The sequence below is a fragment of the Alexandromys fortis genome, unplaced genomic scaffold (assembly GCF_014885135.2).
Source record: "Alexandromys fortis isolate MF-2015 unplaced genomic scaffold, M_Fortis_MF-2015_v1.1 scaffold_151, whole genome shotgun sequence".
In the NCBI taxonomy this organism is placed as follows: domain Eukaryota; kingdom Metazoa; phylum Chordata; class Mammalia; order Rodentia; family Cricetidae; genus Alexandromys; species Alexandromys fortis.
This window is the reverse complement of record NW_026068043.1, coordinates 283,288-333,934: the sequence shown is the minus strand read 5'-3', so window position 1 is coordinate 333,934 and position 50,647 is coordinate 283,288. Positions and strand designations below refer to the sequence as shown.

Below are 50,647 nucleotides of genomic sequence, written 5' to 3'. Positions count from 1 at the left end.
ATTACCACACAGCAGACCCGGTCACCAAGGAGGTGTCTAACCCATATCATACAGAGGAAGATGGACTCCCTGGAGCCCTTCTAAAAAGATGCCACTTTTAGACAAGTCAGTCCTGGCTCCGGTCTTATCACTCATTTCCAGGTGCAGCAAGGAGGTGCACCTCCATACAGGGGAAGCTACCGTGGTTGCCCCCACAGCTCCTCTGTTTTCGGTTGGCTCTACCTCAGTTGCCTGGCTTATCACCCACCCATAGCAGGGACCATACAGCTAACACATCTTTGGTGCTGTGAGCCTGTCCCCGTTGGGGTGCTAATTGTGTTGTGTGCTTTCTTCTTGATAGAACTGCACAGATATCCCTTTACTCCTGAGACAGGGCATTGATGACAGATCAGAGAAACGGTTCCACCCAAGCCTGGCTTGAGCTAGAGAATCCATAGGGGTCACTTTTAGGAATGTAGCTGACTCAGGCAGCTGATTAGCCAACCCTGATGTGGGTGACCACTCGTGACAGCTATGTGACTGGAATTCCTAGACGACTTGCAGGTGCCCCACCACAGTCTCCTCTCCTAGCAAAGCAGCCACTATCTTCATGAGATCAGCTCTGTCTGCCTGCTGGCATCCATCCCTGCGGAGCCTGTGGACCCTCACCTGATGGTCTAGCAACTCTTCCCAGAATGTGTATACGATTTTCTGCCCTCATTTCCCAAGACATTGGGGTCTCTAGAAGTGGGAGGGTGCACAGACTAGGGGAAGTGGATTGACAGGGGCTCCACCTATGTGTGGTGATGTGGAAACCATCATTTGTTTTTTTGGGGGAAGACTTCCCAGTATGGCAGCTTTGGGATTAGCCCCACTCCTGTCGACGCTCCGTAAGTAAGTCCCATAAACCCATTGGTTCCCCAGGGTGAATTTGGGTGAAATTGCACTTTGGATTGTCATTGGGATTTTGGGAGGAGGGAGTAGACATTTAAATCTCCTGGGGGAGGGAAGGAATTCTCCCAACACTCCCTTCTCCTTCTAGGAGGGAATGTTTCAAATTAGAGGAAATAACTGTAGGCTAGGTCATGTCTGCGATTTCTGATGGGGATGTTAGAGCTGGCCTTGAAACCAGGAATGGTCACACATGATTATAATCTCTGGAGTTGAGACAATAGGATTGTGAGCTTGAGGCCAGCTTGGGTTATAGAGGTAGACCTCGTCCCGAATAAGCAAATACAAAACTGACCTGGGTATACAAGTCCTGGGCTTATGCTAAACTTAACAACTTGGCAGTTAATCATTAAGATACACGGTATTCCTTTCCTTTCCTATTTCTTTTTTCTTTTTCTTTTTCTTTTCCTTTAAGACAGGGGTTCCCTGAGTAACTAACAGCTCTGGCTGACCTGAAACTTGCTTTGTAGATCAGGTTGGTCTTAAACTCACAGAGATCCACCTGCCTCTCCTCCCGAGTGCTGGGATTACAGGTACGAGTGACCGCAGCCCAGCTGGTATTAATTTTTTTATCACACTTATTTATTTATGTAGCATCTATTTAGTAACACACTAATTTGAGGGTCAGAGACACACGCGTGAGAGTCAGTTCCCGCCTTTCACTGTGGGGGTTCGGGGATTTGAACTCGTGTTGTCAGGCTTGACAGCAAGTTCATTAAGCTGGTGAGACAGTTGGCTGGCCCCTCTGTGGTATTTAAAAGTCATGAGCTGGTCTGGGGTTGTAGCTCAGTGGTGGGGCATTGCCTAGTATGTATGATGTCCAAGGTTTAACCCCCAGGACCCATAAAACAAACTAGCAAACAACTTATGAGGAACCAAGGCAGGGAATCCTAGGTCTCGAGGTCACGGCTTGCCAATCTAGGGGCAAAGGATGTCAAACCAGCAAGTGATTTTTTTTTTCCCCTTTGGATTGAAGTACTGAAAAGATGCATGGATGGATGGATCTCCTTTTCCACTTTCTTGGAGAAGCTGGGTCGTCTTCACTGCAGCTCTCCTGAAAGGTATCCACGAACTTCAGTGGCTCTACCACTGAGCCACACCCCAGTCTCTCACTGGGGGATTCTAGCCAGGGTCTCTACCACTGAGCCACACCCCAGCCCCTCACTGGGGGATTCTAGGCAGGGGATCTACCACTGAGCCACACCCCAGCCCCTCACTGGGGGATTCTAGGCAGGGGCTCTACCACTGAGCCACACCCCAGCCCCTCACTGGGGGATTCTAGGCAGGGGCTCTACCACTGAGCCACACCCCAGCCCCTCACTGGGGGATTCTAGGCAGGAGCTCAACTGCTTACTTATATCCCCAGGTGACAACAGCTGAATTGGGTCAACAACCTCCTCACTATATCCTGGGCAGTAGATATTCCTCACATTAGAACCAATTTACCACTGGGCCAGAAGTTGAAAGCAGATGATAAAACACAAAGGTGGCTGAGGAGATGGCTCACTTGATAGAATGCTTGCCATGCAAGCATGATGATCTGAGTTCGATCCCCGGAACTGGGCTCTTGGGAAGCGGCGGGGCGGGGTGGGGGAGAGCAAACACAAGCTAGCCTGCTTGGTGAGTGGACAGCCTCTGGAGGGTAACACTCAGGGTTGTCCTCTGGCTTCTACGTACACCTGTGTGTACTTGCACACGCACCAACACATACACATAAAGCAAAGAAACCCAAGACAATTTCCTTTAAAAGGTTTTCATTTATTAGTCTTTTCTAAAGCAGTTAATTCTCTTTTCTTATTTTGTTTTTGTTGTTTTTAAAAAAAATGTGTGTTTCATCCAGAGTTATACCAAAGCGATTAAAATGAATTTTCTCCTGAGGATACAGCTCCTCAGATTAGAAAAGTTTTTTCTTTTCCCCCAATTAACCATAAAAATAAAACCCAAAAGCACACCAACAATCAAACATCATCCCCAAATATCCAGGACAAAAAATAAAATATTTATTGATCTATCACAGCGAAACACAAAGAGGTGGGGGCGGTGGGACATGCTCGGTGATGGAGTGGCTCCGGGAAGGGACTGGGGGATACAGTACTGCATGTGGGGAGGATAGTCCTGCCCCAGCCCACACAACCCCTCGCACCCCAGGCCAGCATTTGGGGTGTGTGGCGGGCGTGGGAACAGGGTACAGGCTGCCATGACAGGTGAACCAGGTTGATAGTAGGTGTGCCCAGCCAGCTAGTGGCCCTAGGCAGTCGGGATGGACGGATGGATGGATTGATGAATGGGTGGGGTAGGTGGATTCCACTAGAACAAGGGAGCTATTCCCAGTGTGGGGAGCCTTCCGACTCCAAGATGTCCCCGATGTGGGAAATAGCTACTGGTAGAGGGGGACAGGGCCAAGGGACCCAGAGAGAGAGGGATTGTGTCATCAGATCCAGCGTCAAGGCTTTCGGCACTTGGGTACCAGTGGGATGAATCCAGGGATGGCTCCTGATGGGCAGGGGAGGTGGGACTGCCCAACAAACATGTGCACCATCTTAACAGAGGGGTTTCAAGGAAGGGAGGGTCCCCCTGGGTCCCCCTTCCCTCCTCCCTCCCCCCACGAAAAAGAAGCACCAACATGTAGCACCAATTTCTCTTGGAGATGGAGACTGTGTGGAGGGCTCCTGGGTTGGAAGAGATGGGGCACCCGCCCTGGCCTCTGATGGAGGGGGGGGATATTTCTGGTTAGGGGTACGTGGCCGCTGCTGTCTGGTTTCCTTGTCCTGTGGGTTTCTAAGGCCACTGGCCTGTTGTCCCCTCCCAGGTGGGGGTCAGAGGGATGGAGTAGGGGGCGGTCATGGAAGGTTTACATTCTCCACCAAGCAGTAGCACCAACGTTGATGAGGTCGCGAGTCAGGGGTCTCCAGAAGATCACTTCCTCTTCCGGCCACAAGATTTCCCAAAGCAGCCCCCACCTGGGTTGGAAGGAGGCGTAAACAGTTATGGTCAGTTTGGTCCCTTTGGGCGTCCCTGTCTCCTCTGCTTCCAGGGGCTCATAGCTCAAGCTGGCCATGAATTCAGTATGGAGCTGAGGATGGCCTTGAACTCACGATCCTCACGTCTCTACCTCCTGAGTCCTGAAATTACAGGCACCCACCACCTTGCTTGGTTTTATGCTGTGCTGAGGAGGAAACCTAGCTCATGCTAGGCAAGCGTTCTATCAACAGAGCTGTATCCTCAGCCAACTCTCTCTCTCTCTCTCTCTCTCTCTCTCTCTCTCTCTGTATGGCGATGGAGCTGTTGAGATTGTCTCCTTACGGAGTTCATGCTGGCCTCTAACTCAAAATCCTGCTGCCTCAGCCTCCTGAGTGCCCTGTTCAACAAACCTGGCCATAGATGACCTGGGGTAGGGAGGTACCACAGGTTGGTGCACAGCCATCATGCAGTTTCTGCTAGATGTGGCCTCTTAGCGCCACCTGGTGGCACCAAGCAGATGGCCCATCCTGGAAGTCCTCACTGTCGCTTTAAGTCCTATACTACTCTGTGCAGGTGTAGGCAGAGCAAAGGGATATGGATAAAAATGTCCAGGTCACACCGGAGGTGAGCACAGAGGATCCTAGACTTGATCCGAGCTCTGACGATCTGCATGGAGGCACCTCTACTCTAGCCCAGGCTGGTGGGATGCGAATTGATCTCTGATTTCGCCTCTTTCTTCCCTATGGACAAATTCCCTACTTACCTTGGTATCCCAGGGCTCCAAGGGCTCCTCCATAGGGCTTCGGGGGTTTTCCTGTGGGGGTTGGTAGCAGAGGATGAGATAGGATAGATCTTGGGCTCCCCTACCTCTCCCAGCATCCTCGCTGTGTGCTAGCTCTGGCCTGTTTTTGTAGGCTCCCAAGACCTCCCTGCCAATCAGCGCACCCACCCTGGTGGGTTCTTACTCCCCAGAACCAAACTACATAGTACTAGGGACGGAATCTGGGCCTAGTGCATTCTAGGCAAATGCTCTACAGATGAGCCCACCTCAGCCCCTCACTGGGGGATTCTAGGCAGGGGCTCTACTACTTTGCCACACCCCAGCCCCTCACTGGGAGATTCTAGGCAGGTGCTCTACCATGGAGCCATGCCCTTTCTCCTCATTGGGAGATTCTAGGCTGGTGTTCTATCACTAAGTAATGGTCCCAGCCTCTTATGAGGCGATTTTAAGCACCTACTCTATTATTGATTTACATCACCAGCCCTTTAAAAAGTCTTTATGAGTTCGAGGTCATCCTGGTCTACAAGAGCTAGTTCCAGGACAGGCTACAGAGAAACCCTGTCTTGAAAAACAAAACAAAAAAAAATTGTTTATAAAAAACTTTGAGACAGAGTTTTGCTAAGTTGATCAAGTTGTCTGCAACTCTCTCTGTATCCCAAGCTAGTCTTGAACTTTGATCCTTCTGTTTTGCTCCCATCTGCACCTCCCCCTTTCCCGCCAGAGCCAAGATTCCTTCCACCAACATGGCTAGTTTATATCTTTTTACTGCAGACTCACCACCAACTCCCAGGCCCCCAGCACCACCACCTATGAAGTAAGAAGAGCTGTCAGTGTGGGCACACTTCTGGGAGCCCCCCATGCCCTCCCTGATTGGAGCACGTAACACAAGAAGGGTCAAGTCCTGGGCTTGGGTAGCAGGAGTCTTTAGCTCTATCTTTGCTCACTGTGTGACCTTGGAACAGTGTTTAGCGGTCTTTGAGCCTCAGTTTACCTCAGGAGAAGTATGATAGGGAAACTACTCGACTCCCAGGGACCTCAAGAGAGGCGAAAGATGCTTTAGAAAAGCTGGTGTAGTGTCCCCTGTCCTGAGAAGTGTCCTTAGGTTAGATCGGGGTCTGGCCTCCTCTTGGGGTCTCCTGCAGACATTAGCTCAACTCTCCTAAGCGAATGGAGCAGAGGAGAGCAAAGGGCCTGGCAGAGCCAGGACAGGGCCCCAGGGCAGGACGCTTGGGCATACCTGGGTAAATAGGAGAAAGTCCAAAGCCAGGTCTTGCTGCCACTCCTGCAGGAGAGATTTGGGGTTGGGGATGAATAGTGAATAGTGTCAGGCCACGTTCTGGCCTTGCCACCTGGCCTTGATGCCTGGAACCAGCTCCTTCCCATTGCCATGCCCTACAGGAGCCACATTCTTTGTGGTGCATGCATGCGTGCGTGTGAGTATGTGTGTGCATGTGCGTGTGTGTTTGCTCTCTACCTTTCACTCTGAGGCAGGGTCTCTCACTAACCCTTCTTTCTGTTCACCAGTTTGGCAAAACTAGCTGGACCAGCAAGTCCCAGGGATCCTCCAGTCACTCACTGCCTTCCCAGCTCACAAATTTTATGTCCGTGATGGGGGATTGAACTCAGGTCTTCATGCCTACTCAGTGAGAGGGTGAGTGCTTTACTGAGCCTGGAAGTCACTTTCTTGATTAAACTTGTCCTTGTCTCATCTGCCTGTGTGGTGTCTTGTGCCTTTGTTATGAGCTTGGTTGTACTATCCTCAGCTCGTGGGGATTGCACTTTCTCTGCCCCATTGGTTTCCTGACCTAGAGTGATTTGTCCATCTCTGACCCTGGGCCCTCATGTGAATTCGATGTCTGGGACCCTGTTGTTTGTTTCCTAGAGCCAGGCAGAGCTAAGAACAACAGTAGAGCTGGTCATACCTCCACCTGGGAATGGCCTGGCTCCTAGGACGCCTCCGAGGCCAGCAGCACCTGAGGAGAGGACAGAGGGGTGTCAGGGTGGTGGGGATGACATCTTGGATAAGACCTTTTGGGAGTACCATGAACTGGGCAGGTGTGGGTGATGGTGATGGGGGTAAAAACCTGTGTTGGGGAGGGGGCGGGCATGGAGGAAACTCACCGTATTTGGCTGCTTTAGCAGCTGCAGCTGGGGATACACCTAGGGGAAACAGACACAGGAGGGCTCAGGAAAGCCACCTCTCCCTGCCACTCAGGCCGTCTTAGCTAATCTAGTCATCAGCATCTGCCCATGACATGGCCTCCCTTATCCCACCATTCCATCATCTCTCCTCCTTCACACACCCATCATTCTAATAGCCTCATGTATGTGTGTGTGTGTGCGTGCGCACGCTAGAGATGGAATCCAGGGTCTCACACACGCTATGCAAGTGTTCTACTATTGAACAATGCTTCTGGCCACTTACTAGTAGGGGAGTCTAGGCAAGCACTTTACCACCGAGCCACACCCCAGCCCCTCACTGGGGGATTCTAGGCAGGGGCTCTACCACTGAGCCACACCCCAGCCCCTCACTGGGGGATTCTAGGCAGGTGCTCTACCACTGAACTACCTCCCCAGACCTCCAGTAGTTTATATTAAGCATAAGGCTTATGTAGGTAGGAGACACAGGGGGGGGGGGGAGAGAGAGAGAGAGAGAGAGAGAGAGAGAGAGAGAGAGAGAGAGAGAGAGATCCACCATGGTGGTAGAGATTTTGGGGATGTCATTCCTCTCCAGTCTTTGACTTTTCTTGTCTGAGAAATGGGTCTGACCATCGTTATGCTAATGAGCCCTCACCTGTGGTAGTTCGTGGATTGAACAATAGAAAAGATGGGTTTTGGTACCTCTATGTCAATGGGCAGACCTGGCTCTTCCCTGCTTAAGCTTTTTACCCCTTTGTTTCAAGTAGGGTCTAATATAGCCTAGGCTGACCTGTGTAGCCCAGGTTAGCCTCCAACTAATGATCCTCCCACCCTAGCCTCCCCAGTGCTGGAATGACAGGTGTTTGTCCTCACTTGTCTTCAGTATGTATATCTTTCTCCCGCTCAGATACCTCATTCACTCCTTACCTCCAAGGCCTGCAGCACCAGGGATTGCTCCACCAGCCCCCAGTCCACCGGCTCCCAGTCCACCGGCCCCCAGTCCACCGGCCCCCAGTCCACCGGCTCCCAGTCCACCAGCTCCTAGTCCACCAGCTCCACCAAGACCTGGGGAGAGACCCATGCATTACACACACTGGTCAGAAGCTTATAATTAGGCCCTGTTGCCAAGGGAATCCCTGAGCTCCCAGGTCACTTCTGGGGTACCTAATGACCAGGAAATGGCCGGGCCCTAAGGGTTCAAATATAGGCCAGGGAGGCTGAATTCTTACTCACCATACTGGGCAGCCTTGGCTGCAGCCTTGGCGGCAGCAGCAGCAACAGGTGCAGCTCCTGGGGACACAGAGGGACTCAAGGAGGGACTGCTTCAGGGGTCTCAGTCTCCATCCCCAGCCAGTTCATTGTTGGGAGAGCAAAAACATACCTGCTACACCACCTGGAACACCAGCCCCACCGAGACCCCCAGGCCCTCCGAGGCCACCAGCACCTCCAAGACCTCCAGCACCTCCAAGGCCACCAGCTCCCGCTGCTCCTGTGGAGAGGACTGAGGGTCAGTGCCCATATCTTTGTTGATTTGAGACCAGGTTACTTAGAGCTCAGGTTGGCTTTGGGCTTCTCTGTGGCTGAAGACTGACTTTGAACTGATTTCCCTGCCTCCACCTTCCAAGTGCTGGGATTTCTAGGCATGAGCTCTGATGTCTGGAACTTTTTCCTTTTGACCTTGGCTTTATTTATTTGTTTTTGTTTTTCCAGACAGGTGTGTGTGTGTGTGTGTGTGTGTGTGTGTGTGTGTGTGTACATACAAACATACATAGCACTGACTGTCCTGTAACTCATTCTGTAGACCAGACTGGCCACAAACTCACAGAGATCTACCTATGTCCACCTTTTGAGTTCTGGGATTAAAGGTGTGTGCAACTGCTGCCTGGATCCTTTTTATCTTTTTTTCTTTTTTCCTAGTGAGACAGGATCTCACCAAGTGGCAGAGACTGGCCTTGAACTCATGCTCTACCTGTCCTATCTCAACCTCGTGACTGCAGGGGTGACAGGTCTGTGCCAACATGTCTGCCTTCAGTCCCCTATGTCAGAAAGATGTGTTCATGCCTTAGGGCCATAAGGCATAACAGAGGCCTGTGGGATTCTAGGCAAGCCCTCTCTACTCTTGAGTCACACCTCCAGGCTCTCACTAGAGGAGTCTAGGCAAGCACTCTCCCACTAAGACAGGTCTTCTGCCCTTTGTGGGGGACTCTAGGCAGGGGCTCTACCACTGAGCCACACCCCAGCCCCTCACTGGGGGTTCTAGTCAGGTGCTCTACCTCTGAGCCATGCACTTATCTCTCTATTGATTTTCTGAGACAGGCTCTCCCCATTTAGCCCATGCTGTCTTTGAACTTGAGATGCTCCTGCCTCAGCCTTCAAAATGCTGGCCTCACAGGTATGATCCACCATGCCCGGCAGTCATACCAGTTTTGCAGATGAGAAGGTTGAGGCCAAGGAGAGGTTTTGAACATACACAAGAACGCTGTGTTCAAGGTCCTAAGGCAGATGACTCGATGGCTGCTCTTCCAGGGAGTCCTTGGTGTATTTTCCTGGCAATGTCTGTTGACTAGGGCCAAGAGCAGCCAGCAAGGAACTTGAGAGAAAGCTGTGAGTAACCAGGGGCTGTGTGTGTGTGGTGTGTGTGAGTGGTGTGTGTGCGAGTGCATGTGTAGCTGAGGAATGGGATTTTCCGAGGTGGAAACTGGCCTCAAGTGGACAAACTGTAGCCAGTTGGCGCATCCCTGGTAGAGGCCCCCCTGCCTGGCTCTTGAGGAGGCCAGGAATGTGGGGGTCACAGACAGTGTGGGTCTGGCCAGAGTGCCAAGTGGCAAGGCAGGCAGGTCTGCCACGTCTTCCAGGCTGGCGGGTGTTAGGCAAAGTCACGCTGGCAAGAAAGGAGGGAGGAGGTCTGGGGATGCCTGCTCAAGGAAGGAGTATTCACAACTCCACAGGCCAAAGGGTGGAGCGGAGGCTGACACTGCCGAGCCTTGTGGGACCAACAGCTATAAGCCTCCCCCTGCACCAAGAAAACTGTCAGTGTTTTAGTGAGGTTTGGAGGCATGATAGCTGTTGTGAATGACACAGGGTTTCCTATAGCTTAGGTTGGCCTTGAACTCTCCGTGTAGCCAAGGGTGACCTCCTGCCTCCCCTTTCCAAGAGCAGGGATTATAGGTGTTTACTGGCATGCCAGCCACTGACAGGTGACTGACACAGGGGTCAGTAGGTAGGCGTCAGGTCTGCGACCGTCATTCAGATGTCTCCTAGCTAGCCTTTCTCTGTGCTGAGCACCTCAGTCCTATTCTGTCAAGGGCTGGTGGGGCGACAAGGGGACCAGGTGGCATGCCACACTCACCGTATTTAGCAGCTTTGGATGCAGCCAGGGATCCAGGGACTGCGGGAAAAGGGAAAGAGAGGTCAGCTGCTGAGCTCTGTAACCTGGGGGTGCTGCTGCCTCTTCCAGAAAGCCTGCTCTGACTTCCTCTACTTAGATCATGTTTCTTCTAAAGCCCTGAAACTCCATGGCACTCCAGTCAGGAGGCCCTACTTGCAAGTGCAGGGCTCTAGTATTTAGCCTTGACGTTGTTCACCCAGGACTCCTGGAGGGGTAGCTCGTGCCTTTTCCCTTCTTGTCCCCTGCTTCATGCCCACCACTGCATGCCTGAGGCTGGGCACAGAGTGAGGCTCAGATGAGATTCCTGGTGGTCCCCTTTACCTAGAGCAGGGGTTCCCAACCATCCTTGAATACAGTTCCTCATGTTGCGGTCACCCCGCAATCATAAGACTATTTCATTGCTACTTCATAACTGTAATGTTGCTACTGTTAGGAATCGCAATGTAAATAGTTTTGAAGATAGAGATTTGCCAAAGGGGTTGTGGCCCACAGGTTGAGAAGCACTGTCCTGGGTCTTCTGGAAAGCTATCTGGCCCAGAGGAAGAGACTTTTTACCTTCTTGTCTGTGGGTGTTAGGGGGCTTTTGGTCAGGCTGCAGCCTTCTTATGCCTCCCTCTAGAATCTCATACCCTGGCATTGCTTGGCTAGTCTGTCCCTCATCTATTATCCGACTTGCTCCACCTCCTCTTGTTACTAGAAATGAAACCCAGGACCTCACCTGTGTTAGGCAGGTGTTCTACTCCTGAGCCACCTGGCCAACCTCTTATTGAGAAATTCTAGGAAGATGCTCTACCACTGAGCTGCAGTTTTAGCCCTTGTTTATATCAATCAAACAATCAATCAATCAATCAATCAATCAAAGATAGCGCCTCACAAAGTTATGCAGGCTTTCTTTAGAGTAGGTTGTCCTTGGACTTGTAAACCTCAGTCTCCATCTCCTGAGTGTCTTAGATCACAGGCCTGCCTTATCTACCTAGGACCCATTTGCTTTTGCCTGCTTAGGAAAATCTAATGGATGCTGTGTGGAGACACAGGGACAAAGTCCTGGGAGGAGGCAGGCCCTCTTTCTCTGAGCTTAAGGACACTTTCTATCCAATTTCTAGAATTTTCCTTACCTGCTCCAGCCCCAAATCCGGGGACACCAGCACCTGCCCCAAATCCGGGGACACCAGCACCTGCCCCAAATCCAGGGACACCAGCACCTGCCCCAAATCCAGGGACACCAGCCCCAAGTCCGGCAGCAGCCCCTGCAGAAAAGAGGTAGGAAGTGTTTGTAGATAGTAGGCCTGTGCCCCTGTAGTGCTGCTCAGGCTCAGGAGCTGAGTCAGGCCCCAAAGAAAGGGGGCCCCGAGGCAGTGGCAGCCTCCTACCCAACCTGGTCCTCCTCTACTAACTCACCCCAGAGTCCACGTGTTTTTATTATTATTATTATTTATTTTTGAGACAGGTTCTCACTATGTAGCTTCTGCACCCTGTTCTAGGAACCATGGGGAGCTAAAGATGGTAAGGATGTATCTGCAAGGTTGTTTCCTGTGGCAGTGCTTGGGCAGTGTGTCCTGGCCAGGTAGGTGGGGACAGGAGAGGGCAGTCACAATGTACTTACTGTACTGGGCTTTGGCGGCTGCCTTAGCAGCAGACTTGGCGGCAGCTGGCGTCCCTGCTCCTGAAGAGAGAGAAAGGACATTCAAGGTGGTACTCGTGGAGGTTCCAGGGAACTCTTGGACCCACTCACCCACCACAGCTCACCTCCAATACCACCAGGTACAAGGCCAATGCCGGGACCAGCTCCAATGCCAGTAACACCACCAGGGCCAACTCCGCCGGGAACCCCACCAACACCAACTCCGCCAGGAACCCCACCAACACCAACTCCGCCAGGAACTCCACCAACACCAACTCCGCCAGGAACCCCACCAACGCCAGGGCCCAAACCTACAAGAGAGGGAGTAGTTTCTATAATCGTGTAGTTTAGCTATAATCAAAGCCCAAACAAAGAAGGCAGGAGCCGAAGAAAGAGCACACAGCTAGGAGTTAGGAGCTGTGGGTTCTCTTCTCAGCCCTGGCAAAGACTTGCTGTGTGATCTTGGGGCAGATACTATCCCTTGCAGGGCCTCTTTTTGCTCCTATGTAATAAAAGTCAGATGTAAATTTAGTAGTTTGTAACCTTTTGAAGGACAGGGGCACCTTGGAGGCTTGAGGATGACAGAGGACAAACAGGGTTGTTTTTTTTTTTTTTTTGGTTGTTTGTTAGTTTTCCTTTTTCCTTTTTTAGTATTGGAGAATGGATGGGAGGCCTTGAACATGCTATCCAAGTGTTTTACCACTGAGCCACACCCCAGCCCCTCACTGGGGGATTCTAGGCAGGGGCTCTATGACTAAGGGTAAAAAGGTCCCAGATTTTTCATCACTATTTTATTATTTACTTTGAGACAGGGTCTCACTAGATTTCTCAGGCTGGCCTTGAACTTTCAATGTCCTTGCTCAGCTCTCTGAGTAGCTGATATTACAAACCAGTACCACTAGGCCTGGCTACCAAATTCATTAAGGCCAAATTTTACCAAGCCCCTGCCCCAGCATATGACTGGACCCCTGCTTAACTCCTACAAGTAGAGCATCCACCGTTAATCATATTCAGGAAATGTATACATTCTTGGGACTCTAAGGATCAACTTGATCTCTATCAAGAGAAAGCAGGAGCAATGCAGCCCCTCAAGCAGATAAGGCTGGACTCTAGCTTGAGACTGAGAAGAGGACCAGCCATAGTTAGACTTGGGGTATAAGGAGCTTTCAGCATAGGGCAAGGCCATGGAGGTGTTGGCAGACCTATATTACTATAGGGGAGCAGGCAAGCTAAAAGCTTGGGGTGTGGCTCAGTTGATAGAGTGCAGGAAGCCCTGGGTTCTAGCCCCCAGCACTGCATACACAAAGCATGGAAAGGCACATGCCTGGAATCCCAGCATATGAGATGGAGAGGCAGGAGGAATAGGAGTTCAAGATCACCCTTAGCTCCTCAGCAGGAGATGTGAGAAGGCTATGGTCTGGGGTCAAAGATCAGATACAGATGGGGACAACTTACCATACTGGCCTGCTTTGGCGGCTGCCTTGGCAGCAGCGGCAGCGGCTGCAGCTGCAGGGGTACCTGCTCCTATTTGGATAAATGGAGTATAAGATGATACCCAATACCCCTCCTCATTGTTACCCATCCCTTCCAGAGTCCACCCATGGGTATCCCTCTCTGGGTACCACGCCTGACCCTGGAGACAGGGAAGGATGCCGAGGTGGGTGACCCGGGCTTCAGGCATAGTGCTGCTGATGCCCTCTGCAGGGCACCTGGCCATGCCCCTGTTTTGCTTGGGCTTCAGTAAAGAGCTGAGAGGCAGCTCTGAGCCTATGGGATCCCAGCCCTGTTTGGGATGCTCTTAAGTAAAAAATTCCTAGCAGAACCTGTATCTCAAGCTATTGTAGGAAATGACCCCTTCCTCATGTTTTATTTATTTTTAAACACATGCGCACACACGTATTTACAATTTTTTTGGGTGGGATTTAGCTAAGGGAGTATTGAATATACAGATTTGTTTTAGAAAATTTGATTTCTAACCGTTTTTTTTTCTATAAATAGTACAGGAATCACACCATTCACAGAGGTCCTCCCTCCCTCCCTCCCTCTCTCCTTTTCTCCCTTCCTTCCTTTCTTGCTGGTTTTCACAACAGGGTTTCTCTGTGTAACGGCCAAGCTACCCTGGAACTTGCTTTGTAGACCAGGCTAGCCTCAGACTCCGAGATCTGCCTACTTCTGCCTCCTGAGTGATGGGACTAAAAGTGTGTGTCACCCTGCCTGGCTATCCTTGTCTTCTTTCTTATCCCACATTGTACTTTGAGGCAGCATCTTCCGCTGAACCCAGAGCTCACTGTTTCAGCTGTTCTAGCTAGCCAACTTGCTCTGGGGAGTCCCCATCTCTCCCTCCCATATGCTAAGATTACAGGCAGGCTACCATGTCCACTGGCTTTTATGTAATTTCTGGGGGATTCAACCTCTGGTCCCTACACTAACTGCAACGCAGATGCTTCTATCCCGGTACCATCTCCCAAGCATCCTTTCTTGTGCCTTTTAAAATTCATGTTCATTTACTTATTTAGGTGTGCATGTTCGCGTGCACCCAGCACACATTTGGGGGTTAGAAGGCAATTATGGGAGTCATTTCTCTCATTTTAGCATGTGGGGTTTTAGGATTTGAACTCAGGTTGTCAGGCTTGGCTGCAAGTGCCTCTATCTACTGAGTATCCCTTCTTTCTTTGCAATACTGGGAATGAACCCAGGTTCTTCTGCACGTTCAGCAAGCGCTCTATTACTCAGGCACCTCCCAGCCCTAGCTCCTTTCTGTAAAAAATACAGAAGGGCAGTTTTCTCCTGGGTGTGGCGGGAAGGATACGGAAGCAAAATCTTCCAATGGGAAAACAACAACTAAAAAGGCTGTCCTGAATGCCAAGTTTTTAAAATCATCTTTCTCTTATCTCTGATTGGTGGATGGGAAAGGACCTAATGTCACCTGAATGAAGGGTCCTCTGTTGATAAGAAACTAGAAACTCCTCAGAGTAAAAGGCAGGTCACTCAACTCTGGGTTACATGGGGATCTTCAGAGCTGGCTGAGTCTCCCCAGGCAGGAAGAGGCTTTCCAGAGAGCAACCGGGTCCCTACAGAATGTTCCTCTCCACTCAACTACTTTTGGGGAAACTGTCCCCTCTTCCCACTCATCTTTGGGGTCAGTTTTCCTATCTGTAAAATGTCAAGTCCCAAACGTCTTCCATAAGACAATACAAACCCATCTCAGGATGGGGGAACACAGCTCACCTGGCACTCCACCAGTGCCTGGTACACCTGGTATTGCTCCTGGTACTCCACCTGCTCCTACACCTGGCACCAGGCCTCCCAGGCCTCCGGCTCCTCCAGCACCTGGTGGAGAGAAGCATAAACACCTGTGTTCCATCCATCCATCCATCCATCCATCCATCCATCCATCCATCCATCCATCCTTCCATCCATTTATCCACCACCATCCACCCAATCACATGTGCATATATATACACATATACATATGTATGTTTGTGTGCATGGATAAATGAAGAGGGAGGTAGGAGGCAGGATTGTCCAGCATCTCCAACTCACTCTTTTGGAGTGAGCTAGTAAACAAGGTACCAACAGTCTTTTTTTTTTTTTTTTTAATGTGTAGCCTTGAACTCGTGATCCTCCTGCTTCTGCCTCCTTTAGCAAATCCTACTGGCATGCGTCACCACAACCGGCGGTGCCAATAATCTTAATGGCAAATGGAAAAGGTGGAAGAGTTGGGCATGGCTTAGAAGGCAGATGGGGGCTGTGGGTTTTCATCTTTGCCCTGAAGGCCCAAGGGTGAGGCTGCTCTGCCCTTGCTCAGAGCCTGAGTTCCACAGAGAGAATGTCATCAGACATGGCAAATTTACTCACCGTATTTAGCAGCTTTGGCAGCAGCAGCAGCTGCTTGGCCTGCACCTGCTAGGAAAAGAGAAAAACAGGTGGGTACATGGATAGAAGGGTTAGAAGAATGGGACAGTGGGAAGACAGGTGGTCAGGGAGGCAGGGGAGTAGGTACGTAGTTAGAAAGATGGATGGATGGGTGTGTGAATGGATTGATGGACAGATAGGTAAATGGATAGACGAATGGATGTATAGATTGGTGGATGGATATACAGATGGGTATATGGGTAGATAAATGGATGGATACACAGATGGCTGGACAGATGTATGTGCATACACTTGGATAGATATATGGATAAATAGGAGGTGAATGATGCATAGATGTGTGGATAAATGAGATGACTAGGTAGATGGATTAATGGATGAAAATACAATAGGTTAATGGGTAGATGGATGGATAAATAGATGAGTGGATGGATAATGGATTGATAGATAGTTGGACAAGACAGAGATGAATGGATGAACTGATAGATGGACAGAGAAATGGATGGATGGGTGGTCTTTTGCCTGGATTGCTGCTGAGCAAGGACCACAGCTTTCCCATCTACTAAAGGCTATCATGCTTATCTCTCTCTTCCCTAGCACACCAAAACCCACATCTACTCCCCAACTCCCTGCAAGACTCAGAGATAAGCTCATGGGGAAGGATACCTCCGAGTCCGGCTCCGGCTCCAACACCATAGCCAGGAAAGCCCCCAGCACCAACTCCATATGTTGGAATGCCAACTCCACCTCTGGCTCCTGTAGAAGAGAAAGAATCCAATTAAAAGAGACCCCTGTGAGGCTGGGCGAACTCTGGAAGAATGCTCATTGGCTGGGAAAAAGGATGTGATGCGTGCTTCCTTTAAGTTGGTCCTTAAGGACAAGAAACTGGGATTCGTGGGGTCCCTGATCAGTCTCCTTCATGGAGTCTTGCCTGGTTCTCTTCCCTGGATATGTGGGAAAGCATTGCTTTGTTATGGAGAAGTGAGTGGATTTACTTCTGCCCTTTGAGAGGACTTTGGCCAGAGCATGGAAGGGTAGGGACTCTATATGGACTGGGAATGTCATTCTGGGATGGGTCCATCACTCAGCAGTATGGCTTCATGGTGGGAGACAATTGGAGAGATACAATTGATCCTGGGGTCCAATGGTTCCAGGTAGCTCTGTCTGGGGCTTTCCCCGAGCAAGTTGCTTTCTTTGGAGCAAGAGGATGAAAGGCTTTTACTCTGGCAAGCAGGAGCCAGAGCAGGGATGGTCAGGGCACTCACCGTATTTGGCAGCTTTGGCAGCAGCTTTAGCAGCAGCAGCTGGTGACACAGCCCCTGGAGAGATCAAGGGGGACAGAATTCTCAGGAGAGAATGGAGGAGAGATGGTCACTGTATATCCCTCTGCCTACCTGTCTGTTACTCCATCTTTTTTGTTATCTGTAGAGGTATTTGTCCATTCACCCATTCATCTTCTATCCTGTCTCTGTCTCTCCATTTGCTGTATGTCCTTAGATTGCCGTCCATCCACCCACCCGCCAGCTCTTTGTCCTTTTGTAGATTGGTGGATAAGACAGATAAATGGATGGGAGAATGTATGCATGGATATATGGCTAGATGGGAGGATGGAGGAATGAATGGATGATAACTCATAACCTATCACTCAGTTATCCATTATGCACCCATCTACCTATCAGCTTACCCACCCTGTCTGTCCATCCCACTGTCCATCTATCAATATCTTACATGCCCACCTGCCCATCTACCCATCAACTTGTCTAGCGGTCTGCCTGTCTATTCATCCATTTTAGCCATGCACCTACCCATGCACCCATGCAACCATCCATGCATGCACCCATGTATCCACACACCCATTCTTCTAAGCACTTATGTAGCTTCCTACCTGCATACTCATCTGTTTTTTTCATCTACTAATTCATCTTCCCAACTACTCTTAGTCCCTGTATTCACCAATTCTCGCATCTATTCATACTGTGCTCACATTGGTTAGTTTAGCTGCTCATCTACTTGATCACTTCTATGGCCACACACTTGACCATTTACCAATCTATCCACTTACTCATCTATATACCATTTTCTGAGTACCTACTTAGCTAAGGGTGGGGCCATATTCACAAAAGGCATGGTTCCTGCCTCCGCAGCTTTCTGTCAATTAAAAGGGAAGCTGGAGATGCTGCTGTTGCTGGAAGCTAGTTAGAAAGTTGTTATAGTCCAAAGAGGATGGGATTGGATTTGGTCAAGAATATGTATAGATGAATGAAGAAGAAGACTAAGGGGTCAGCCAAAGTCTTGGCAATATTCTACATTGCTTACACACACACACACACACACACACACACACACACACACACACACACACAGCCCAACTTACCGGGTCCACCCACAATGCCTGGGCCCCCAACACCTGGGATGCCACCAACACCTGGGATGCCACCAACACCTGGGATGCCACCAACACCTGGGATGCCACCAACACCTGGGATGCCACCAACACCTGGAATACCACCAACACCTGGGATCCCAACACCTGGGATTCCAACACCTGGGACCCTAACTCCTGGTCCACCAGGTACTAAGCCTCCAGCAGCTCCTGTAGATGGAAAGAGGACTGTCTCAGACTAAGCCTTGTGAGAACCTCTGTAGGCCTCCCAGGGCAGATGTATAGGTCAGCTTTGGGACCACACAGTCTATCCTGAGTACAGGATCACATGCAGATGGGTTGGTGATTCCTCTACAAGGATCCAACTCATCAGAGAGGTAGGGGTGGACTAAGATGGAGCCCAGAGAGACCTCTAGTTTGGATATGTAGCTGGGAGAACATGATCAGTTCCAAGGCAAAATCAAAATATCTGTTGTAGGCACCTAGGCTGTGAGTTTTTGTTTGTTTGTTTTGTTTTTGTTCTTTTGTTATCATGTTTTATTTTGCAGTATTGGGAATTGAAACCAGGACTTTGCATATACTACCACTCTCCTACTGAGTAATGTCTCCAGCCCCTCACTGGGGGATTCTAGGCAGGGGCTCTACCACTGAGCCACACCCCAGCCCCTCACTGGGGGTTCTAGGCAGGTTATGTATGGTAGTATCTCTTCCCCTGCCAAGTCCATGCAGAACAGGAGCTGCCTTCCAGGTAAAGCAACCAGGGTGGGCAAAAGCCTCCCTCTGGGGTGGTCAGAGTGCCCCAAGGTGATCAGAGGCAAAGTCTACCCCTCCTCATGGAGTTCCAGTGTCCATGCAGAGCCCCAACCTGCTGCTTCTGGGGGGACACTCACCATACTTAGCAGCCTTAGCAGCAGCCTTTGCAGCAGCAGCTGCTGCGGGAGTCCCAGCGCCTGAAAAGATGGGCACAGAGGGTAAGGTTGTGCCCTGGTGGCTCCTCAAGGACTCCTCCACCCTCCAGCTGGGAGAAGCATTACCTGCAATGCCTCCAATCCCAGGAATTGCACCAGCACCACCAGGAATGCCAGCCCCTCCAACACCAGGAAGGACTCCAGCTCCTCCAGCACCTGTTGGGACAGGGATGGCACCATGTGGCTCCCCAGACTTCTGAGGCCAGAAAGGAAGGCTCCAGGGGTGCCAGCATATTGTGTGTGTGTGTGTGTGTGTGTGCGCGCGCATGAGTGTACTTGTATATGTACACGCGTGTCAAGGCCAGAGGTTAATTTTGAGGACACTGTCTCAGGAACTTTTTTCTTTTTCCCTTTCTCACATGCATGCCCATGTATGTGGATATGCATGTTTTTCCATGCATGTGGGAGCACATACACGTGGGTGTTCACGCATCTGTCCGTGCATGCATGTGGAGGCCCAAGGCTGATTTCCGGGACTCATCCTCGGTGTTCCATCACTTTATTTAATAAATAAAGAGGTGGGCTCTCCCAATCAATATGGCTCGCCTTACTAGCCTGCTTGACTCTGAGGAATTCCCCACCTCTGCCTTCCAAGGCTGGAATTATAGATGGGTCACCTATGTGGGTTTCTGGGGGACCCAGACTCCAGTCCTCATGCTTACAAAGCACACACTTTAACCATGGTGACTCCAGTGCTACGATCACGGATATGTGCCACCTCGTCTGCCTTTCTAATGTGGATTATGGGGCACGGGACTCGGGTCCTCGTGCTTGTGTGGCAAGCATGTACCAACTGGGTTATCTCCTTAGGCCCCCTTCTGCCTGCTCTTTTATGAGACAGGATCTCAACTAGGTAGCCCAGGCTGGCCTTGAACTCTCAGTCCTGTTGCCACGGCTTCCAGGCGGGGTGCTGGCTTTTTACCCACCATTCGCTCACCCAGGAACAAGCCTCAGCATGTCCACATGGGCTTGCTTGGGAAGGTTCCTACCCCAGGGTTCTTGGGTTTTCCCCCAAAGTGTCCATTTCCACACGCCTATTAAGGGAGTCCGATGTTCACAGACAAACCCCTCTCTAATCACTCCTACATACTGAGAAACCACAAGCTCCGTTCCTTGGGCCAGAGGGGCCCCCAAAGGAATGCTGAAGGCTTCCTTTCCCTGTGTTCCGAAGACTCAGCCAAATTCATAATCCAAGTGTCTGGCTGCCCGGCTCTGGCAGCCCCTCTCTCCAGGCTCTCCAGCTCCCATATCCCAGCTATTCCCACCAAGCCTGATCCACCAAAGGGCTGCTGTGCCTGGAGAAAAGCCCGGGGGCCTCTGCAAGGCAGGGTCAGTTCTTCCTCTAACTCTGTCCTACCCTCCTGCCCCTGACCTGGAAACAGGAAGGCCTCCTGGGCTGGGGACAGGGGAGAAAGGCTTTCTAGTGAGCTGGCCTCTATCTGAAGAGGGAGAAGATGCCCGTTCTGTCTATTGCAAGGACATGGCACCACCACACCACACTCCCACCATGTCATATTCACAGCTAGGCTGTCCCAGGGATTGTGTGGATGGCGGGGAGTTACATTTTTGTATGTGAAATGGATGTATAACATTAAAACATTCTTCTACAGATACTGCCACTATTTCTCTCTCCAATCACCAAGACACTCGTCTTTTATGCTCTGCTGCCTTCTTCATCTCTTGTTTTTGTTTTGAGAAGGGCCTCGTGTAGCTCAGGATAGCCTCAAACTTGCTATGTAGCAAAGGGAGGCCTCAAACTTTCAACGTCCCTGTCGCGCCCTTCTAAATGCTGAGTCCTCACCCTCGGTTCTTTCTGTCTGACCCACACGGCAAACTCTCCCTGTGTGCTAAGGCCTTGAATGACAGGTCACTTTCTCCAATAACCTTTTCTCAGCTTCCCTGCAGAGAAATAATGGCTCGTGGAGCTTTGTCCGCAGCCCCTGAGATAGGCGGGTGGAGAAAGGGGTGATGGATGAAGGAAAGGAAGGATGTGGGGATGGAGAGAGGAAGGCTCGGGGAGGGATAAAAGGAGGCATAGAGTGGGTAGAGGATGGGTAGGTGAATGGATAAGAGAGATGGCTGGATGGAGAGATGGGTGCGAATATATATATATATATATATATATATATATATGTGTGTGTGTGTGTGTGTGTGTGTGTGTGTGTGTGTGTGTGTCGTTAGGGAAGGGATAGGTGTGGGAGGAAGATGGGTAGGATAGATAAATAAATAGGAGATCGATGGGTGGATGGAGGGAAAAGAAAGCAAAGGTTAGATGGGTGGATGGATGGATAGAGTGAGGAAGAATAGGGGATGGAGGAAGGTTAAAGGAGGGAGGGAGAGGAGGAACGATACAGGGATGGATAAGGAGAGATGCTAGAAGAAAGGTGAAGGGATACATGGATGGATGGATGGATGGATGGATGGATGGATGGTGGGATAAAGAAAAGAGGGAGGTGTAGCTAGAGAGAAGGATGGACGGATGAATGGGTGGAGAAAAGTGATTGAAGAACAGAGGGGTTGATGGGTGAGTAGGGTATGAATGGATGAGGGAAGGGAGGGAGATATGGAGGGACAGGTAGAGAGATGGATAGAGGGGAGAAGGAGGGCGAGCCATATGTATGGGTCTTGTTGAAAGGGGATAAGAAGGGGACACGGAAACCATCTGGCTTGTGATTCTTCTGACCATCGCAGGATGGGGGAGGTGGGGGCCTGGAAGCTGGCAAGGACTCCAGTGTACTCACCGTACTTCGCTGCTTTAGCTGCTGCCGCTGCCGCCTGTGATCCAACCCCTGGAAGAGGGGAGATGAGGGAACACTAAACATGGTGCTGATGTCTAGGTATCTCCAGAGTCCCATGCTCCCAGCCCCACAGACACCCAGATGTAGCTGGGGACTTCATAGCTAGTAAAGGCCAAAGAGCTGCCCCGACCCAGATTAGAGTCTCGGCTTGGCCCAAGGTCTTCATGCAAGATGGGTAAGCTTGTGTTTGGGATAGTCCCTGGAGCCTGGGGGGAGGCACTGGTGTTCCTTTGGCTGTAAGCAGGTGAGATTTTTTTTACCCCCTTACCTGTCCCTGTTGGGTAGCCAGCCTTGCCCCCTGCACCAGCCACTCCTGTGAAGAAGATCCGTGGTTGTCACTCACACAAACGTCACACTCTGCCCTCCCCTGTTCCATTCATCTGGGGTTTCCCCCCAACACAACCAAAGTGTATACAGATACAAGCATGCGTAGGGGCTGCCATCCCATTTTACAAAGACACCGAAGCTTAGAGAAGGAAAATAATGGCTTGCTTAGGGTGTTGTGATTAGCAATAAGGCCAGGACTGAATGCTAGCCCACGTCCCCAGAGCCAGCCTTTGTTCTTTGAGAACTTTTATTGTAGCACCTTGCTCCTACTCCAGTCTAGCTGGGTGTATTTTTTGGCCCACGGCTGGGGCCTCAGTACCCTTGCCAGGCCCACAGAGCAGGAAAGAGTCAGAACACCACAAATCCATGAGGGCCTACTTACCATAGGGTGACTTCCCATTGGTATAAGGCAGTCCGTAGCCACCTATGAGCAGAGCAAGGGATGGATGGAATAAAAGATCAGTGCATGGATGGATAGTTAGGGTAGGCACAGGGGTGGGAGGAAGGGGTAGGTAGGGTATGTGGGTGGATGGAGGGATGGATGTGTGATGCAGGAGAGGAGGGATGGATGGAGAGATGAATTGGGATAAGGAAGAAGTGATGGATAGATGAATGGAACGGGATAGATAGGCGGAAGGCGGGATAATGGGAGATAAAAGGGTAGAAGAAGTAATGGATGTAGAGGAATGGGTGAAGAGAAGGAGTGATGATATGGATGGGTGTGTTTATGTGTGTGTACAAATTTGTATATATATGTGTGTGTGTGTACAAATTTATATATATGTACACACACATATATACATACACACACACTTGTGCAGCAAGTGCTTGCCCCCTGGACCATCTCCCTCCATCCTGGTCCAAGCATCTTGAAACCCAACTCTGGCTTACCTGGCAGCTTTGGTGCTTTGATGGGGTAACCCAGTGGGACACCAGGCTGCTGTCCCCCAAAGGGCCCAACCCCTGCAAGAATAGAGAAAGTAAATTAGAGTCCCAGGCCTTGGGGTAACAGCTCCTTTTTCAACCCCTTGTCAGTCAGTCTATGATATTCAGATGGAGGGAAATTATTCCCCATGGCACTCAGGAACCATCCTGCACAGAGGGCCTCACTGTTCCTTTGTCACGGGTCAGATAAGCACTACCCAGTGGCAAACCACGGACTTGCAGGAGCCCAGAGTCACACTCCTCCACTCCTCTGTGCTGCCTTAGGGCACTGCTGGGTATCTCGGTTCATTTTGGATCCACATCGATGGAGTTTGGCTTAGAGCAGTGGTTCTCAGCCTTCCTAACGCTGGGACTCTTTAATTCAGTTTCTCACATTGTGGTGACCCCCAGCCATAGAAATATTTTCATTACTGCTTCATAAATGTCATGTTGCTGCTGTTGTGAACCATAACACAAATATCTGATATGCAGGATATTTGATAAATGACCCCTGTGGAAGGGTCGCTCAACCCCCAAAGGAATTGTGGCCCACAGGTTGAGAACCACCGGGTTATGGGATCATGGTGGCCTGGGACTGATGACACTTTGGGTTGAATCCTGGCTATCTATCTATCTATCTATCTATCTATCCCTTATATATTTATATATCATATATATATATTAATTTTTAGAATGTGGGTTCTGGGGATGGAGTTTAGGTCCACACACTTGTGTGCTAAACTCTTCATCAAGCCTTGCAGCAAGAGACATGAGGGAGATGGGGCAGGCATGGCTAGGTTTCTGGGTGTCTAGCTTACCTAGGGAGAACAGCTTCAACTCACCTGGGATTCCAGCAAAAGCACCACCTCCACCTGCAAAGAGAAAGAGCTATCACTGCAACCCAGTGCTGAGGGTGCAGGGCACAGAGCCCTGGCTCCATTCCTTTGTTTATGCTGGATTAAAGGTGTACACTATCACTACCTGACTCAACAGGGCTTTCTAAGCAAGTGCTCTACTACTGAGCCTTACCCATCAGCCCTCTTTTTACTTTGCATTTGAAACAGTGGCCCAGTCTGGCCTTGAACTTTCAAACCTCTTGCCTCAGCCTCCTTGGGATTAACTCAGGGTTACTCTTCGGGCTTTCTGAACAGCATTCTGCTCTTCCTAGCCAGTAGAAGCAGGGCTGGGACATAAGAAGTGCCTCCCTGTCCCCACATAAGTCCCCAAATAAGCCTAGAATCCCAAGGTATCCCTTACACCCCAGGTCAGCACAGCTTGTCGGCTGACAGAGGATCCTACCCTGACCCCCAGCACAGTTGGCTGTCCATACCTGGAGCTTTGGCCTTGACTCCTGTGCCAGTGGGAACTCCAGGGAGTACCCCCACACCTGGGAACCGAGCTCCTGATGGGCAAACACATGGGTGACAGTGAGAGAAGGGAAACTCTGCTTGGCAACCCCTGCCCACCTTAGGTCTATTAACTAATCTGTTTCTGTACTGATGGCCAATTACAGGCATGACTGGCTCACAGGGCAAGTAAAGCAAGGACCAGCTGGTGGGGACTTCCTTCCCCTGTGTGGCTCAAGCTCAGAGAAATTTATTTATTTATTTATTTATTTATTTATTTATTTATTTATTTATTTATTATTTTGGTAGTGCTGTGAATTGAATCTAGGGTCACAAACATGCACTAAACCCTTCACTGGGGATTCTAGGCAGTTGTTCTATCACCAAGTCATGCCCCAGCTCCTCACTGGGGGGATTCTAGGCAGGGGCTCTACCACTGAGCACACTCCAGCCCCTCACTGGGGGATTCTAGGCAGGGGCTCTACCACTGAGCCACACCCCAGCCCCTCACTGGGGGATTCTAGGCAGGGGCTCTACCACTGAGCCACACCCCAGCCCCTCACTGGAGGATTCTAGGCAGGGGCTTTACCACTGAGCCACACCCCAGCCCCTCACTAGGAGAGTGACTAGGTGGGTACTCGGATGCCAAGCCATGCCCCCACCCCTAGTGCTCTTCTTTTGGAAACAGACTGGTTAAGTTGTCCAGGCCAGACTTGAACTTCTGATTCACCTATCTCAGCCTTCCAAATGGCTGGGGTAGCAGGCCTGTGCCACTAGGCCTGGCTGGAAGATTCGACTCTTAATCCCAACTCATCTGTGCCTGATTTCAGCCTCGGTGGACCTCAGCTGTAAGTTAGAGATCCATCGTGACCAAGAGGAAAGGGACAGAGAGATCTATAGCCACACCACCCTGAATGTGTCTGATTGCAGAAGCTAAACTAAGTAGGGTGGAGCTAGTTAGTACTTGGATGGGAGAAAGCACAGAGAGGCCCAGCCAGTGTGCCATGCCTTCTGGTGGCTACCTCACAATGGATTGGAACCTGCTCGATTTTTCCCCTCCTCTCCTGCCTCCCCTGGGGCTTGGCTACCTCAATCAGGAAGGAAGGGGTGCTCTGTCAGCAAATCCCTGAATCTGGGCTTTTGGGGGATTTCAGGAGGCCTTGCTGGGTGGGGAGGTACGTCCTGGCAGGGAAAGAAGTGAGGGACAGTTCTTAGGGGGTCTCCTGGAGGGCACATTTCCTGGGCGTGCCAATGCCTGGTGACTCAGGACTTTTGGGAAGAAGCTGGCTACACTAGGGAGTCCATCTGTCCTCTGAGGACGGTTTTAAGACTGTGATGAGGGTGTTGGCCTGGGGTGAGGGACTGGGTGGGGCTGGGGAAGCTAACCTCGGTTGCCAAGGACCCAATGTTCATTAAGTTGAACTTGGACACTTAGGGAAACAGCCACTGGGCTCAGCTTGTCTCAGTTTTATGAGGGAGAGCAAGAGGGTAGATCCCAACTTCTTCCTTCCTTCCTTCCTTCCTTCCTTCCTTCCTTCCTTCCTTCCTTCCTTCCTTCCTCCCCCCCCCTCTTTCTGATAGAGTTCAAGCTGGCCCAACACTTGTTCAGGGATGACCTTGAACTCTGTCCCACCTTCCACGAGCAGGCAGTACAAGAGTGTGTCACCCTATCTGGTTTAGGAGGTGCCTGGGGTGGAACCCAGGGCTTTGTGTATGCTAGGCAAGTACTCTACCCACTGAATCATCCCCAACCTACTCTCTTTAAAAATTATCTTTATTTTATGTGTATGGTGTTTAGCCTGGGTGCATGTCTGTACACTGCACGCATGGAGAACAGAAGAGTCAACAGACCGTTGTGAGCAACCATATGTGTGCTAGGAATTGAACCCAGGGTCCTCTGGAAGAGCAGCCTGTGCTCTTAAACTCTGAGCCATCTCCTTAGTCCCACTTTTTGTTTTTCGAAATCAGGTCACATTATGTAGCCCTGGCTGACCTCAAACTTAAGATCCTTATGCCTCATCCTTCAAAGTGCTGGAGTTAAATGCATGTACCACCACACCTGGTTTATGGGACGCTGAGGATGGAACCCATGCTAAGCAAGCGCTGTATCAGCTGAGCTACATCCCCAGTCCATCCTTCTCGTTCTCACCTGTGCCCGGGAGCACTCCGCCTGGGTACACACCTGGAAGACCAACACCTGGAGGCAAAAGAACAAGGAACCTTAGTAGAGGTTCTGCCGTCCCTTCAGACAGCGGCAACAAGAGGTCCAGGCCTTGCAAGCCAGTGTGCGCACTGGGATAGCTTGGGCCAGATAGAGCGTGACCACAGCACTCCCTGCTCCATGTCAGAGCCTGCACATCCTCCAAGGCCCGATTTAACTGTCTTCTGGAGCCCACAGCCTGTTGACGCAGCCCCGCCAGCCCACCTCAAGTCTAAAGGCTTCCAGATGTTCGCCTTTTATTTAACCTGAAGTCACTTCCTAAAGAGCATGGGGCCAAATGAGCACCAGATGGGGGTGCCGCAGGATGCTGGGCTCCCCTCCAGCTCTACCGGGAACAGCTGTGGGCCCTTCTGTTCTGACTCAACATTTAAAACCTCAGTTTCCCCATCTGTGATCCAGAGCCCGTCTGTGAGGTCTCTTTTTTGCTCCAAGATCATAGAGATTTTTAGAAGCCAGGATCAAGTCACTCAGCCGCATTGCCCAAACAGGTCTGCTGCCCCCGGATCCAGTTTGTACTGCTCCTTTCATCTTCCAGCTTGTTGGAGCAGGAGAGGGCTCTGACCTCAGCGGACTCCTAGACCTCTGACCTCTGACCCCCCCCCCTAGAGTCTACACTGACCCGGAACTTTTCCAGGCTTTGCTCCCACTCCGACGCCAGCGGCTCCAGCTCCGACTTGTGGCACCACGGCACCTGAATGGAAGGAATTGCAGAGCAGACTCTACCCAGGTCTGCAGGCACCACCTTGAGTCACTCAAGTCTGGTCACCATACCTGTTGATACTCCTAAGCCACCAATGCCACCAAGACCACCAACACCACCAGGGACGCCGCCAATTCCGACACCAGGGACTCCACCAACTCCACCAACTCCACCAACTCCAGCACCAGGAACGCCACCAAGTCCACCAAGCCCGACCCCTGCATAGCCAGGAACAGGAGAGTTCAGGGATCAGACAGGGACTGTGCCTTAAGGTCTCTTCCGTCACCAAACCACTTTAAGATTAGGTACAAGCCGGGTGGTGGTGGCGGCGCACACCTTTAATCCCAGCACTCGGGAGGCAGAGGCAGGAAGACCTCTGTGAGTTCGAGGCCAGCCTGGTCTACAGAGCGAGTTCCAGGACAGGCTCCAAAGCTACAGAGAAACCCTGCCTCGACCCCCCCCCCCAAAACAAACAAACAAACAAACAAAGACTGGGTACAACTAGCGGCCCACATCATCTCCCCAGGGAAGGAGGATCTCACTACCCCACCCCACAGCTCTTGTCTCCTGGGTCTGGGTGAGGGAGCCTTCTCTGAGAATTTCAGAGTCTGGGAAAGCCACGGGGCGAATAGAACTATCCCTAAAAAAATGCCACTCACCGGCTTTGGCAGCAGCTTTATAAGCTGCAGCTGCCCCCGCTCCGGGCAACAGAGCTCCTGCAGCTCCTGCACCAGGCACCACACCTCCTGCCCCTGGAAAGGCCCCGAGACCTATGGAGGAGAGCATAAATGAGGTCTGGAAGTGCCCTGCTCAGTGGGAGCTGCCGCACCTCAGCCCAGCCTGGGCCCTTCCACTCAGGAGAGTATTCAAGGTTCTGTGTTCTCTGAAGGCCTTCAACATGGTTGGCCCTGCTCACCAGGATGGGAGCATGTGTTAGAGCAACGGTTCTCAGCCTGTGGGTTGTGACCATTTGGGGATGGAATAACCCTTTCACAGCAGTGGTACAAGACCTTCGGAAAACACAGATTTTACTTTATGATCGGCAACAATACAGCTATGAAATAACAATGAGAAATAATATGGCTGGGGGTCACCGCAACATGAGGAGCTGTATCAAAGGGTCCTGGCATTAGGAAGGTCGAGAACCACTGTGTGAGAGGATTCTTATGTCTAGCTGCTCAGCTCCGCCAGACAAATCTGTGTGAATATCTTAGTCCTTGAGTCAAAGTCTGGCTTATGTATGTAGTCCAGGCTGGCCTGGAAATTGTTATGAGGCCGAGGATAAATGAGAACTCCTTGATCCTCCACCTCCCATGTGCTGGAGTCACAGACACTTCACTGTCTCTGGTTTATGCAGTGCTGGAGATGGAAGCCAGAGCAGGCAAGCCCAGTCTTAACATGTATGTATACATGTGTGTATACATATACATGTACATGTATACATATACAAATGCATATGTAAATACGCATTTGAGAAAAGGTCTCACTGTGGAACTCTAGCTGTACTGGAACTCCCTATGCAGACCAGGAGGGCCTTGAACTCACAGAGATCTTTCTGCCTCTGCCTCCTGAGTGCTGACATTAAAGGTGTCTGCTGCCATGCCCAGCCTCAATATTTTGTTTTTTTGAGACAAGGTCGACCACACCATCTCAGGTCCCCAGTTTGCTCCGATGCCTTTTCTGGTGGGCAGATCTGCTGGGCCAGCAAGGAGGCCTCCCTCTAGTCTCATCTCTCTATTACAATTGTCCCCCTGGGTGGCTTCTTAGGAGCAGGTGACTGGTGTCATGCTTCATCTCATCAACACCTGCCTCCCACTCTGTGCCCTGACTGCTGTTTATCCCAGGCAGGTGCCCCAGGCTGGGGAGAGAGACTGGCATCTTGCTCAGGGGTTCACACTAACCTGCCCCAGGGCCAGCACCGGCGATTCCTCCAGGGCCTGTGAAGAAGAGAGAGGAAGAGAAGTTAAGGATGTGGGTTTCACACCTGGGTTCCTTGTAAGACGAGTGCGGTCGCGGAGTGAGTGGGGTGGGTGTCTAGGCTGGTCCCTATGTCTTTGGTTCTGTGGTGGTGGAGGGCAATGGTCCTGATAAATCTGCAGCCACCAGATAATAATCAAATGCTCTGTGTGGAGGTGACTGATTATCTCTAACAAGTGTGACCAGCTCGTGCATCTCCTAGGATGCCTGACCGCTGGCAGGATCCAGCTGGTTTTCTATGAAGGCGGAAGTGGTCTGTAAACAAACCCTCACCCCTCCAAGGCCAGCCTTGCTCCCTTTAGTAGCTGTCACGCCAGGCATCTTCTCTACTTCCTTGATTGTACATCCTGACACAGACCCCTCCCCTCACCCTGGGTCTGTAAATGTGTCTCCACCACTTCCTGCTTTTTGTGTTTTGAGTCGGTCTAATGTAGCCCAGGCTTGACTCAAACTCGCCAGGTATCTTAAGGATGACCTTGAACTTCTGATTCTCCTGGCTCTACCTCCCAAATGCTGGGATTTTAGGCAGTTAATAGGAAAGTCCAGTTTATTATGGTCCTGGGCTTTATGCACACTAGGTTAGGGCTGTGTGACCTGAGCCACATCCCTTGTCCTGAGGGTCCTTCCTGTACAACATCTAGTCATCCTTCTATCCAGAATCCTCCTTGCTAAGATTCATGAGAAGCCAAATGGGTCCCTCTGGCTCTCTCCTTTCCACATCTGGGCCCGATCATTCCTTCTCCTCCTCCAGGAGACATTCCACGGCCTTGGCCTTGACCGATGGGCCCAGTTAGGTTGGAGTTTTGGAGGCTTGCCTTGGCAGGTTTGTTTCCAATTATGGGAAAAATCTCTCTTGCCAGCACCAGCTCTGGTTGTGGGGTCTAGAGTTGTAGGGCAAAGTCCTCTAAGGGACTCCCCCCCCCCCAACGCATAGGGTCTGCTGCTAAGGAGGGGTCTACCTGGCTCTCACTGGATAGTATCTTTCCTCTGACCAGCTTTCCCCACTTATCCTCTGACTGTAAGAGCATATAACTTAGTAGAGTGATGGCCAAGCATGTAGCGAAAGTCCTCTAAGTGTGTGTATATTGCAGACATCTGTAAGGTGGTTCTGTAATGAGCCATGTAGTATGGTATGGTGGTAGGCAGGGACTGGGGCTGCCTGGCTCAATCATTTCCTGGTCTCATCTCCCAGTCTCTCCCCAGTTCTGTCAACAGCTCCCCTGAAGCTAGCCCTGTTTCCTACGCTTGTAGAGGATCGGGGTCACACTCAGATCTTTCCTGTCTGATGGAGGGGCTGAGAGGACAAGACTGGACGGGAAGTAAGAAGATTGGGGTGAAGTTTGGGGGTGGCCTGTGGTCTCTGCGGTTGGTTGCCCCTCTTTATCAGCAGTCTTGCGCAGTTTATCCTCATCACCGGCAACCCTCTGTTCTCCCTCTCTTTCAGACTCACCTGCTCCAAAGGCCCCCAGAAGCCCAGCACCTGGAGAGACGGAGAAAAAGTTACAGTCGGATCATAGCTACGAGCCCAGGGCCTTCCGGGCCTGTCCCCTTCTTTTGGGAGTCAGAAAGTTCTAGACTCAGGTTCTGGGCCCCTTCCCATGGTCTTTGTAGATGAAAGAGTCACCTTACCATTTCTTGAGCCTCAGTTTCCCCATCTTTATGATTACTTTTAAAATGATAATTTTTAAAAAGATGTCTTTTATCTTTTTAAATGATGTGTATTTGTATGTGTCTTGTGTGTGGGTATGTGCAAATGGATGCAAGTGCTCATGGATGTCACAGCTGTCGGATTCCCCAAAGCTGAGATAACAGACCACTGTGGGCTGCCTGATGTGAGTGCTGGGAGATGAACCTGGGACCTCCATAAGAGCAGCATATGTTCTTGATCACTGAGCCACCTCTCTAGTCCCCTAGATGATAATCTTTAATCTATTTCTATTATATGTATGAGTGTTTAGGCTGCTTGTATGTGTGTACATCACGTGTGTGTGTGTGTGTCTGGTGCTGGTGGGGGTCAGTAAAGGGAGTCTAATTCCTGGGAACCAGAGCTACATGTGAGCTATGTTATATGTGCATGCCAGGAACTGAACCCGGGTCCTCTGCAAGATCATCAAGTGCTCGTAATTGCTAAGCTATCTCTCTAGTCTCCCCTACTTTCCTTTTCGAGACAGGGTTTCATATAGCTCTGGCTGACTTTAAACTCAATAGGCAGCCAATATGACCTTGAACTCCTGATCCCCCCCCCCCCATCTGTAAATCCTGGTTGCTGAGAGGCACGTGCCTCCATGTTCTATTATGTAGCATTAGGGATGGAAACCAGGATTTCTGCATGTTAGGCAAGTGTTCTTGTTCTACCAACCAAAAGAGCTGCCACAAACCCAGCCTTTTTTTTTTTTTTTTTTTTTTTTTTAAAGAAAGGGTCTCACTGTGTAGCCCTGGCTAGCTGGCTTGGAACTTGCTATGTAGACCAGGCTGGCCTCAAATTCATAGATATCTGCCTGTCTCTACTTCTCAAGTGCTAGGGTTAAAGTCGCGTGTCATTATGTCTGGTTTTTACCTATCTATCTGTCTGTCTGTCTATCTATCTATCTACCTACTTATCTATCTATTTATCTATCTCTCATCTTCTGCCTTCCTGACTTAGAGTCTCACTGTATAATTCAGGCTGATTTTGAACTTGTATATAGCCCAGACTGGCCTTGAACTGGTGATTTTCCTGCCTCAGTTTCCACAACACTTAACTCACTCTGTAGCCTGAACTCAAGGTCCTCTGGCCTCTGCCTCTTGAATGCTGGAAAGATAGGCTTCTACCCCTGTGCTCGGCTCATATGCCCATCTACTTGTGGCTTCCATGATCCCTACTTTCTTAGGACCACTGACTTTGTGAGCAGGGAGCACCTACTATGTGCAGCCTAGATGGGTGTCCCATGGATACTCATCCTGGCTCCTTCTCATCGTTGCCCATACCCCTTGTTTGTAGTGGCTGGCCAGCCTGCTGGCCTCCAGCTGGTGCTCTGGGTGTGGGCAGGGCTGGCTCCCAGCTGCCTGGTCCCCCACTGAGAGCTCAGGCAGGGAGGGGCCAGCCTACAGCACCCACATGGAGGAGCAGCTGCCAAGTCACCCACCCCTGCTCCCTGGGGATTAATTGTTCCCAAACACGATCTGTACAATCCCTACACCCCATCCCATCCTGCCTGGGCAGGCCCGGACATCCCTCTAGCCAGGATGTGGGGACCTTCATCGGGTTATTCATGGTAGCCTGGCCAAGCCTGTTACATACTTCAGTCTATGTATCCTGAGGCTAAAAGATGACCGTAGGAACTGGACCTGGTAGCACATGCCTACCGTTTCAGCTACTCAGGAGGCTGAGGCAGGAGGATCTATATATCAAGGCCTGTCTGGGTTATATAGTTCAAGGTCAGCCTGAACAACTTAGGGAGATCCTGTATTAAAAATAAGATGGCTCAGTGGGTGAAGGCCCTTGTCACTAAGCCTACAATACAACATGAGTTCGATTATTGGAACCTACAAGGTGGAAGAAGAGAATCAATGCTCAAAAGTTACCCTCTGACCTCTATAGGCACACTGGGGTACATGCATACTATACCCATAATAAATAAATGTACAAACCAATAAATGAATGTAGTTTTTGAAGAAATGTAAAACGAGATCCAGGGATGTAGTTCAGTGGTCGAGTGCTTGCCTTGCATATAACAGACTCTGAGTTCCATCTTTGGTACCACAAAGAGAATTAACGAGCCATGGAATCTCCTGGCTTTACAAATTCTCAGCCCCTAGAACCTAGCTTGTCCAGATGCCCCGTTCTTTTCCTCCCTTGCTGGCCCCGGTCCTGAAGTTTCACAACTCCCATAGAGTTTAGGGAAGGAGAATCAGCTTCTCGCACATTCATTAGTAGTTGGGTCATCTGTCATCAGGGTTTTGTAAGAGCAGTTGGACCTCCAACTGTCCAGGAGCATGTGACTTTGGAGCCAGGGTGGCAGGCACTGGGTGGGGATGCCTATGCCACATAGCATCACACACAGGGGAGGGGCATCAATATGACTAGGGTGCCGTGTGTGTGTGTGTGTGTGTGTGTGTGTGTGTGTGTGTGTATTAAGAGGGATGCAACACAGGGTTTCCAACTTGCTTACCCCTGTGTGATACTCCTAGCCCCTCACTGGGGGATTCTAGGCAGGGGCTCTACCCACTGAGCCACACTCCAGTCCCTCACTGGGGGATTCTAGGCAGGTGCTCTACCATTGACCTATATCCTCAGTATTCTTTCTACCTTTTATTCTGAAACAGGTCTTGATATCTATCTGAGGCTGACCTCTCTAACTCAGAATCCTCTTGTCTCAACCTTCTAAGGAGCTAAGATCACAGGTGTGTGCCGCCAGACCATGGCCTCCACCTGCTTCTTATTCCACAGCATTCTATTGAAAGACCCCCTGCCACTTTGCCACCTCAAAGCTGAGAGTGACCACTGTTGGAAGATCCCAGCACTGCTGATGAAGCAGAGCTATGATTTTTTTTTTCCTTACTAGAAAATTCCATGATCTAGACATAGCTGGAAAGAGGCTGGGAACAGGCAGGGAGGTCATCTGGGGCCAGGGGTCAGGTTTAGCTTAAAGTTGAGCTCACATCTGGGTCAGAAGTCAAATGTCTAGATATAGCATCTGGGGTCTTCCATTCTAAGTGCTGCCTTACAGGAGACCATGGGGCCCCCAGATGCTGCTTTATCTGAGACATCAGAGTTTTTTTTTTTTTTCTGGGACTGGGAGCAGAGGACACTCTCCAGGAAGCTGGCACATTGGGCCCATGCTGGACATAGGCCACTGAACTGCCCCCAACCTCCTGTGTCCGGCCAGCTTGTGGCCTGACTCTAGCCTGTTGATACCTGTTGATACCTGATAGCTGCTGCCTACAGCTCCCTCCTTTTGGATCCCTTGCCAGGCATGGCTCTGTGAGTCCTACCTTCCCCATTTCAGGGGCCTTGCTTAGATCTTACCTGGTTTAGGTGGTTTTCCTCCAGGTCCCAGAGCTGCAGAGAGAAGAGATGATGATGAATGGCAGGGAAGAAGTGACTCATTTCTCTCTCTGTCTCTGTCTGTCTGTCTGTCTGTCTGAGACAGGGACTCATCATAACCCAGGCTGGCCTCAAATCCATGATATAGCCAAGGATGACTTTGAACTCCTGAATCTCCTACCCCTTACTCCCAAGTTCTGGTATTACAGGCATGTACCTCCTCCCATCTCTTAGTACTTATCCATTGCTTACACCCGCCCCACAATAGAGGGTGAAGGCTGTATGTGGGTCTCTTCCTCAAGTGCTAAAGGTGATGCCTAGAAAGTTCTCTTGCTTAGTCATGGAGTCCCTGGGAGCCCATCTTTCCCTCTGGAGTTTGTTGAGTGACAGCTTCCCAGCTTGTTTTGAGATTATGTCTCGTGTCGTTCAGGCTGGTCTTGAACTTGCTATATAGTCAAGGATGACTCTGAATTCTTGATCCATAGTTTCTACCTCCTCAGTGCTGGGGTTATAGGCATGCACCAACATCTCCAGCAATTTATTAGTTTTTTCCCCCTCATGAGGAGTTAATCTCCACCTGGAAGGATTGTTGAGAAAGGAGATCAAAGAAAATATAAAAGTAGGTAGGGGCCATGAGGATCCTAAAAGGGCCATCAGGGTTTTGTTTTTAAGTAGGTCTCTTTCCCAGGGGATGCTCAACCTGTACAACATTAGTTGCTGGAATCTCTTGAAGACCTGAGGTCTAATTGTGTTGGGGGGGGGGGGGTCACGACGACACCAAGATGCTTTCATTGAGGAGCCTAAGGCTAGTTTCTGAGCTTACCTCCTGCTCCTCCCAGTCCTCCGATACCAGCCCCTATTGTGTGCATTGAGAGAGAGAAACATCAGAGGTTAGTATCCAGACAAGACACACCCCACCACCATCAAATTCTAGCTGTAGAACTTTGGGCAAGTCAACTCCTATGACCCAGTTTCTTTTTCTGTCTTACTGACTCAATAGCCTTGTGTCAGTTTGTCCTAGGATGGAACTAGAGGGACTTTTGACTTCATATCAGTTATTTTCTTTCCATTTTTTCATGTATGTGTGTCTGGTATGCGTGTGTATATGCATTGTACATGCTTTTGTGTGTGTGTGTGTGTGTGTGTGTGTGTGCATTCCTATGGAGGCCCAAAGTTGATGTCTAGAGTCATCCACCATCACTCTTGTACCTTATTCATTGGTGTGCAGGGTGTGCCAATCAAACCCCAAGTTCACCAGTGTGGATAGCTAGCTCGCTCCACGATTACAGGCATTCGCCATGACCCGTGGTTTATGAGATGCTGGGGCTTCACACACGCTAGGCTCTACCCATCAAGCTGCATCCCTAGCTTAGTCGCTCTATTTATCTTCTCTGTTATTAGCCTTTGGGGGATTGCCAAGAGTGGGATTAAAGCTTTGAGGACTGCGAACCCTTCCAATGACAGGAATGTGTGAAGGCGCCAGCCTCCTGACAGCAGGGATTATGCTCCATCTTGTACAGTATTTATGCTCTTAATATATGTTCCATTAGCAGCTTTTCTTAGGGTGGAGACTACGCAGCTCAAGCTGGCTTTGAACTTTTGACTCTCTATGTCTGGGATGCTACTGTTACAGATGGGTGCCTTCACATCTCGCTCTATTGATTGGATTGCTTTTTTTTTTTTTTTTTTTTTTTTTGAGGCAGGGTCTCTCACAACCCAGGCTGGCCTGAGCTCCTTCTATAGCCAAGGGATATTCTTGAATGTCTGTCCTTCCGTGCTGGGATTTACAGGTATGCAGCCACTATACCTGGTTTAAGCAGTGCTGGGGATGGTACCCGGGGTTTCACACATGCTAGGCAAACACTCTGCTAACTGAGCCACATCCCCAGCCTGGTTAACTTCTTCAGAAAATGGGCCTGATTTGCCTGTCCTCAGTGGCAGGAATGGAAATGTGATAACTTCTCTGGCCTATGAACTAGCTCAGTGGGTAAAGCTCATTTGCTGCCAAGCCTAACATATTGAGTTTCAGCCCTGGGACCCACACGGTGGTAGCAAAGATCCGATTCCCAAACGTTGTCCTATGGAACTGGGCATGGTGTCACATGCTTTTAATCCCAGCCCCCCAGAGGATCTCTGTGAGTTCCAGTCCAGCCAGGGATACACACTGGGGCTCTGTCTCAAAAAACAAAACAAACAAACCAAAAGAAACACCCAAACAAAAAGAGATGTTCTCTGACCGCCACGTGCAAGCCCTAAAAATAAGTGTAATAAAAATACTTAAAAATATTCTATCTCTCATGAGCAATCCATCCCCATCTATCATAAACAGGCATGTGGAAACTTCATGTACTTACCTGGATAATAGACTCCGCCAGGAACTCCACCAGGAACTCCACCAGGCACAGCTCCTGGAACCCCTAGAAGGAAGAGGGTAGACTCTGATTAGCCAGGCACTCAGGCTTTTTGTTTGATTGTTTTTGGGACAGGGTTTCACTATGTTGTGTAGCCCTGGCTGCCCTGGAGCTCGTTCTGTAAACCAGGCTGTCCTCAAACTCACAGACAGCCGCCTGCCACTGCCCCCTGAGGGCTGGGGTTAAAGACATCCACCACTACTGCCTGTCACCAACCGTGTTTTAATGAAGATATAGTTATTATGGTATTGTTTGTCTATAAATCAATGTCTGAGGGTAAACAACATATATATATATATATTATAAATAAAATATTATATTGGTTCCTTTTGTGTATGTGTGCTTAGCAAGCACTCTACCACTGAACCACACCCCAGCCCCTCACTGGAGGATTCTGGGCAGGGGCTCTGCCACTGAGCCACACCCCAGCCCCTCACTGGGAGGTTCTAGGCAGGGGCTCTACCACTGAGCCACACCCCAGCCCCTCACTGGTGGATTCTAGGAAGGAGCTCTACCACCGACTTGACCCCAGTTCTTGTTTTATTTATTGAGACAGGTCCTCACTATGTGGTTCAGACTTTTCTTGATCTTGCACCTCCTTCCCCCATCCCCTGCCTCCTGAGAAGCCAAGATTATAAGCATGAACCACCCCACCTGACTTTGTATTTTCTCATTCTTCCCAAAGTGTCTCAGTGAAGCCGGAGGGGCAGAAGTTCTGAATTGTAGTTGTAGTAGACTTGAAATCAGGCCCAGAGAGGTTAAGGGAAGTGGTTGGGGCCACACAGCTGGGTAAACATGAAGCCTGGAGCAAACCCAGGCCACTTCTCTGAGCAGGAGGCTTAACACTGTTGACGAGAAGGGACCTGCCTGTGGTTGTGACTGGACGTTGGGCAAGGGACTCTGCCTACCTGCTTTACCCATGACTTTGCTCAGAGCTGGGTGGTAAGGCTGGAGTCAAATGTAAGAGGGCAGGCTGGGTGGTGACATCAGTTAGGAGTTAGCTGCTGTCTGGCTTCAGCCATTCCCACTCTGGTAGGATAGTGCTAGGTCAGTGTCCTTGCCCCCTGGGCAACTCTCTTTGGGTGGGGTTCTGGCCGCTGACCCAGGGCTGTTTTGGGAGGCGCCAGGGACTGGAGGGGGTGGGAACACCATGAATGAGCCAATCGAATAGTTTCCTAAGGAACAGTTAATTCCAAGCCAAGGTCACGAATTTAGTCCCCAGGGACCAGCCAAAGCTTTCATTGGAGATGCTGGCCCTGGAGTTGTTGTCATGGCAACAAATGGAGACTCCTATACTGAGCCATGACCTCTAATCTTGACAAGTCACCTTGTCACCAGGGCCCAAACTCTACTTTGCTGAAGGGACCCTGAGAGTCATATGGTGAGGGATGCAAGGTGGGTGCCAGCCAGTCATGTAGCTCTTCAGTGGGTTCAGGGAGACCTCTCAGCCAGATGTCTGTGTGTCTGGTCTCAGACACTCGGTGACAATACACAGCTGGGCCTGCCTGGTCCCTGGACCTTGTCATCCTAAGCAGAGTTAGGAATGTCTAGCCGCCATGGCAGATTGTACTAAAGTCCTGGCGCCACCACCTTCTGGGGTCTGTGCCCCTCCCCTTTCAACCCTTGAGAGACTAAGAGCCAGGCCTGGATGGTCTGCTCAGAGCCTGGGGGCTCAGGGAGGGTGGCCCCAGGGATCTGAGTCTGCAGGAAACAGACTTCTAGCATTGTCCTGAGCTGCCAAACACACATGGCCCCCCAAGCTTTTGATACCCTCCCAGGCTCTGGCCTCCAGCTCTGAGCCCCAAGTGGGGAGTTCCAGTCTCTGCCTCTCTCCTGCACTTTCTCTCCTTCTCTTCCTGTTCTTTCCGGTCTCCAGCCCCAGAGCTGCCTGTGGGAACAACAGGAACAAGGGAACAATGTGGTGGGAACAGCAAGGGGACCCAGGGCATGGCCCTCTGGCTTCTCTCCCAGCTCCTCATTCGGTGTGTGACCTCAGGCAAGTAACTGCATCTCCCCAGTGCTGGGGTGACAGACCTATGCCACCCCACCTGGTTTGTTTCAGGCCTGGGAATAGAACCCAGGGCTTCATGCTCGCTAGGCACTCACCCTGCCAACGGAACCACCTCCTTAGCTAAGCCTCACTTTTTTTTTCTTCCTCACAATGTAGGTGTGAGGTTTGCTGCTTCGCATGGTTGCAAGCATTCAAATGAAAGGACAGATCCTAGTCAGACCCCCACACAGAAATAATTGTTAAAAGAAGGTGCTGGTGATCTTGGGTCCCCTGTTTTCTCTTAGTGCGTGGCTAGGCTCAGGTATACAATAGGTACTCAAATGATGAGGGAGGGAGGCAGAGAGATTGGGTTGTGTCTGATTTGTTTCCTCACTCCCCATAAGGCCCCTGGGGGTGGTCTTGCTGAGCCCCTGATTTGACGAAACCCTACCTCCTCTCTCTTAGCGTTCTGTTCTCCAACACCCTGTCTATAACCAGGTTCCCTCTTGAGGGCGCTGTTACTTCCCCTCTCTCCAGCTCCTCTCTTTTCCACAACTGTGTTTCATAGCCCAATCACATTGGTCCAGCGTCACACCCAACCCGGGACACCCCGGATAGTTGGAATGTTGTTTTGAGACCGGATCTCATTGTGTAGTATAAACTGGTTTCAAACATGAAGATTCTCCAGCCTCAGCCACTGGAGCGCTGAGAGGGCAGGCATGTGCCACCAGGTCTGGCTAGAGTTTTTGATTCCTGTTTTTCACTGAGAAAACAGAGAAGGCTGAGTAGCTGCCTTCTCTTATCTTGGCTGCCAAGCCTCATGGCTTGAGTTCAAGCCCCAGAACCCGCATGGCGGAGGGGAAGAGTTGACTCCCCGTCATTGTTCTCTGATCAACCCCCACAGTGATATGTGCAGATAGACACAATAAATATAATAAGAATAAAGGACTCTGTAGGTAGGACATGTGGGCACACACCTGTAATTCCCGTACCCAGAGGCGGAGACAGGAGGAGTGTGAGTCTGAGATCACGTTGCACTTCCTAGAGAGATGGAGGCTTTCCTGGGCTACACAGCGAGGTTCAGGCTAGCCTGTGCAACATAGCAAACCCCTTGTCTCAAAAATCATACACTGCTTATGGAGGTCTCCCCGCCCCCCATGGTCTTCATTCCCACCGTCTCTCCTTTGTACCAGCGGGGTTTCCTACTGAGAACATCCTCACCTCCCTCCAAGTCCTCTTCTGCTGCTCCTTCTCCTAGCCCGCCACAGTTTCTCCTGCCTTCAGTGCTCAGTCGGCCACAAGCAGCTGGCTTGGAACACACTTGTGTCTTGTTTTATGTGAGTCTGGCTCATTCCTCCTGCTAGCCTTGGGGCGAATCTCATCTCTCACATGTGTGAATCATGACCCTAGACTCCCAGGGATCCGAACAGTCCTCTGACCTGGGCTAGAAGCCCCGAAAACACCCCTTAGTCCTCTGCCTGTAAACTCTCCAAGAAGGGAGATTTTCAACCCTTTGGTCTGTGTGGTCTGCACTTGGTTTGCTCCTGGGCGGCAGCCTGCTCCTCAGCGCCTCAGATTGTTTTTGGTTTTGCCTTCCTCTCTTCCTCCCTCCCCTCCCTTTGCCTAATTCTCCTCTCCTCTCCTCCTCTTCCCTCCCCTCCTTTTCTCTTTTCTCCTGTCTCCTCTTTTCTAACACAGGGCTTCTTTGTAGCCTAGGCTAGCTTGAACTCTGTATATAGCTTAGGCTGGATTTGGGTTTACAATCCTGTCTCAGCATCCTAAATCCTGGGGGATTAAAGGCCTGGGTTCCCATATTCAGTTAAATTTTTCTCTCAAGAGTCCCCTCAGATTCTCTGGAGAACCCTCCCTGAGTCCTCTCCATTTCGGTTACCTGTTTATATACCAATCACCAGGAAGAATTAAGCCTTAGAAACTGGGCTGGGTAGGGCAGGGGCAGTGATGGGCACTGGTAATTCTGGTACTTGGCAGGCAGAGGCAGGAGGATTGCTGTAAACTGGAAAGGACAATATGTCCTACCTACCACGTTCCAGGCCAGCCAGAGTTACATATTCGAGAAACAAAAGTATTCTTTAACCTTAGGAAATTGGATCCAGGTTCAGTGGCTCACAGATGTAATTCCAGCTTCCGGGAAGTGGAAGTGGAAGTGGGAAGGAAGATCAGGAGTTCAAGGTCACCCTCAACCACAAAGTGAATTCAAGGTCAGGTTGGCCAATATATGACCTTGTCTCAATAAAACAAAAACAAACACACAAACAAAAAACAAAACAAAAAACCCATCTTAGAGGTTGGTCTTTTAGCTCAGAGGTAGCACACTTGCCCAGCCTGCACAAAGCTTTGGGTTCAGTCCCCAGCACAACCCCTCCCTAAACAAACAAGCAAACAAACAAAAAGAACAAACAACAACAACAGAACAATAAAAACCAAACAAAACCCCAAAATAACAAAAATCAATAACAAATAAATAATTTTAAAAAACCTAGAAAAATAAAGATAGGAGCTAATTTCATGGCTCATCAGATCCTTAGCAAATTGTAAGAGAAAGTCACTCCACAGCTTTGCTGTCCCATGATCCTCCAGTGGATATATTTTTGGCAGCTGTCAAGTCGCTACTGTTACCCTTGCACCCAAACCCCAGGGATGCTTAGGGACTGGGTGCTAAAAATAGGGATTTTTTTTTCCCTTCCGCAGCCAGGGAAACTGAGAGTCAACCAGACACAGCACCTTGGCCTGATATCTACGCACATTTGACCTTGCCACTAGGAGGTTAGCGGGGCTAACGGGTCCTGGCAGGGGGCTCTGCCAAGCCCAAATCCAGTGGGGCAGCCTGGATCGAGCAGAGAAAACCTCGCCAAGATGCTTGTTGTGTGTGTTTGCCAGACCCTTTGCAAGAGTTGTCCATGCTCCTGCGTTTGGGTGAGCTATCCCTTGCTCCAACCAGATGCCCAGAGTTGGATCAAGGCACTAAATCTTTGGCAGCTTATCAGAGGCACCTGGGGAGCTGTCAACCCTCAAATCCCTCGAACAAGAGCCTCCACAGATCAAATAGAGGAAGAATTCTTAGGTCATAGCATAGGTCCAGGAAACAGTCATGCCCGTCAGGTTTATCCTGACTGAGATAAACCTTCAGCGTGTAAATGGGGAGGGGGGTAACGGAAAACATTTCTGGGGTCAGGAAGATCACCGAACTTCGTTTTATGTCCAATCCTCCAACATGTACTTTTTTGAAGGAAGAGTTTCTTGTAGCCCAGGCTAGCCTAGAACTCACTCTATAGATGATGGTATTGAAGCCCTGATTCTCCTGTCTCCATCTTTCCAAAGTGCAAGGCTGCTATAGGCAAAAGTGCTACCATGCTTGATTTTTTTTTTCTCCTTTTGGTGACCTTTTATTTTAATTTTGTTTTGGGGGGCTAGAGTCTCACCATCTAGCACAGGCTGGCTTGAAATTCTCTATGTGGCACAGGACTCACATCCACGGTGATCCCGCTGTCCTAGTCTCGGGAGCTCCTGAGCCACACCTGGTTTATATATCCCCTCTAACACAGGGGCTGACGCAAGCCATTAGTCAGAGGAAATGTTACTATCACCCCCATCAGTGACGAGGAACTGGTGCCCATGACATCTTTCTCTTGGGGAGACTGGGATCCCCCCAGGACCAGACAGGTGGGAGACTAGGTAGGTGTGACCAATGTCCAGTCCCGCGCAGATCTCTGACCTCTTAGGAGTTCAGTGGACTCAGAACAAATCTTGAAAGGCCTCATCAATCCACGTGCCTCTTGCTTGGACCTAGTGACTCTGGCCACCTGGGACAGAGTTGAGATTTATCTTCACGGGGGAATGATGCCAGCTGAGTTCTGAGTGATGTCACCCAGGCTACAAGGGGGGAGGGTTTGTTCTGCCCTTATAGGAAGACTCCGCCCCAGGGCTGCCTCTCCCCAGTATTCCCTGGCACTTCCCCCACCCCCCTCCGTTTTCTTTTTCTTTTTTTGACTCAGGGCAGAAAGCTGACTGGTACTAACTTCCAGCGGTGGCCTTAGCCTGCCTCAGGCTCTATTTCTGTACCTTTCAAGAAAGGGTCTTGTGTAGCCCAGGCTAGCCTTGAACGCCCTCTAAAGCTAAGTGTGACCTTGAACTCCTGCTCTGTCTGCCTCCACCTCCTGAGAGCTGGGACCACAGGTGGGAGCCACCACCACACCTGGTTTGTGTGGTGCTGGGGGTAAAAGCCAGGTCTTCTGGCATGCGAGAAAAGTGCTCTATTAGCTGAGTTCCATCTCGTTCCTTTCTTATAGATTCTTTTGAGAGACGATCTTACTGTCTAGTTCAGGTTGCTCTCCAACTAGATAGCCTCCTGCCTCAGGTGTGTTCAGATAGTAGTTTCTTTATGATGAACTAGTATAACCATCGAGGGAGGAGGGTGGGCAGATGTTAGGTGACCACATCTGGAGCAGGAGGGGCAGGTGATCCAGAGTCACGGCTCTTAACCACTGGCTGGCTGAAGCTGCAGGGTCCTCCTGTTGGTGCCCATAACCCTCAGTCTTGTCCCAGTCTAGGAACTCTTGTCCTCCAGTGGGCTCCTACCCTGAGCAGGTCAGTCTCACGGACCTGCTGCTGCTCCCACCCAGCCTCTGACCACAGCCCAGCCCTGCCCTGCCCTGCCCTGCCCCACCCTGCCCTGAAGCCCCCTGTCCCCAGTTCAAGTTCCGGTTCCCACGACAAGGAGGGCTCTTGCGGAAACCAGATTCCACCTAGATGACCTCAGCAGATGGCCCATGGGTTTGCACCTCTTTCCCCATGGCCGGATGCACCTTCCCTCTGCAAGCTGTCTCCTTCCTCCCCCATAAGCCAATGTGCCTGGTCCGGACACATAGCAGAGGACCAGAATGATAACTGGCAGCTCAGTGTAGCCTCTGACACCAGCTGTGCCCTGTCTGCTGGGAGATGGGCACCTTTTCCAGCTCACCCCCCTGGCCTGTACTCCACCCCAGGAAACCCTCCTACGGCAAGGACTCGCACACACTTACAGTGACAACCTACACCTGGGCACCAGACTTCTTCAGGATGTTGGTTTTTTCGAGAAGGTGTCACTTAGCCCATATGGCCTTGAACTCACTACTGTGTGGGGGCCACCACACAGGTGTGCATCACCATGCCAATCTAGTTCACCCAGGGCTTTGTGCGTATTTAGCAAGCGCTCTACCAACAAAGACATCCTTAACCCCCATTCGTGTTGTTGTTGTTGTTTTTGTTTTGTTTTTGAGTTGGCATCTAGTTGGCTTTGAATTTACATGCTGGGAACACAGGTGTGGCTCACCACGCCCAACTGTGTGTTGGACTTTGGCAGGTCCCACCAGACAACTTCATGGTTGCCTCCCTCCACCTCCACCTGTCTAGGGATGGACTCCTCAACAGACCATACCTTTCCCAGATACTCCTCCTTCAGGGACATGATCGGCCAGATCCTCACATTGACACCTGTGCAACACAGTGTGAAACACCACACACACACACACACATACACACACACACACACACACACACGTGCGCGCACGCACACTCCCAGCATCCCCCCCAAGCAACCAGGATAGTAGGATAGTCTCTCTCCAGGCTGGTATGTGTACAAGTGTGCAAACCGCCTCCACTGGACAAGCACCCAGGTGGCTCCGAGGACCGCCCCCCTCTCGAGCTTGGACAGAGGCTAGGGACCATCCTGATTTGTGGAATGTATGTTTGACAGGATCCCCCTCCACGGAGCTAGCTCTCTAGAGGAGACAGTTCCCAGGACCCTGCCTGGAAGAGGGAGAGGGGATCTGGAGGCGAAGGGCTCATCCATCTCCGGGATCCCCCATCAGTCTTGTCTCCTGGCAGGCTGGGTCCCGCAGATGTGGGCAGTGTGGGACCGGCGAGGGGCAGTGTGGGACCGGCGAGGGGCAGTGTGGGACCGGCGAGGGGCCCCTTACCTCCAGGCTGCGCGGGATGGAGGAGGTTGAGCAAGAAGATCAGCAAAACGCCAGGCTGCGGGACTGCCGCTGTCAGACTCGCCATCTCGGGGAGGACTGCCCCAGCCTGCTCTCTGCGCCTCGTTTTATCCCCAAAGCGTAATTGCTGCCTGGTAGGCTGCTGTGAGGGAGGGAGGGAGGGATAGAGGGCGGGTGGGAGGAGGGCGGGAGGAGGGGGAGCTGGGAGAGGGGGTCGCGGGGGAGGGGGCAATTACGAAAGGCCAGGCTCGCAAGCCTCCTAGGCTGAATCTGCCTGGACCATGGGTCTATTTTCCTGCACACACACACACACACACACACACACACACACACACACACACACACACACGCGTGCGCGGCTTTCCCTCTGTAGCTGTTTGCTTGCTCCTGGCCCTGTTCCCGCCAGAAAGTGCGAGGGGGCCTTTGCCAGGACAGTCCTCTGGAGAGGAAGCAGGAGGGAGGGCCCAGGCAGCCCGGCCAAAAAATCCCAGCCCTAGCCAAGGCTGGAGTAGCCAGGCCCCCGCCCCTCTGCCTGGGCCCCAGGCCCAGTGTGGGGACACAGGCCAGCTGTCCCGCGCCTCAGCTCCCACCCTGGCCCTGAAGACACCCCGACACCCCCAAGCCTAGCTAAAGACAGACCTTACCCAAAACTGGACTGGGAAGGTTGATGGGTCTAAAGGGGTCTGCCTATAGAGTCTGTAGGCAGAATTGCCTGGGAGAGAAAACCAGAGGGTATGGCACCGTGGGGCATTTTGGGGACAGAATGGGGATACTGACATATGATCTATTCATTGTGGTTGAGACAAGGTCTTAGTCATCTGTTTGAAGCCAGGGAAAGGGTGTTGGATAAGTCTAGTATCTACGGTTGCAGAAACCAAGGGGCTGAAGTCAGGTGAACGGCTTGGGAGTGAAAGTCATATATTTAGTGTCTCCCTTAGGACTCCAAGATACTCCTTGCATAAGGTGTTGGTTGGTTTTGTACGGGCCACGAACATAGCTTTGCACCATCCCTGAGCAAACCAGTGTCCAACAGAGGTCAAACTGGATCCTAAGTGCCAGTGCCTGGTGGGGAACATGGAGGCGGGAGCTCCGTGCAGATGATGATCAGCTCAGTATTCTCATTGCTTGGTCACCACCTGTCCTAAGCTGAGCACCACTAGCTCTAGCCTGGATCTGAAACCATTCTTTTGGCGCCTCTGGGAAGGCTTGAGGATGCTATTCCTCTGTTGACCAGAAGGGGGCAGCCTTTACTGAACCAACAGAACTGTCCCGTCAGGAAAGTGTAGTGCCCTGGCCACCCGATCCTTGAGCATATGGGGACCCTGGGAGGTTTTGGGGAGGTGAAGGGATGGGTCAAGGGAAGGTTATGTCATTCCAAGACCCCTGCATGTATGAAGGAAATGTGGGTGCTACAGGATAGGAGCCCATGATGATTGCCTGCTCTAGGTCATATTTGGTCGGAGGAAAAAGTCCACCGTTTGTCCTGGGGTTTTTCTCCTGCAGGAAGTGGCTCAGAGGGCTATGTTAAAGATATCTGTCTAGCACAGGGCATAGAGGAGTCTGCAGCTCTGATAGTAATGGCCAGGAGGGAAGAGACCAAAGGCAGGTGGCTTAGGTGGATCTGGGCTCACTTTTGGGACTCTGTTTTTCTTTCCTTTTCCCCTTTTCTTTTGTCTCCCTCTCTCCTTCCTTCCTTCCTTCCTTCCTTCCTTCCTTCCTTCCTTCCATTCCTTCCTCCATAATTTCTTCTTCTCTCTTTCCTCCCTCCCCCTCTCTTCCTTCCCCCTCCTCCTCTCCTTCATTCTCTTCATCCCTTCCTCCAACATGGTCATTGTCTCACTATAGAACCCAGGCTGACCTTGATCCTCCTGCCTCAGCCTCCTGAGTATTGGGATGACTGGTGTTCACCACTGAACACAGCTAGTTCTAGCACTTTCTAGAGGACAACTCCCTAGAGTCCACTTGCCTCGTGTGTTAGCTGATGTCAATTACCCTCAACTTGGAGATGATGGTGAAGGCGAAGAAAGTGTGGGTGCGTGTCTCTGTCCCATGCCTAGACGTGTGCTGTATCCCTTCGGTGCCGACAGCACCATGGCTGAAGCTAGCTCTGCAAGCTCTGTCCCTGTTTGTGGTGTAGCTGTATGGCTTGATTGAGTCTCGAGACCCTGGGCAGTCTTTCCCTTTTCTGTGGTCTACCAGCTATGCTACGGAATCACCAGCACTTTGGAAAGTGGGGGGATGTGATGGGAGAGTCCTCTCAAAGCTGGGCATGGCACCTTGGAGGCTGCAACATGAGGACAGAGTGTTTATTACCAGCATGGGCTATATAGCAAGCTCTAGGTTAGCCTGGGCTGGAGAGGTATAGTGGTACGTTCCTGGAATCTCAGCACTTAGGAGGTAGAGGCAGGAAGACCAGGAGTCCAAAGTCATCCTTGTTAGTGAATTTGAGGCCAGCCTGGGGTACGTGGGACTCTTAAAAACAAACAAACAAACAAACAAAAAACCCCTAAAAATCAAACCAAAATATGAGATCATGAGAGAAAGAGAGAGAGAGAGAGAGAGAGAAATTCAAGTGAGCAAGAACATGGGAACCGTCTAGAAACTGCACAGCATGTGTGTAGCTCTTTTGTAGTGTGTGTTTTGGGGTGTGTGTGTGTGTGTCCTGAGTGCATAGAAGATTCAAGAGCCCGAAGTCCCCAGTCTATCCTTTGCTGGGAAAAGGGACTACGCCGTGGGCAGGGCCTGAGGCTCCAAGCCATAGATGAGGAGAGCAGCGGGGCTGGTGGGGAGCTGGGCCCCACTCCTCTTGGAGTAGTGACGCGGGCAGGAACTGGCTTGCAGACTTGCAAACCACAGTCTGCTTGGAGTTTTATTAATTCCAGGACTGGGAGAGGGGTTGGAGCCAGCAGGAGAGACTTTCTGTGGGGATCCAGGAGAGGTACAGAGGGAGGACTTGCTAGGATAGGCTTCGGGCTGTCGGGCCAGGGCCCTGCTTTGTGCCCCAGTTTTTGATCTCTTGAACTCAGTGCTGCAGCTGGCTTCATATATTGCTGCAAAAGGCTCCATGTACCTGCAGCGGAGGGCGGGGCGGATCCTCTGCATGCCTCATCCATGCAAGCTAATGCAGCAGTGACCAGGCAAAGGCTAAGAATGCCAGTCATGGACTGACATATCCATTCATTAGCCAGTTGTTGGAACATTCCACAAATCCAGCAGTCCTCAAATGCTCAGTGCCACCTCCCTGGATAGCGGACAGATGCAATGAGCTCATTTACCAAATGACTCTGACTCTCTGAGCGTGGCTGGGTGCCCTTGACCAAGATCACTGACAAATTCCAATGCCTGCAGGGTGCCCAGCTCGCCGTGGGCTAAGGGGTGTCTAGGAGAGTCATTTGGGCAAAGTCTGTGATGGGCTCCTGCTCGTCCAGGGCTCTGTTCTGGAGGGACATAAAATCTAGCTTCCATTGGCTCTAAGAACATCAGCAATTTGTGCAGAGACCCTCAGTAGCCATTCAGGTAACTGTAAGCCCTTCCTTCCTTCCTTTCTTCTGCAGACCTGGGGATAACATCTGGGGCTTTGCATTGGTTAGGTAAACACTCTACCACTGAGCCACACCCCAGCCCCTCCCTGGGGGATTCTAGGCAGGGGCTCTACCACTGAGCCACATCCCAGCCCCTCCCTGGGGGATTCTAGGCAGGGGCTCTACCACTGAGCTATACCCCAGCCCCTCACTGGGGGATTCTAGGCGGAGTTCTACCACTGAGCCACACCCCAGCCCCTCACTGGGGGATTCTAGGCAGGTGCTCTACCACTGAGCCACCTCCCAGCCCCTGACTTAGTGGCAGATTCTAGGCTGACCCTTCACCACTGACCTACATTCTTAGCCCTTTTTGTCTTCTGTTTCAAGCCAGGGTCTTGCTAAGTGGCACAGGATAGCTCTGAACTTGCTTACTATGTAGTTTCGAGGCTGGCCTCGAAACCTGTGATTCTCCCACCTCAGTCTCTTAAATGGCTAGGACGACAGGCATGCATCACCATCGCCAGTTCAGTATCCAGGCTTCTGAGTCTGGCCTCCCAAGCCCTGTACCCACTCCCTGACTGGCCTGGGCTCCCCAGCTCCCAAGCTGCTACCTAGGTTGGGGTACTACGCAATTGGTGAGTTCCCAGGTCCTGGAATATCTTCTTCCATCCTGTTTCCTGAACCATTTTGGAGATCCATAGAACAGAGTCCTTTGGGGTCCGTTTCCTTTTCTCATCTCAGCAGTAGCTTGCTGTCATGGCTGGCGGACAGAAGGACCCACCGGTTGAGCCAAGAGCACCAGTGAGACTTCCAGAAAATGCAGGTAGAGACCGCTGGTGTAGACAGATCTCTCCCATCCCTGGGGAATGCTTGGGTGTTCTTCCTTGTCCACAGAGGGCCTTGCCAAGATTCTGTGAGGGACAGACACACATTGGGGGCTAGCCTGGGCAGAACTGAATTCAGGTAGCACCTTTGTTCTGTTTTGTCCTTGGGAAACTTAAGACCGGCTGGCAGTCGTTCATACTTTAGTGTGAGCAAGTGCCCTGCCTCAAGCTAATCCCAGAGGAAACAGAGTTAATAGGTTACATTAGTAGAACATGAATTTTCCTATGCACGGAACAGAGGCTTGGGAAGGAAATACGTACGAGCAGGGACAGAGACCCAAGAGCAGAATATGCTTCCCCCAGCTTCTTACTGCACACAGATACCCATTCTCCTCTGGTTTCATTTTAATTGCTAATGAATATTTATTCTTAAATATTTTTTTTTTTTGTGGCACTAGGGATGGGATCCAGAGCTTCATGCAAACACTACCAACTGAGTTACCCTCTCTGCTCCCCTACACTCATTTAAACTATGTAGCCTGTGCTGGCCTTGAGTCTGAGTGCTCTCCCAGCCTCTTGAGTGTGGGACTCTAGGCCTGTATCATTAAGGCCAGCCTCTTCCTCTGATTTTATTTTATTATTATTATTATTAATTTGGATTTTCAAGACAGGGTTTCTCTGTAGCATTTTGGTTCCTGTCCTGGAACTAGCTCTTGTAGACCAGACTGGCCTCGAACTCACAGAGATCCGCCTGCCTTTGCCTTTGCCTTTCTTTGCCTCTGAGTGCTGGGATTAAAGGCGTGCGCCACCACCGCCTGGCCTTCCTCTGATTTTAAATCTCCTAGTAGCTCCATAAAATAAAAGAAACTCAGAGCTGGTACTATGGCTCAGTGGGTAAAGGGGCTTGCTGTTAATCCCAAGGACCTGAGTTCAATATCTGGAACCCACAAGGTGGAAAGTGAGATTCATTCCCCTTCACCTGCAGGATGTGACACATGCACACACACACACAAATAAATAAATAAATGTAATAAAAGTAAGCCTAAAGTGAACATTAATTTTAATAATATGCTATATCAAACCAACACACTTGAAATATTATCATTTTGCAGGTAATTTATGTAAAATCATAAGATATTTTGCATTCTTGTTTTGTACTAATTCTCAAAACTGCTGTGCTTTCGCATTTATGGTGCATCTTTTCCCGGATTAGCTACTTTTAAGGGCTTGATAACCACAGGTGGCCAGTGGCCCTGGCAGAAGGAAGTGAAGGCTTAGACTAAGAAGGGATGGGTGACAATGAGGGCGACCTAGCTATGGTGAGTGGGAGGGAACATGCAGAGATACGAACGCTGATGTGATGTGGGGGTTTACAGCAAGATAGGGCTTGTCAGGGGCTGGGGTGTGGCTCAGTGGGAGAGCACCTGCCTAGAATCCCCCAGTGAGGGGCTGGGGTGTGGCTCAGTGGGAGAGCCCCTGCCTAGAATCCCCCAGTGAGGGGCTGGGGTGTGGCTCAGCAACAGAGTGCTTGCCTATAATCTTTAT

The 50,647-nt window shown here is 50.8% G+C and overlaps 1 protein-coding gene across 3 annotated transcripts; it reads right to left on the bottom strand.

Annotated features, from left to right (window-relative positions):
* Positions 1-2,908: 2,908 nt before the first annotated feature.
* Positions 2,909-44,961, bottom strand: Eln (elastin). Of its 3 annotated transcripts, XM_050166124.1 has the most exons (38): positions 44,740-44,960; positions 36,718-36,780; positions 35,187-35,219; positions 34,346-34,378; positions 30,788-30,817; positions 29,262-29,297; positions 28,020-28,130; positions 27,432-27,578; positions 27,280-27,351; positions 26,589-26,636; positions 24,424-24,495; positions 23,936-23,965; positions 23,061-23,132; positions 22,552-22,593; positions 22,111-22,155; positions 21,786-21,833; positions 19,111-19,200; positions 18,967-19,026; positions 18,191-18,286; positions 18,068-18,154; positions 16,959-17,012; positions 16,360-16,449; positions 15,679-15,726; positions 15,049-15,150; positions 13,276-13,344; positions 11,946-12,131; positions 11,803-11,862; positions 11,315-11,446; positions 10,161-10,199; positions 8,193-8,300; positions 8,045-8,101; positions 7,739-7,876; positions 6,794-6,832; positions 6,595-6,645; positions 5,910-5,954; positions 5,450-5,479; positions 4,655-4,705; positions 2,909-3,890 (listed from the first exon to the last, which is right to left on the bottom strand). In XM_050166124.1, the coding sequence occupies exons 1-38, from the start codon at positions 44,822-44,824 to the stop codon at positions 3,847-3,849; spliced, it is 2,643 nt and encodes an 880-aa protein (XP_050022081.1). In that variant the 5' UTR covers positions 44,825-44,960; the 3' UTR covers positions 2,909-3,846. The 3 variants fall into 3 exon arrangements, with proteins under 3 accessions (XP_050022081.1, XP_050022080.1, XP_050022079.1); XM_050166123.1 differs by having other exon boundaries at positions 15,679-15,723; positions 18,068-18,286; positions 44,740-44,961; XM_050166122.1 differs by having other exon boundaries at positions 18,068-18,286; positions 44,740-44,955.
* Between the last annotated feature and the right edge of the window lie 5,686 nt (positions 44,962-50,647).

Bases quoted from the DNA above. Each gene is read 5' to 3' on its own strand.
- Eln (XM_050166122.1), bottom strand. From the start codon at position 44,824: ATGGCGAGTCTGACAGCGGCAGTCCCGCAGCCTGGCGTTTTGCTGATC. The intron at 5,480-5,909 runs GTATGCCCAAGC...CTTACTTCATAG, and splicing joins ACTTTCTCCTATTTACCCAG to GTGGTGGTGCTGGGGGCCTG. The intron at 4,706-5,449 runs GTGAGTCTGCAG...CAACCCCCACAG, and splicing joins TGGGGGCCTGGGAGTTGGTG to GAAAACCCCCGAAGCCCTAT.